Source organism: Eurosta solidaginis, unplaced genomic scaffold (genome assembly GCF_040869045.1).
Source record: "Eurosta solidaginis isolate ZX-2024a unplaced genomic scaffold, ASM4086904v1 ctg00001046.1, whole genome shotgun sequence".
Lineage (NCBI taxonomy): Eukaryota > Metazoa > Arthropoda > Insecta > Diptera > Tephritidae > Eurosta > Eurosta solidaginis.
In genome coordinates, this window is record NW_027136889.1 from 1131580 (window position 1) to 1203668 (window position 72089).

A 72089-nucleotide genomic window follows, 5' to 3' on the forward strand; every position below is an offset into this window, starting at 1 on the left:
TTTTCATTCTAGACAACGAATTTATCGCATCGAGCTTGGGGTCGATAGCTAATTGGCGATTGAGCGCTGCTTCTTTAATTTTACGCGTAGCGGGGCTGTGAGGCAAAAACGGTGGTTCAGGATCACCAAAGGAAATTTCATTTAATACTTCATTACGCCACTGTCTAGGCTTTTTAGCTATCAACTCCTGACCTACAATTTGACGTTCAACACCTCGGACTGGGCGCTTTGCACTGTGTGGTACTCCTCGAGTGTCAAATGTTTGAATCGAAATAGTAATACCATCGCCAGAAGCTGGCTTCGCGATGGAATGAGCCTCAAAAGTCGCTGCGCATTCTTTGCTCCTTCCGCGTATCTTGAGATAAACTTCAGCTTCTGGTGAGTCGCAGACTTTCCCGTATTTGAAAATATAGGCGCAAGGAATTTTTGTTTTGAGGAAAAATACTTTTGCCACCAAATCTGCCCAGCCGTTTTTCAAAACCCTGTACAACTTTTCACCCTTCGTCCCAACGCCGTAGATCCTAGGTACTGGAGAAATCTTTTCCCAGTCGTCTTTCGAAAGGACTAGTTTAATGAATAGGGGAGGGTATTTAGAATGCTCGTTTTTAAGAATTTCTCAAGGAAAATACTCTGTGTTATTTGATATAAGGGTAGTTATTTCGTTAGAATCTTCAATAGTTGGAATATTAAAAAACTTCTTCAGTTCAATTAGTAAATTCCAACGATTGCATCTTACATACGCGTTAAGTGTTTCAGGTGGCAGTGGTTTCTCAAAGCAGGAACAAACACTTTCCCATACAATATCTGAACGAGACTTCAAGCAATTATTCTCATCAAAAATTTTATGTAGTTTCAATGCATCAAGCAATAAATTTGGATCGATATATGGTGATCGAGGCATGTTTAAAAATTCAAAGCCAATTTTTTGGGATAAGAAAAAAAAAACAATATTTTTCAAAAGAAAATTAAAAATTAACTTGATTAAAGCTAAAAACCCTCACCTTTCAAAAACATAGAAGTGTACGCGCGACTTATTGTAAAAATGTAAATGATCTTAGAAAAAAGTTCTTAACCAAGGATTTTACACCTTACATAAAAAAGCCACAATTTTAGCTTTATTATGACATTATAACTAATTCCTTAACATACAGAAAACCAACTTATACGTAATGAAACGGATCCAAATTCCTCAAATTCAAAGTTCAGGCTTTCGAAATCGAAATTAAAAGTATAAAGGCGTGAATTTTTGTAAACAATAATCTTCATAGTTTTTACTCAACGCATGCGATAATAATTTTTAAATCACAACCCACTTGAAGTTCTGAAAAAATACACGTGAGACAATTAATGTTTAATTGCTTAAATAATTATAAAACAATAAAAATTTACCTTATTTACGGGTTACACGAGGCAAAGCTTTAGCAAAGCGGAAATGCTTTGACAGAACGAAAAATTACACTAAGCCGAAATTGGTTTGTCTTCAAATCAAATTTGACAAGGGATGGTGGAACTTCGTTCCATGTACATCAACTTGAGAACTTGCTCTATATTAAACAATCAAGGAAATATAATGATAAACGTTTGAATAACACAAACGTAACTTAATGTGCTTAAATCTTCAATCAGAAACTTTTTTTTTTAAAGGTTTTAAAAAATGTTTCTCCTTACAGGAGCACGCCAAAACGATTCTTGTTTAAGATTCACATTGGCCATTATAATGAGATGTCTTTCCGAGACTTCGTAAGTTTTTAAACATATATTTACACATGATCGGTGCGTAAGTGCTTTTGTAATCATGTTTTCAATAATAAGATTTATTCATATTGAGCTTTACGAAATTATTGGTTAAAAATTGTGCACAGAAAAAAAGTCGTATGTTAGGATGTTTTATTTTCAGTTGCATTTTTAGTTTCCATGTCCTACATGAAAATTCAATTATCTTAATTCTATTTGACATATTGCCTCATCTTTACTACGAAGGATCGGTCTTAATTCCATAATTAAGTGCTTTAACAGCACTGTTTAAGCAGCTAGTAGCCTCCCTGAAAAAAATCTTATGATTAAACCCTAAATAATAGAGTGGTCTGAGATTAAACTCTCTTGTCTACATTGGTGCATAATTGATCCTCTCTAGTCCCTTTGGAGTTCAGTTGAAATTAGTCAGTTTGTGAAAGAGCACTTCTCCGACGAATACTGTTGAACAAAAGATACCTGACAGTGCCCGTAAGGGTACGAAGAGAATAAGTCGAACAGAATCCACAGAAGTACAAAGAGGATACCAAACAGTACCCATAGGGGTACAAAGAGAACGAAAAAAGATCTATCCAACAGTAACCGTCGGGATATAAGGAGGGCCCGTCCGACACTACCCGTTCCGGCATAAACAGGTACAATTGGTCATATTCTTTTGCAATCATTCCTGATTTATCCTACACTAATCGTTTTTTATCTGGGTAGTAGCTACTGTTATGAAGAGCAATGAATATTATTATTCATTAATAAACCAGTTACAAGAAGTCTGTAACGTCCTACATACGGTCCATGAGTTTTTCGAATTTAATTTCTCCATATAAAATCTAAAGTTTGACCCCTCTGCAAAACCCCAACAGTCTTCTACCGCGACCAAAACTGGCATGTGCTATTTTCTACATTAAGGTGGTCCTTATGACAAAAACTTGCAATGTTTTTCAGTTTCACCCCTTCAATAGGTAATACCAAAGTCAAAACATCACTTAAAAGAATTTTGTTTACATTGGAAACACTTGGGGGCTGTCGCACAGGGATCAAAGCTAAGATCTCTCTGTGGAGACTGTAAATATGAACATTTAATTTTTTGCTAATACCCAAAATTTATAATGTTATCGCAGCCGATATCATGCAACAACACTTAACTGTTTCAAAACGAAAAACTTGATATCTCAAGAAACAACCAAACTTGGTGAAAATGTAATTGCAGGTTACATCACCTGTGCAACAGGAGTGACCGACATACGAACGGATTGCGATGATACAGGGTGTCGAAAATTGGCTATTTTTCCTTGCTATTTTCTACTATATTTTTTTTTCAATAAATATTAAGGCCAACAAATTTCAAAGTAAAAAAAATTAGATGATTTTTATAAAGTACCTTTTCCGTACTTGTCAAAAAAAAAAAATTTTTTTAATTTGTAAATAGTTGCTCAAAAAAAAGCCCAATTATTCCCCTGAAAAAATATATGTCTCACTTTGTGGGGCAATGCAATTTTTTTTGCGTTTTTTCGCTTTTGAAGCTTATTGGAACTACCGCGCTACAGTTTCAAAGCCCAAAAAATATATATTTTGACGTTGCGCCACTCTTTATTTTAAGTAACACACAAAAAAATTGAAATCAACTCGTATTGTAAAATATTTAAAAACAAAAAAAAAACATTTTTTATGCAACGCTACCCTGTTAGATCTTTATATTTTTTCTCCAAATAGCGCCCATGTACGCCTTTGGAAAAATGTGGGGCTGTGGGCTGTACATTTTTATAGGGATGTGCATGGACTTTATCTGGAGCAACAATAAGAAAAATCCAACGCTCTAATATTGCATCAAAAAATTGTAAACAGATTTTAAAAAATTTTTTGTTTTTAAATTTTTGCAATATTTGCGATTTCATGTTGCTTAAAATAAATAGTATATACATACTCCCTTACAAAGAGGTACAGGTCCCTTTGTAGTACAACGTAAATCTTTTATTTTTTTGGGCTTTGAAACTATAGTGTGTCCCCATAAACTTAAAAAAAAAAAAACGCAGAAAAATTTGCATTGTCTCAAAGTTGAAAAAGGTTGCAACTAGTATGTTGAGTGACTGTTTTTCGTTCTACTGAACAGTTTTTTTTTTTTTGGCAGCCTTCCTTGTATGGTCGACGATATTTATTTTGAAAGGAATTAGATTTTTTACAGGACAAAGAAAATTAAAAATTCAACAGAAAATAAAACACCCTAATGTACATGCACCATACCTGTTGTTTAATTTATTTTTTTAAGAATTTGAAAATGCTAAATTTTCAATAGAACTTTGAATTTTATTGAATTTCAATAAGACAAGGGCAAAGTGAAGTGGATTTTAAAATATGATTAAATTTTAATATGTGAATACAGATAACAAAATATATATAAAAAAACAACGTTTTGTTGAAATCAATAACGATACTGGAAATAAAAGTTTACTGCACCATGCCCATGTTAACTTTGTAGCATTAATTATAAAATACTTACTGATTTAAACACTTATTCACTCACGATTATAACTAACTAGGAGGGCGAAATAATTTTTTTATGTTTAATAATACAACACAAGGTTCTCCTTTGAGGCTTTTTAGAAATTAATAGTATACTCTTTCACCAATTATTTTTCACTTAGGACTGAAGAAACCGGACAGCACAAACTGTTCAGTTGACACAAAATGACACAATAAAACATCGGATTCGATGCCTAAGGCGAAAAAGTCAAAATCGGCAAATTCGTTTTAAATCTTAGTTATATAATAAAATTCCTGTTATAAATATATAAATAGTATTAAAGTAAATGAATCCTGAGCGCATGCCATTTGAAGTTTCGCGGAATCAAAATTTTGCACTGATCTTTAAAGGCTACAAGAGTAAGGAGTATTTTATAATCCGTTATTGTAGCAGATGTATGCTTTTCTATTTCACGTTAATATAATAATTAAATTACACAACTATGCTTAAATTTGTAGCAAGTGTGCAGGTATATACCTATGTATATACATATAAATATGTACTTATTCTAGGGAAGTTAGAAGTAGCGTCCGCCCGATACTCAACTTTTGCAGCAGAGTTGGCTGCGTTTAGTTTAATGGTAAACGCCAGATAGGCAACGTATCAGTCGTTGCATCCTTAAACTTTGCCAATTTCCTACTTTTGACATACATCAATCACGTCATATATGTTGCACATAAATCTTTTGCCATTTTTAGTACGCGTGTGTGAAAATTGGTGTTCAAAACTAAGAATGCTATTAGTTGACTAAATATTATTATTTTGATAATAGAATCTACAATTTTATTATTAAATAAAAGTATTTCCGTCAGTCGTTTTGTGTCTCACTTTCCACCACGTACGTGCTGTCAGTGGAAAATGGCGTACGTCGTGACGGATTGTATCTGGTGAGCTCTCAATAGATCAGAAATCCTGCGCGCAAGTAATTTGATTCGTGGAATTAGAGTTTTGCATTTACCTACGCTGTACAGAGAGCGTATTTCTTTTTTCCTCCTTCAAACAGATATAAGCATATACATACATATTTAATCGCCAATTATATAATAACTAAATGCCATAAAAAAATTTAGAGGCTTTTTCGAAAAAAAAAAAAAATATTTTTGTTATAACTTTTTAACAAACGATGGGCAAACAACGGACATACGATTTAGTACAATAAAGCGAAACAAAAAATTTTTTGGGTTTTTTCGAAAAAAAATGTTTTTGTCATAACTTTTTAACAAAAGGTGGACAAACGAAAATTTTTCCTGGACAAACGTGGACAAACGAATGGCATTTGGTTTTTTCAATTACTCGTAAATGGAGGTGCCAACTTCACACACGAATTTTTTTTTTTGAAATAACTTTTTAACAAAGACATAATTAACGAATCCTTAAACAGCGGTATTGTACCTAGTTACTGGAAAATTTCAACAATAATACCTGTTGAAAAAGTAAAAAATACAATGAAACCCGAGGAACTACGTCCAATTAACACGTTACCTACAGATGAAAAAATTATGGAGACAGTGGTGAAGGATCAACTTGTGGCATACTTAGAGAAGCACAATGTGATTATCCCAGAACAATCGGGATTCAGGAAGAGCCATTCTTGTGAAACAGCGTTGAATATGGTAATTGCAGATTGGAAAGAAGACATGGCGGACAAAAAATTTACGGTGTCTGTCTTCTTGGATTTAAAACGGGCTTTTGAAACTGTCGATAGATCTGAGCTATTGGACGTTATGTTTAAAATTGGTATAAGAGGAAAGGCTTTGGAATGGTTCCGGAGTTATTTGGGTGACAGAAAACAGAGAACGATAATTGGAAAGGAGGTTTCATCAGTGGTAGATGTTAACATTGGTTTACCACAAGGCTCGGTCTTGGCGCCAATATTGTTTACATTGTATATCAATGATATCAAAAGATGCTTAAAATATTGTAAAATACGTCTATTTGCGGATGATGCATTGCTTATCATAAGTGAAAAATATGCAGAATGTGCCATGCTGAAAGTACAAGAAGACCTGGACTCGCTATACAAATGGTTATGCCTTAGAAAACTGAAATTAAATGTCGAAAAAACTAAGTTCATGATATTTTGTAAAAACACTAATATCATAAGTAACAATAGTTTAAATAATATTACGCTGAAGGTAAAAAACATGGAAATCCGAAGAGTAGAAAAAATTAAGTATTTAGGAGTTTTGATTGATGATAATCTAAATTTTGGAGAGCATGTAACTTATCTGGAAAGGAAAATTGCACAGAAAATAGGCTTCATGTATAGAACATGTAAACATATCAGTCAAAGTCATAAAATATTGGTATATCGTTCAATTATTGAACCACACTTTATTTATTGTCCTACTATTCTGCTATTAAGTAATGATATATATATTAAGAAACTTCAAATACAGCAAAACAAGGTAATGCGATTTATTTTAAAATGTCCTCCAAGAACGCCAAAAATTGTAATGCTCAATAGATTAAACTGGCTTAGTATTAAACAGTCAGTTAGTTATTTCACATTGAAATTTATACACCAACTTAGGTTAGGAATGTTACCGAATTACCTGAGTAGTAAAATACATTATAATCATGAAATCCACAATTATGGAACAAGAAATTGCAATAATATAAGACTGCCTAGAATAAGAACTGAGTTCGCCAAAAGGTCTCTTGAATATTTAGGGTATAAAATGTATAATGAGTTACCTTCTGATTTGAAAGACTGTGAAAATATTAGTAAGTTCAAAGAAAAATTGTTTTTATATTGTACGTCACTAAATGTGACATGAGTATTTATGTTTTATCTCTTATTTTAACCTAAACTAGGTCTTAAAGACCGTAATAATAAATAAATAAATAAATAAACGAAAATTTCTCTTGGACAAACATGGACAAACGATGGGCAAACGACGGACATACGATTTGGCATAATAAAGCGAAACAAAAATTTGTTTGGGTTTTTTCAAAAAAAAATGTTTTTGTTATAACTTTTTAACAAAAGGTGGACAAACGAAAATTTTTCCTGGACAAACGATGGACAAACGATGGGCAAAAGACGTACACACGATTTAGAACAATAAAGCGAAACAAAAATTTCTTGGGTTTTTTCGAAAAAAAAAAAATGTTTTTGTTATAACTTTTTAACAAAAGGTGGACAAACGAAAATTTTTCCTGGACAAACGTGGACAAACGAATGGCACTTGGTTTTTTTAATTGCTCGTAAATGGAGGTGCCAACTTCACACATGATTTTTGTTTTTTTGAAATAAATGTTTAACAAAAGGTGGACAAACGAAAATTTCTCCTGGACAATCGTGGACAAACGAATGGCATTTGGTTTTTTTAATTACTTGTAAATGGAGGTGCCAACTTCACACACGATTTTTGTTTTTTTGAAATAACTTTTTAACAAAAGGTGGACAAACAAAAATTTTTCCTGGACAATCGTGGACAAACGAATGGCATTTGGTTTTTTTAATTACTTGTAAATGGAGGTGCCAACTTCACACACGATTTTTGTTTTTTTGAAATAACTTTTTAACAAAAGGTGGACAAACGAAAATGTTTCCTGGACAAACATGGACAAACGATGGGCAAACGACGGACATACGATTTAGCACAATAAAGCGAAACAAACATTTTTTTGGGTTTTTTCGAAAAAAAATGTTTTTGTTATAACTTTTTAACAAAAGGTGGACAAACGAAAATTTTTCCTGGACAAACGTGGACAAACGATGGACAAACGAATGGCATTTGGTTTTTTTAATTTCTCGTAAATGGAGGTGCCAACTTCACACACGATTTTTGTATTTTTGAAATAACTTTTTAACAAAAGGTGGACAAACGAAAATTTCTTCTGGACAAACATGGACAAACGATGGGCAAACGACGGACATACGATTTAGCACAATAAAGCGAAACAAATTTTTTTTGGGTTTTTTCGAAAAAAAATGTTTTTGTTATAACTTTTTAACAAAAGGTGGACAAACGAAAATTTCTCCTGGACAAACATGGACAAACGATGGGCAAAAGACGTACACACGATTTAGAACAATAAAGCGAAACAAAAATTTCTTGGGTTTTTTCGAAAAAAAAAAAAATGTTTTTGTTATAACTTTTTAACAAAAGGTGGACAAACGAAAATTTTTCCTGGACAAACGTGGACAAACGAATGGCACTTGGTTTTTTTAATTGCTCGTAAATGGAGGTGCCAACTTCACACATGATTTTTGTTTTTTTTGAAATAAATTTTTAACAAAAGGTGGACAAACGAAAATTTCTCCTGGACAATCGTGGACAAACGAATGGCATTTGGTTTTTTTAATTACTTGTAAATGGAGGTGCCAACTTCACACACGATTTTTGTTTTTTTGAAATAACTTTTTAACAAAAGGTGGACAAACAAAAATTTTTCCTGGACAATCGTGGACAAACGATGGACAAACGAATGGCATTTGGTTTTTTTAATTACTTGTAAATGGAGGTGCCAACTTCACACACGATTTTTGTTTTTTTGAAATAACTTTTTAACAAAAGGTGGACAAACAAAAATTTTTCCTGGACAATCGTGGACAAACGATGGACAAACGAATGGCATTTGGTTTTTTTAATTACTTGTAAATGGAGGTGCCAACTTCACACACGATTTTTGTTTTTTTGAAATAACTTTTTAACAAAAGGTGGACAAACGAAAATGTTTCCTGGACAAACATGGACAAACGATGGGCAAACGACGGGCAAACGACGGACATACGATTTAGCACAATAAAGCGAAACAAAAAATTTTTTGGGTTTTTTCGAAAAAAAATGTTTTTGTTATAACTTTTTAACAAAAGGTGGACAAACGAAAATTTTTCCTGGACAAACGTGGACAAACGATGGACAAACGAATGGCATTTGGTTTTTTTAATTACTCGCAAATGGAGGTGCCAACTTCACACGGAATTTTTTTTTTTTTGAAATAACTTTTTAACAAAAGGTGGACAAACGAAAATTTTTCCTGGACAAACGTGGACAAACGATGGACAAACGAATGGCATTTAGTTTTTTTAAATACTCGCAAATGGAGGTGCCAACTTCACACACGATTTTTTTTTTTTGAAATAACTTTTTAACAAAAGGTGGACAAACGAAAATTTTTCCTGGACAAACATGGACAAACGGTGGACAAACGAATGAGATATGGTTTTTTTAATTATTCGACCAAGTAGGTGCCAACTTCACAGAGCTTCTCCATCTTTCTCTTACTTTCTTTCTTTCCCAATTTCCTCAAAAAAGCAAAATAGTAGCAAAATTTTATCCTCCCTTCATTGGAGAATTATGGCATATTTGCGTCGTGCCCCTTTTAAATTTTCCTACCAATTGGCGGGACGGGACCTACTTGTTTTATACCGTCTCCAAAGGACATCTACAAGGCAGATGAGTTTTCGCTCACAGCTTTTCATAGCAGAAATACACTCGGAGTGCTTGCCAAACACTGCCGAGGCGCGACCCCGATTAGAACATTTTTTTTTAGTAGGTAGGCGGAGCACGCTACCACCACACCACGACGGCCGCCATTTCGGGTTAACTGTTAAGCTAGTCAGCTTCCTCTACCCGGTGTAGCAACCACACAACTCTACCTAACCGATGTATAATTAATTCCTTTTTGAACATCAAATTAGATTTATTGTCCGCGGGGGGCAATGACCCCTCGCTAGCTTACCTACGATTGCCTAAAACGCAAACTTGCACATACAAAAAACCTTAAATTTAACTTTAGCATTGTAAACATGTCAGACCTTTGATTGCCGCCGGAAGTGCTTTGAATATAAAGAGGAGTAGGCAAATCCGACGATGGAAATTTAAAAAAATAAATGGTGAGGGTGATTTGATTGTTAAATAAAATTAGTATATGAGTACCTATTCCTAGTAAAAAATCAATCACGTTTTATGTTTACTCTTTTATTATTACACCTTATAACTGGTGTCTTTTTGTTTGTATTGGGGATATTGGCATTACTACTAAATTGGAATCAAGGGCTTTAAATTGTTTACACAAGGGATTTAAAGCTATTTATTCAGAGATTTATTTCATTAAATTTCACATTTTCAATAACCGTCTAGACAACCAAAACGACTGAATTGGGTGTAAGAATCTGTGCAAATTTTATAAAAGTACATTAACCGTTTCTTCACTCGTTCGTCTGAAGTTAGTTAGAGCTCCCAAAACATGGCAATCCATTAGGGTGGTCGACTTTTAAAAAATTAACGGGGCACCCCGTAAAAACATTCTTTATTTAAAAATACTGATTGTGTATATTTTTTGTGAAGTTTTTAGAGGTCGCTATCGAAGTTTAAACTTTCGAAAAAGCATTTTAATAATATAATGATAAAACAGCGAAAACAAACGCAAATTAATTTTTTTTCCAGAAGGTCTGCTTATAATCTTACCTAAGTTATTTTGGGAGAAAAAAACATCTAAAAGTTAATTGTGATGGCTGAATGGTTATACCAGCGGCGCCTAAACGTTGCCGATGAAGGAATTTAGCAGTTCCCGAAATGGATCTATACAACGAGCTTTGGTAGTTGTCTACGTTTTTTCTTTCTTCTATTCTAATTTAATAATTTTTTCAATTAAGAAAAAATGTACATATCATAACAATAATAATGATAAAATAATTATTGTTAGGCCTTGAGCCCGATTCGAAGCCGCGATCTTACAAATCAGTAGGCCGATATAACAACAAAAATAGTTTATTGTAAATAGTACCGTAAAAGGACCAAAACTCAAACCTCGGTAGCGACCTCTAAACATTCTTCAGAAAAATTGAGAAAACTACTGAAATATTTTATTAGGATAGAGAACTACTTGAGATGGAGCCCTGCCAAAAAATCAAAAAAAAAATTTTTACCCGTATAAGGACCACCCTAATGCCTTTCATTTCTCCTTATTTCTGTTACATCTCCCTTCCAAAGAAACGAAAATTTCGTAAAACTTATTTTCTTTCCCATAAGACCTGACATGAGAAAGAAAAACGTTTCTAAAAGAATCGAAACACGAGTTAGAAAGATGCCTCCAATTCATTAAAGAATTTCTTATAAGATATTTTTTACGGAAAACATCCCTACGCCGCCCTGTGAAAGCTGAGCATGAAGTAATTGGACGATTCCATCTCGTCGTCCTACAAACAGCTAACACAACTAAGGCTGTCCACTATATAAAGGCATAAGGGCGGGCTTCAATTTGGGAGTGCCCAGCGAACACTTCAATTACAATGAGCAGAAGAATTTCACTGCAGCCGTAGTGAGGTCGAAATGTGCTCCGCTTACTACACCGAACATCCTAGCTTGAACTCCCAAGCAAAGCAACATCAGAAAAAAGCTTTTTCAATTAGAAGACAGTTTTTCTAAACGTGATCGCCCATCGGCAGTGATTTGGCAAACACTCCGAGTGCATTTCCGCCATGAAAAGCTTTTCAATAAAAACCCATCTGTATTGTAGATGCCGTTCGGAGTCGACGTAAAACATGTAGATCGCATACATGTAGATTGTAGGAAAAATTAAACAGTAGCACGACGCAAATTGGTGGCGAGCCTCTCACATAAATCTCTTGGGAGGTATATCGCGCCTTTTATTTATTTATTTAGATGAACATCAGCAAGCCCTCACAGTTCCATTAAGTGCTTGCATTTAACAACTGCATAGAAATACTTGTTTTGATGGGATTCACAGAGTTGTACTTTAATTGTGCTTGTTACCCAAACGTACCGGATCTGCATCCGGCAAAGGACCATCAATATCAATAACACTCCCCAAAACCTTCGTTCGTTATTGCTACAAAAACAACGACAGTAACTTAATATACTGATTCGAGGTCCACTTGACCGAATGCAAGGTGCAATTGATCAACGGAATTTTATAGTCTACATTGTTGGCCACTTTCGGTTCGCAAGTACCCGCGAGAAGAGCTCACCGTGATCCCTACGTTAGCAAGTTTATCAGACTCCTTTCCCATATAGGTTTCCAACTGCATCAGCACTCTAATAATTGGGAAATGCATATCCGAACTATTTAAAACGAAACTCAGCTTTCTCTTCTGGTAGCTGTGTTCCACCCCTTCCCACTTACTGCAGTACTGGAAATTTGCAGTTTCCATAAGGTTAGACCAGAGAGAGATATATGTGTTAGAAGCGTTAGTTCCACATTGCAATGTCATGGGTTGATTTCGAATAAATAAGAGTCTAACCAATTACAGTTGTGCCAGAGTGATGCGCGTCTCCCTGGGAAGTCTGCTTTCCTCAACTGCGAGTGTCTGGTTTTGAATACTAAGAACGGGCTAGGCTGGGTATTTTTTGGCGTTTGAATTTGCCATCGCATCGTTGTTGGTTTTGTTGTAGCAATGCTTCGCCCCACCTAATAGCTGCGACCGATCACAAATTGTCATCAATATCCTCTAACGGGAGTCCAAAGAAACTTGCTGTTTCAACAGGGGTGGACCATAATGAAAAGGGTTTAGAGGAGTTGGTTCCACATTACAACTAAAGAGATAGTTGGTGTCATGTGGGGACATATTGCAAGCGGGGCATACATTTTGTATGTCGGGGTTGATTCTGGATAGGTAAGAGTTTAACCTGTTACAGTATCCAGAACGAAGTTGAGATAGAGTGACTCGCGTTTCCCTGGGGAGTATGCGTTCCTCTTCCGCAAGTTTTGGGTACTGTTCTTTGAGTACTGCATTCACCAGGCAATTCCTGGCACAAAGGTCCGACGCCTGTTTGTGGAGTTCACCAAGGACCTGCTTGTGTTTTTTTGCTTCATACGGCTGAGTTCTCAGGTGTCGTGTTTCCTCAAAATGCTTACGGAGATGACTCCATAAGCCCCTAGGCGGTGTTGGCTATTCAATCAGATGTCCGTTGGGATACCTAGGTTTCTGGGTATTCAACATGAACTGTTTGGTTAGCATCTCATGTCTCTACCTGATGGGGAGTATTCTCGCCTCATTATGTAGATGGTGTTGTGGGGACATAAGAAGACAGCCCGTGGCGATTCTGACAGCAGTATTTTGGCAGGTCTATAGCTTCTTCCAGTGGATAGTTTTTATGCTTGGCGACCATATAGGGGACCCGTAGCACGCAATCGGCTGGACAATTGCTTTGTATGTGGTAATGAGCGTTCCTTTGTCTTTTCCCCAAGTACTGCCAGCAAGGGATTTGAGGATTTTATTACTGCTCTGGATTTTCGGAACAATTGCGGCTGCGTGCTCACCAAAATGTAGATCCTGATCAAAGGCACACCCAAGAGTTTGGGGTGTAGGACAGTCGGTAGCGTAGTGCCATCGACGTGGATGTTCAAAATGGTCGACATTTAGGACGTCCATGTTGTAAATAAAGTCGCGGAGGATTTAGTCAGTGATAATGCCAGGTTTCGCGATGCGAAAAAACTGGAGAGATCAGGGAGGTAGCCGTTTATTCTGTTGCAAAGTTCATCGATCTGTGGGCCTGCGCCTGTCGCCTGTCGCCATTATTGTGCAGTCATCGGCGTAGGAAACGATAGTAACTCCTTCTGGTAGGGAAGATAGCTTAGATATGTAGAAATTAAATAAAAGTGGGGATAGGGCACCACCCGTGGCACTCGTTGTTTAATTTTTTTTGGTTTTGATGATTCATTTCTAAATTGCACCGATGCCTGCCGACAACCCAGACAATTTGCGGTCCACCTTTTAAGACATGGGGAAGGGTATACCCTTCCAGGTCTTGCAGTAACGTGCCATGGTTCACCGTATCAAAAGCTTTTGATAGGTCTAACGCAACGAGTACTGTTCTATGGTGGGTGTTTTGATTTAATATTGACTCGTTGGCCTCACTATGTAGATAGTGTTCGGGGGTCATAAGGAGACACCCGGTGGCAGTTCTGATTGCAGCATTTTGACAGGTCTGTAGTCTTTTCCAGTGTGTATTTTTACGACCAGGCGAGCAGACTGGTGACGCGTAGCTCATGAGCGGTCGGTCAATTGCTTTGTATGTGGCTAGCAACGTTTCTTTATATTTTTCCCATGTTCTGCCGGCAAACGACTTTAGGATTTTGTTGTGACTTTGGACTTTAGCAACAATCTCGGTGGCATGAGCCTTGAAGGTTAGAGTATTATCGAACGTTACCCTTAAGGTCTTTGGGTGACTGACAGTCGGTAGTGTGACACCATCGACGCGTACGTACAATATTTGCGACATCTGTTCCTTCCACGCCGTAAAGAGAGTGGCCGTGGATTTTGTCGGTGATAATGCCAAGTAGCGTGAGGTGATGAAACCCGAAAGATCGAAGAGATATTTTATAAACTAATTCATCAGTTGAAGGGCCATGTCCTGTAGCCATAATCGTGCAGTCTTCAGTATAGGAAATGATTGTAACTCCTTCTGGTGGGGAAGGGAGTTTTGATATGTACAAATTAAATAGAAGCGGGGATAGGACACCACCCTGAGGCACCCCCCGTTTAATTTTTCTAGGTTTAGAAATATCGTTCTGAAATTGAACCGATGCCTGCCGACCACTCAGATAATTAGCGGTCCATTTTTTAAGACAAGCATGAAGGTGAGAGCCTTCTATATATTGGAGTAGCGCACCGCGGTTGACTGTGTCAAAAGCTTTTGACAGGTCAAGTGCCACGAGCGCCGTGCTTTGATGGGGTTTTTGCTGATTTCATCCGTAATTAATCTAAATGTTAATGGTAGTGAGCACGGTGGTGGTGCTGTGCATTTTAAGGAAGCCATGTTGGTGCGTGGCTAGGCGAATATTTGCGTGAAATGAGGGAGCAGAACGGTTTCCAATGTCTTAGCTACTGGCGAAATGGGTGATATCGGTCGATAAGACTCGCCTTAGTTAGCTGGTTTGCCAGGCTTTAGTAGCGGAATTATCCTTACCATTTTCCATTTTTTCGGGAATAACGAAGGATCCCAGTGACAGGTTCGCCAAGGTGTTTGAGTATTGGCATGGCTATTTCGTCGGGGCCTATCGATTTGGAAGGCTTGGCCCTGCGGACGGCTTCTTCAACCACCTCCTTGAGTTGGCGAGACAACTTTTACGTGGAAAAAAATTACCTATTGGGAAAATTGCCGTGAATTTGCCGTAATTTATCCGTGAAACAAAAAAATTTGCGGCCATATTTTAGAAAACGTCACCTGAAGTTAGCGTGCCACCCTCAGAAAACCACCTTAGCTACCAGCTAGGAAAATAATTCTTGCACACCAATTTGCCGAAAAAAAAATTCTAATTTTTTTATGGTGCACCGCCAACTTCAATGAAGTTAGAGTGCCACTTTTCGAAAACCACCTTAGAGAACAGTTAGGAGAATAATTCTTGCACGTGAATTTGCCGTAAATTTGACGTAGATAAGTGCCATATTTTGTAAATTCGGAAAAAAAATTAAAAATTTTTTTTATGGTGCACCGTATGGTAAGTGGCATATTTTATTTTTATAGTTACAGCTTTTTGATATAATTTTCTATGAGCTATCTGTCAAAAAAGCTGCAGCTAAATATGAAATCTATTTTATTTTGAGTATAACTATGTGCCATAGTCTTTGCATGTTCCTTCATAAACCATTCCAATGCTTAAAATATGAGTTACATATATATTGTACGTCTGAGCAGCAAGTTTATGATGACCTGGGCATCACTAGCGAAAGATTTTTGTATTTGAGTTAGGTAGAAAGCTATGCAAATTTTCTGTTTTTATGATCAAAAGAGTGTGTCAGGATGGAGCGTCCGCAACGTGGGAAACACCCATACGCAAAGATAAATAGATGAAAAAAAAAACAGTAGCAATCCTGTTCATCTTTTGAATCAGCAATTAAGGAAAAACACGTTGACGCCAATGTCTAGTATTGTACACATTGTTTACTATATAGTTTAGCAGCTTAAGTTGAGCTTATGTTGCGAATAGAGTGGAAGGCAGAGGACTAGGCAGTCGTATGTCACATAATGAAGTAATTGATGTTCGGAGTTTTTTCAAAATTTGCCCGAAATCCTGAATCACAAAAGGAAGTGTAGTTAAGTACGAAAATAAAAAAATGTAGTTAGGTTTTGCTCCTTTTTTAGCAGGAGATTTTCATTTTAAAAATTTAATGTACAAACGATGGTACAATTACCATGTAGAAGCAGAGGTGAAAATGCAACCCTGGTGTGTATTTTGTTGTTGCCGACCTTACATAAAATGTCAATCTTCCTTTCAATTTCTTCTGTCAAAATTGATGTATTAACAGAAATTACACTTTATTTATTCCGAAAAAAATCCCTACTTGTAGCTGTAAAGAAAACGCTTTTTATGAATTCCGGAGAAAATTTGTATGCTGAACTACGAGACAAAAATTGTAATGAGGTAGGGAAAATACTATCTCGAAATGATCGTGAATTTAGTGTTCAGATGATTGCTAATGCACAGGATGCATCGATGCAGAATATGAAACGGTTTTGTAGACGCTACCAGCGTTATTGGTACAGAAGCAGACTGTAGCAGTTTACAACCATTGCTGAACTAATTCGTAATAAATTGGACGACTTTGAATTTTCCGATGATCTTACCGCTGAACAAGAATTTATGATGTGCGAAGATATATAAAAGGTTAGTGCCTATATTGAGGATATGACGGCTGAAAAAGGTGTTCTACGAAATGTTTTACGTTTAATAACAACGCAATGTGCTGCGGCTTCCGGAATTAAGAGAAGGTGAATTTTATATCACAGTCATTGTAAATACCCGATGTTAAGAATATCTTTATTTGAAGGTTTTAAATTATTACAAGCGTGATCTGGTGCATGTATATAATCTTCATGTTTTGCTTAAAATAAGCAACTTGGGGAAGGCGGGGCTTTTGTATACTCAGTCCGAATCGCGTGCATATGCAGTATTACGTATTTCGTTTGTACAACGGGATGAATAAGCTTTTTTATTAAATTTCTATACATTAATTTATAGACTCTTAATTTAACTGTTGACGATGTGATCGAAGTGGAACCGAAAGATATAGCCTATATATAAGTTACACGCATAGGTACCATAATACGGCACACCCTACGATCACGTTGCTAAGCATGTGACTTATTTAGTTCAACAGAATAAAGTCGCTGACGCGGCATACGCGCAACCATCGATCAGGTCACCTTACATTAGTTATGGGAATCGCACGCTAAGCATTTCCTGTTTACACAAGCGAGCAGTTCTGGGTAAAGCATGGGAACTGCAATGTAAACATTTTAGTTAATCTAAGAAGTTATTTAAGTAAGTTACAACGTATGTTGAGGGCAGTAGTTAATTAGCGTGCAAGTGGCACGAATAAAGAAGTTGTGACGTTAATCTGAAATCGTTCTTTCTTTCATTTCACAAGTATCGGAGGACAGTGAGTTCCTCCGCACCTTTAATTTTTTTACATCTCCCACGAGACGGGAGATAACTTATATGTTCATTATGGAGTTCATTAAAGAGTCAAATCAATAATCTACAACAATACATAAAAATAATATATTGTAATAATATTAATAACGGAGTACGGAAGATCGCTACGTGAGCGTTGGGTACTCCCATATTAGTGGCGTGGCAACCGTCTTCCCGTTTGGCGAGAAAAATTTTCCTTACGTATCTGCTGACCATATCCCATCTGCCAATTCCGCAGGTGATCGTATTGATGACACCACCCAGGGATATATAGCCTAGTAAAATATCCATCTTCCTCGGGGTCAAAGTCCTATCCAATGCGAAGAAATGCCAACCTCACCTACCTGTAGCGAATCCTGTTTCTTTAACAGCTGAGGTTCTGGCGACCCCAAGTTCCTCATGGATATAGGGGGTGGCAGGGCGGATGGCCTAGGTTTCATGTGGTCTTACGAAATCGTTCCCGAGATGGTCGGGTACTAAATGGTGCTTGTTACCGGAGCGTACCGGATCTGCATCCGGCAAGGGACCATCAACATCAATAACACTCCCCTAAGGCCTTCGGGGAGTGTCCTTATCGCTACAACAATAACAATGACGTAGTTGATGAGCAGAAAATGCAGTATTATCCTCAAAATCGGTTAATTCCAATTATAAAGATTTGCGTACCTGGTAAGCAACAGTGAATTCTTCCTTGTTTTAGTTATTGTTTCGGATTTGTTTGTGTAATCTATTTGGAGCTTCCACACAAAATGTTTTACAAAAACTTATTTCCGTGTAAAAAGAAATCCTATTGTATTAATTAGTAAATTATTTGAAAAAAACTGCAAAATATTAAATTTTCACAACAAATGTAAATAAACAAAAAATGTAAACAAAGTTTGACAATCTATGGCCAGCCTCGAATGAAAAAACATGTAAAATGCAACTCTGATGCTTTTACCTGGTACTTGTACCATGGTACAAACCAATGTTCATTCTATTACTTTTTAGCAGGAGATTTTCATTTTAAAAATGTAATACATAAGCCAATGTTCCTTCTATTACTCATTTTATCTAGGGAGCTTCACATGCACTTTATAAAAACGTGCTTTTTATTTTTACGAACTTATTCCTCAATGAAAATAAATGAAACACATATTAATGTAAGCACTAATCATGTTTCTTACTTCTTAAATGTTCTTCTTAAATATTATAAATGTGTTAAAAGTAGCAGGACTAAAATAATATTGAGAAATCTGATATGTCAAACTAATTTTATATAATAAAAAATGAAATACAACTATTTTTATAACATGAAGATAGATAGAAAATTTATTGGGGATTGCATTGCGACTGTTGGTCTATTGTGCCCTCAACAGATTGCGTCACGTTCCAGGAGGATATGTTCCACCGTCTCTCCTGATCGATCACGAAATCGACATGAATAAAAAGTTATGTTTTTTATTTAGTTGAACGGCGATAGAAAATCGGTTTTTTTTTCTAAAATGCAAGAAACTTTAAGAAGAACGTAAGTTTTTAATTACTTGTGTGTTGTTTTGACGTTGGCGTTGCGTTACTTATGGATTGAAGCAATTAAAGCACGTGTGTTCAAAGTCAGATGTAGACGCAACGCAAGCGCCAAAACGACGCAAAAGTCACCTTAAGCGTATTTGCTTTAGGTGTTATTTATCAATATTAATTAAAAATGTTAGATCTCCAAAAAGTTGAACTTAGGCAAGATACACAAGAGGCGTAGCTTCGTAGACGCCTGCAAAATATGGCATGCAGCTAAGATCTCTCTACACCTCAAGATTGCTTATGCTGTGCCTAATACGCGTCTATGAAGCTACGCCTCGTGTCCATCTTCTCTTAGATTATATTTCAAAGACATTTTTTTACCTTTAAGCTTCGTTCATAATATTCATGTACACGTCTACTACTATGGCAGTCGCTTGCATACTACTATTTCATTATTTAAAAAAAAATAAGTTCGGAAAAATGCAGCCTTATCACGTGTATTCTCAAATACGGTTGCCACACCATGTTGTCATTTGGCACCAAAATTTATCGAAAAAAGGACCAGACCTCAAAAAAAGGACAAAATTATAGTTTTATTTTATTGGTATACAAACAATTCGGCAAGTTACTAGAGTATCGTATTTGTTGTAAAAAGCGAAAATTGTAGGATGTTTCAGGGGTGTCCTATATAAAATTTTTATAAAGGAGACACTTGATTTTAGTTCAAACTGCACAAACAAAAATAAAGTGTACCTTTAGGTATCATATTTTCAAATTTTTAGGATAAGACTATGTCTTTCACCAATCTAACGTTGTGAACCTAGTTTTGCTTGATTGCAATGAAATAAAATGTATAGCGCAGTTAGGTTTTAGTAAGGATCGGTTAAAAAATTTGCGTTGTGGCAAACTCAATAAATCGTAAATGAAACTAAGCAATTGTGCTAATGCTAGTTTTAAAGATGCTTTCATTTTCACTCACAGTTTAAACTTCATACCAGAGCCTAGATTCAGTAAGTGTGAGTTTTGAACTCAGACTAAAAATGAAGCGTCTTAAAAATTTCAACTGTATAATAATTGAATACCGATCGAAATATCTAAACACTAAAACAAATCTTTTTCTGATAAGTGCGTTTTTTCATCAAAAATTAATGACAATGTGTTTGTCCGAACATTCAACACTTCATTTTTAATGCCTCGCCTAAATTATCTCCCAAGTGAAATGTCATTATTCTGCTACATTTTATTGATAGAGCAATTTTCGTGGAAAGAATTCCAGTCGAATAAATTGAAAATTATATGTGGGTAATAGATTTGCGGCAATTTTTTTAGCAGTGTTTTGAATTTTTGTTTCAGTGAAAAAGAAATAAAAGTACCAAAACCGTGCCGAAAAAGAACCAAAATTGAGAAAAAGGGAACAGTGGACCATATAGTGGTGGAAGGGAAGGGACTGAAGTGGCAACCGTGTTCTCAAATGCAAGCTTCCACATCAAATACATATACATATAAGTACTTCGACATTACGAAAAACATTGTCGCGTTCTGAGGCTAAGTATTTTTGCATAAAAGCTTTTTGACCACCACAATACCACAGATTAAGTATAAAATTTCACAAAAATAATACATTTTTTCGAAAAATCACACAGAATATCCGCAGTTATTGCTTACGAATTTAGAAACAATGAGAATGGCAAATACGAACGTGTATGAAATGTAATGTCAAAACGTATATGCACATGGTTGTATTTATATGCACGAAAATGCTTTAAAATCACATGAAATTGTTAAAATAAAGTTCAAAAATAAATGATAACAAGTAAGGAGGGTTAAGTTCGAGTGTAACCGAACATTACATTCTCAGTTGAGAGCTATGGCGGCAACATAAGGGAAAATAACCATGTAGGAAAATGAACCGAGGGTAACCCTGGAATGTGTTTGTATGACATGTGTATCAAATGAAAGGTATTAAAGAGTATTTTAAGAGGGAGTGGGCCATAGTTCTATAGGTGGACGCCATTTAATGGATATCGCCATAAAGGTGGATCAGGGTTGACTCTGGAATTTGTTTGTACGATATGGGTATCAAATTAAAAGTATTAATGGGTATTTTAAAAGGGAGTGATCCTTAGTTCCATAGGTGGACGCCGATTCGAGATATCGCCATAAAGGTGGACCAGGGGTGACCCTAGAATTTGTTTGTACGATATGGGTATCAAATGAAAGGGGTTAATGAGCATTTTAAAAGCGAGTGGGCCTTAGTTCTATAGGTGAACGTCTTTTCGAGATATCGCCATAAAGGTGGACCAGGGGTGACTCTAGAATGCGTTTGTACAATATGGGTATCAAACGAAAGGTGTTAATGAGTATTTCAAAAGGGCGTGGGGCTTAGTTCTATAGGTGGACGCCTTTTCGAGATATCGCCATAAAGGTGGACCAGGGGTGACTATAGAATGTGTTTGTACGATGTCGGTATCAAATTAAAGGTATTAATGAGGGTTTTAAAAGGGAGTGGTGGTAGTTGTATAGGTGGTCGCCTTTTCGAGATATCGGCATAAAGGTAGACCAGGGGTGACTCTAGAATGCGTTTGTACAATATGGGTATCAAACGAAAGGTATTATTAAGTATTTTAAAAGGGAGTGGGCCTTAGTTCTATAGGTGGACGCCTTCTGGAGATATAGCCATAAAGGTGGTCCAGGGGTGACTCTAAAATATGTTTGTACGATATGGGTATCAAATGAAAGGTGTTAATGAGTATTTTAAAAGGGCGTGGGGCTTAGTTCTATAGGTGGACGCCTTTTCGAGATATCGCCATAAAGGTGGGCCAGGGGTGACTCTAGAATGTGTTTGTACGATATGGGTATCAAATTAAAGGTATTAATGAGGCTTTTAAAAGGGAGTGGTGGTATTTGTATATGTGAAGGCGTTTTCTAGATATCGACCAAAATGTGCACCAGGGTGACCCAGAACATCATCTGTTGGATACCGCTAATTTATTTATATATATAATACCACGAACAGTATTCCTGCCAAGATTTCAAGGGTTTTTTATTTCGCCCTGCAGAACTTTTTCATTTCATTCTACTTAATATGGTAGGTGTCACACCCATTTAACAAAGTTTTTTTCTAAAGTTATATTTTGCGTCAATAAACTAATCCAAATACCATGTTTCATCCCTTTTTTCGTATTTGGTATAGAATTGTGGCAACTTTTTCGTTTTTCGTAATTTTCGATATCGAAAAAGTGGGCGTGGTCATAGTCCGATTTAGGCCATTTTTTATACCAATACAAAGTGAGTTCAGGTAAGTACGTGAACTGAGTTTAGTAAAGATATATCGATTTTTGCTCAAGTTATCGTGTTAACGGCCGAGCGGAAGGACAGACGGTCGACTGTGTATAAAAACTGGGCGTGGCTTCAACCGATTTCGCCCTTTTTCACAGAAATAAGTTATCGTCCCAGAATCTAAGCCCCTACCAAATTTCACAAGGATTGGTAAATTTTTGTTCGACTTATGGCATTAAAAGTATCCTAGACAAATTAAATGAAAAAGGGCGGAGCCACGCCCATTTTGAAATTTTCTTTTATTTTTGCATTTTGTTGCACCACATCATTACTGGAGTTGAATGTTGACATAATTTACTTATATACTGTAAAGATATTAAATTTTTTGTTAAAATTTGACTTTAAAAAAAATTTTTTTTAAAGTGGGCGTGGTCGTTCTCCTATTCTGCTAATTTTTATTAAACAAACATATAGTAATAGGAGTAACGTTCCTGCCATGATGATGATATCTTCAACGACTGCCAAATTACAGCTTGCAAAAGTTTTAAATTACCTTCTTTTAAAAGTGGGCGGTGCCACTCAAGTTATCGTGTTAACGGACGGACGGACGGACATGGCTCAATCAAATTTTTTTTTCGATCCTGATGCTTTTGATATATGGAAGTCTATATCTATCTCGATTCCTTTATACCTGTACAACCAACCGTTATCCAATCAAAGATAATATACTCTGTGGGCTCTGCTCAACTGAGTATAAAAACTTTAATATAAATAAAAAGATTCTATTAATAACAACAAAAACGCCTTATATATTCTATATATATATATCAATTGGTAAGGATTATCTCACTTTAAAATTTAAGCTAAATAATCTAAAGTTTTTTTTTTTTAACTGAGTCGAGAACTGTGCGTGTGAATGTGCGAATTTCACCGATCAGCTGTTAGTTGCGCTACTTGATAAAATTTACTATGATTGTACATTTGTACATATTATACATTTGTTAAAATGTTTGTTGTGATATTATTACAGTTGTCACCAAAATGAAAACTGAGCCGTGTGAGTAAAAGTAAAATCATCTTATTGGTAGTCGTTTAGTTGCTGATGAAAAAGCAGTGAGGTAGGACATATGCACGCATGTTTGTAACACACAAAAAGTAATTCGTAAATATGCCATACAAATACTATTTTATTGCTTGAGTCTAATAGCCTCGTCACATAAGCAGTTTTTCATATATGTAGATGAGTTTAACACAAGCTTATGCATTATGAGTAGATTGCATGTATTTTTATGGAGAACGGCAGAATGAGCGACAGTGGTGCCATCTGATATTGAAAAGTAGCCAACTCCCAAATTTTGTCGCAAGCAAATAAGAAGAAGGATTTGACATTTGCTTTGGCAAATTCAAAAATTCACTGCTTGGTAAATTTTCTAACATTTTTCGCAATTAAAAACTGCAATATAACAATCGAATGCGACACAAAATATGTTAGCAAGTATTTTTGTTGTATAGGAAGAATGTTTATATCAGTGTTTCGCTAAATTTTTTATGTGAATCGGCAAGGCGTAATAAACTTCAATTGCCAAGTCTGAAGTTCCTTCATATTTACAAACGCAATAACTTGGTTGATTGTGGCGATGTTATTGGAATGCATAAGCTTGTGTTAAACGCATCTGTATGACAAATGTCATTGTGCCGCGGCCTTTAGGAAATGATAAATACATATTTTGTTCCTTTTTAGCAGCAGTGATTTAAAAAAAAAAAAAAACAAATTACACGCATGAAGTAAACGAACATGGGAAGGTCATATATATAAGTATGTACATTAGACTCGGTCGATCTATTAACACATTAGTAACAATATCGCGCCATCGATTTTTCGATAGGATTTGGGTTCAGGAAAAAAAGTTCTACTACGCATGCCCAAAAAATAATTTTCGAGCCTGCGAAAATTCATTTTTTTTTTTTTTTACTTTTTTTCAACTTTGATTTTTAAGGTTTTTTCATGACCTACTAAAAAAATTTTCATTTGATTGTAAAATTATTATTTTTTTTTTTTTTTTCGAAAAACTGTTATCGCCTACGGTTTTAGCGGACATTTTTGGGTCGGACAGGGCATACATATGAAAATTTTTTTAGTAAGTCATGAAAAAACCTTAAAAATCAAAGTGGAAAAAAGTCAAAAAAAATTTAATTTCACACGCTCGAAAATTATTTTTTTGGGTATGCGTAGTCGAACTTTTTTCTCCTGAGCCCAAATCCTATCGAAAAATCGATGGCGCGAAATCGATTAACTATCGTCCATACAAATCGACCCAGCCCAATGTACATATGTACGTGTGTACGTGGCCGTAACTATCCACTTAGTTGTCCTATTTGTGATACTCAAGTATGAGGAGTATAGAGAATATTTTCTAAGATCTGAGCCGCAGCTTTTCTCTAGTTTACGTTGCATTTTACGAAATATTTAATCCGCTTATTGCGTAAGTTGATGTCTATTGAAATGGCACATGGAATAGAAATTGGGTTACCCAAATCACTTTTAGACGGTTTAGTTACACTTAACAAGTGCGCGAACGTTTTATTACAAATTTTAATATTTTTATGAACAATGGCTTGACGTCCCCGCGGTAAATCGTGGAAAATTTACCCAACTTTTTTAGCCAGTCGAATTTTTTAAGAATGCAAGAATAATTTTCCTAACTGGTCCCTAAGGTGGTTTTCGAAAATTCTCTTGCACCATAAAAAAATTTAAATATTGTTTTTTCGAAATTATAAAATATGCTACTTATTTACGGCAAATTTACGGCAAATTTGTGTGCAAGAATTATTTTCCTAGCTGGGCGCTAAGGTGGTTTTCTAAAATATGGTCAAGGCAAATTTTTTTGTTTCACGAATAAAATACGGAAAATTTACGGCAATTTTCCAAATAGGTAATTTTTTTCCACGTAAAAGTTGTCTTGCCAACTTCAGAGAGGTGCTTCAACATCTGTGGGGGTAATAGTAATGGGTGGGACGTCGTGTTTATGTTTATGAGCTTTGTCTACAGAAGAATGCATTACAAATTGTCGGCAAAAGCCGCTCGCGCATTTCTTCGAATCAGATAAAATTTTGTCACCGAAGGCAATACATACTTTATCGTTGTGTTTGGTAGGATTAGAGAAGGATTTGACGGTTGACCACAATTTACCAACATCCGCAGAGAGGTTGCAGTTCTTTAGATACTACTCCCATTTGGCACGTTTATGTTTATTTACCAGCCGCATGATATCCAATTTAAGGCTCCTAATAAAGGGGTCTCTAGGGTTGATGTGAATCGCAAGGTCACATTTTTTGTTTGCTAAATTTGCGGCTTCGACCGGGAAATGCGGTATGATTTCAGGATTTCCGAATTACATGTAAAGTTACTCCAGTGGTGAATTACCTTCTACCGATTTCATTCTTTACTTTTCTATAACTTACAAGTTCTCTGTTTAAAATGTTATGTCAAACATTTATACAAGTTTTGTTCGAAACAATCAAGTGTGGCAACTCCAAGTGTTTTCTGCCATGAAAAGCTCTCAGTGAAAACTCATCTACCTTGCAGATGCCGTTCGGAGTCGGCATAAAACATGCAGGTCCCGTCCGACCAATTTGTAGGGAAAATCAAGAGGAGCACGACGCAAATTGGAAGAGAAGCTGGGCCTAAAATCTCTTCGGAGGTTATCGCGCCTTACATTTATTTACAACCTTTTTATTCAATTGACTACTAAAACGGTCAATTACGAATCAACGGTTTGTGCACAGTTGATTCAACATCTTGTTGCGATGGATAAAAATTGACAGAAATTTCGATTGAATTGACCCATATTTCGGTTGATTTTACCAATCTTTTTCTTTCAGTGTAAGACGGTTTTCGCCACAGAGTAGCGTACTGATATCAGGGCGATAGCCACTTGGACAGCAGGTGGCAGGGGGAATATAGATGTTAATTATTTCTAGGTCAACATCGCCTAACCGGATGGTTATGTCTTGACTTTCTAAGGTATTATCCCTGCGGCTGATGTTAGGTTGAAATAGATTATACTGTACGGTGTGATAAGTGATAACAAAGCCACCACCATTACCCCTTGTTCGATCTTGCCTATGAATCCGCAATACGGATATTATTTTTATTCATGTAGTCAACTAAATCCGCGATCTTGCCTGTTAAACCGTTACAATTAAGTTGCAGAATTCTGAAGTGCATAGGGGGGCAGTCGTCACTCTGGGAGTCAAAGATTGCTGCTGGTGTACCTGGTGTCAGTAAGTTGGTACTAGTGGTTTGGCAGCAAGTTGCAACGAATGTGCCGGTCGGACGATTTCCGTTTGTAAGCCCAGAGCATCTTATGAAGTTGGCATAGGACAAGGCACATTGGACAGATGTCGCGATCGCAAACACTCTGGGCCTGCATACGGAACACACGGTGTGGGGGACGAGGACTTGATGACTCCTTCTTACGCGAGTACGAGTGTCAGAGAGGGAGGGGAGGGACGGGGGCAAAAGCTGGTGCTAGGCATTGCTACTATCCCTGCTACGTAGATTATAGTGATGGGTTGTAGCGACCGCAATAGGTGGAAGTGACTTTAGCCGTGAGCAACAGCGCACGGTTGATGTGGACTGCTGAGCAGCGTCGCTGCTAGAAGGTGGCGGAGGTACGTTTGAGAGTGAACCGCGGGACGTCCTTGGACGTGAACAGCAGAAAACCACAAACGCTTTATAGAAGTTTTGGGGCGACGAACGTTGAGTTCTAACCCAGAAGAGCCCGAACGATGCAACCATCTTTTACACGTGACACACTGACAAGAGTATGACCGTCTAAGATAAATCCTTTTCCGACATATGCAGCAGAACCACAGCCTGGGGTTAGGTTCGATACCTTCCCGGTGCAGGAGGGTATGGAGCAGTCCAGCTTCAAGGAACTGCTGCGAGGATGACAATTTGTGAGAGGGCCGCAGCAAATTAAATCGGGTTACACTGAAATGACAGCCCTTTGTCGGGAAAAAAATCCCGAGTCGCTCGTGTACGCAGAACCGGCTGCCTTGGGAAGCGTGCCGGATTTCGTCATAGGGCTTATGGAAATGGGCCGCATCCCCCTTGGACATGACTTTCCTCATTCTCGCCGTTTCGCTGAAGCATTCTAAGTCCGCACAGAAATTTTTCCATGAAATCCTCTTGGGTGGTTTCTCCCTCAACAGATCAATATTCGTCCCAACACTCTTCATTTTCCGCAACTTCTGCCAATTTAAGAATCTCTTTTACATGCCCTCTAAAAAGAATCAACTCCTTCATCCACCATGGTGGCTTTGCTTTCCTTTGAATCTTCTCCTCCAACTCCTCAACGGTGGTAACATCTTTAGGCTGTCCAGGTCTTCTTTATATACATTTCTGAAATTTTCTCTATGCTGAAGCTGATAATGCATGGTCTGAGAAGGATGCCCTGTCAAGGGCCCTCTATTCATACCCGATATATAGTGCTCACAGCTCAATGTGTTATCAATCATATTGTTTGACGTTGGCCCAACATATGTAGGAACGCTACTCCTGTTAGCAACCTGTAGACTAATCTGTAGTATATAAAAAAAGGGATTCAACTCTACCGTTAATATCGTCTCTTCCCAATACGCTGTGATGCGCATTCGCATCCGCACGTATGACCAGCCGTCCTCTGCACCCTTCTTGATGCACCAGCCTTTTGAACTTTTATGGTTGGGCTAAGGGACGGATCTTTTCCCCCTCTATTGCTACCATTTCTAGGTCTTCGGCGCAGAAGTTAGATAGAATACACGAGTATGGGTATTTTGTAATCATGACTGCAGATCTTCCCTGCTGTTCGGTTTTGTGTAATAAACACTGAATCCGCGAGCGCTGAGTTTAGAAAACTTTCCTCCAGATGAGAGCCATGGCTCCTGTATCAACACCACATCAAACGAACCCTGCTCAAGTATCAGGAGGAGCTCGCTCAACGCCACTTTACTGTGTCGGAGATTTATCTTCATTGATCTCTCCAAATTCGCTGTTTCCAGAGTCTGTAGGTACGTTTCTCCCTCCTCTGCTCGAAGCGTCTTTGCTAGACTCGCAGCATTATTGAGCTTTTAGTCCAATTCCAACAACTCTGCTTCTACGCTTATACCCGTGTCATTTCCTGCTGCTTCTAGGTCATCGAGGTCCTTTTCTATCTATCTTGCATTTGGCATATTGTGGTTATTCTTAAAATTCTCAGCACCATTGATCTGTTTGTGCACCTCCACCACTGGCCTATCTGTTATTTACCCCTACTTCAAGGTTCTAAATACTACCATGCCCCAGGACATTTTCCCAAGCTGCGAGTGCAACACATCCTCCGATTCCGTTTTAATTTGAGGGTGAAGTACTGGCCTCCCTCCACGGGTCGTTCCAATCGCGTGTTGGTATATTCGGGTTTTGACGCTGCAGCATGTAAAGCGTGTCGTCCGCCTTTACCACTCGGGAATCCAAACATTGGCCTTTGGTATCGTGAGGTTCAGCGCTCTATCAACCACCTTTAACCTTGCGCCTTCTTATTTTTGAAGGTCTGGAGCTACCCTATTGGTGCAGGTCATCAGTTTAACCCCATTGTGCCATCCAGCTGTTTCGAAGGATGGTAGCGGTTTACTTGGTTCATTATGCTTCATTTTGATTATGATACTAATCAGGTCTCCTTCTACGGATCTCCAGCTTTCAGTTGACACCAGCCCGTTGGGGTTGTTGCAATCTAGTAGTGCCACAGTCAAGACCTGCTTTGCAACTTCGTTCATCTTCTTCTCGGTGAAAACCGGAGTTTCATCGTTAGCTCCCTTTAGTATCACCGAATAAGCTGGAGTCTGGTCGTTACCTCCATTTAGCTTAATAGCATTTAAGTCTTTATTTCTTATTTCCTCTTCCTGTACTACAGCTTTTAGGGTACATGGCTTTCTAGAACTTACCTCTTCTCTCCGCTTTGCAGAATTTGAGGTTTGGTTCCTGTCATTCCGGCTAGTTTGTTTCCTGGTTCCGGGACTGAGGCGTTTGCCCTCCCTCTCCTGCCTCTTAAACGCAGGATTGGCAGGATCTGCCGATCGCTGCCCCTTGCCTCTCGGGGTCCTTCCTCTTCGATGCGGTTGCAAAACTGAGGATTTCTGGAAACAAAGTTTTTGTCAGTGAACTGTCTTCGACATTGTTTCACTGTCTCTCTGGCCCATGCCAAGCGATCTCTCTCGTCGTTGGTTGGATTGACGTTAGTTCTTTGTCCGGGCTGGTAGACTGCTCCTCTATCGAGCGCACTGACTACATACTATCATCGCTATCCGCGTCCGAATCATCGTCCTAGCGATTTCTTCCTCCCGTGCTTGCGACGCCATAGCTTTTTACTTCTCATCCTTACTTACTTTAGAAGTTTTTGAGTTCATCCACCTGCCAACAAGGCAGTCTCAGCGGTCTAATGTTAAAAGTGGGGATAAAACCCGTTCGCCACAACAGCGCCCCTTGCTGTGGTAAGGCCATCATTACTTTCCGAAGCGGTCCGGTATGGGGAAGGCTCCGTTCAAATACAGCCGAAAATATCGCCTGGCAGCGATTCATCCAATAGGGACCGGTTGGAAAGTATGTCAATTTTACCATGTCTAATATTATAAAAAGCGATAAATATTTCAATGAGTTTTAAGAGAAGAGGATCCATTTTTTTTTCAACCCATAATTGGTGAAATAGAAATAAATTTACAATGAGTTTGTTTTAAGTCAGTAAAGAAAATAACAATTTTATTTATCAAACTTTCAATGAATATAAACAAATTTTTTTTATTAAATTACAGTAATAACATTTCTTTGTAAATAATACATAAAAATATCGCCATTTCGACTGCGGAGTGGAATTTCACCCTATCTCAGCCACCGTTTGGAAAACGCCCAATTTAAAATATTTTGACGTGAGCTGGGGCATTGAAACAAAAAATTGTGGAATGGAACTTTCAGCGGAGATAGGCCGATGTTCCACTCAGCAGTCATATATGCATGTAATACTCCCATATTGCTACAACAATATGTGCGCAATGAGTTTTTAATTCACGAAGCATTTCATTGTAGCAGCTTAAGTTTTACAATTAAGAACTATAATTTAGGTACATTTCCTCGTGGAAACGAAAAACGAAAACATTTTAACAAAAATATGGCAGCACTCTGATGTTTGGGAGTGTACTCTCTCTGCACTATTAATTTAGAAGTATTACATACATTTATGACGGCATTTCATGTATAACAACATTTATGAGGAATTAAAATTCTAAATTATAAGTTTCTTTTACATACTTATGAGCTTCACTTCCATCAGATAAATCTGTATAAAATATTGAACCACCAAATGATCCCGCAACAGCACAAAGAGTTCCCTCCACAACGCCCGGTGTTCCAGGATCTGCCAAGCTGCTTTTTTCAGTACAAATCATTGTTTTTTAAAACTTTTCTTTTGCCTATCGAAAAAACGTTCACAATGGCTCCTCTCTATTATTTTATCAACAGAACAAATGATACTAGGATCAAATCCAATAACATTCATTTCATTGCCCGGTGTTAATGTAGTACTGCAAAGTTTTATTGGATGTATTCCAACACGTGGCTTATACTTTTCCACAGTAATTAGTCCTATATCCATATCCTTATAACAATGATCGCGTTCACTCCAATATTGATAATCTAAACTAACCGCTTGGCGACACCTCCCGCCCCTTATATATCTGTCAGCTTCAACATACATCAATTTAGCTAGATTTCCCCTCACGCATTCTGAATCTGTAATTACTAAATCCCATTTGATCAATGAGCCAAGGCAAATATACATTAATCGTTCATATATTGCCAAGATATATGGTTCAGCGGTAGGTTCCGCACTCGTGAAGGTTAAAATACAAATAAGCACCACCAACAGGAGCACGAGATAATTTCGAAAAATCATTTTAATTTAAATTTAATAGATTTTTTTGAGCTGAAAAGTCGCGGTGATTGAATAAAACTTCCTTTTGGTTTGTTTTATATTCCTATATTATAATTTAAGTATTTTTCAAACGCTTGTTAAATATTAAGTAAATCAAGATACGTTTTGTGAGCGCTATTTATACATAAGTGGATTATGTGAATAAAAAATAAGCAGAAACTTCTAGAATTCAGGAAATGGGCACAACGTAAATATTTTGATATATTTGGCTTTTTCAACAGAAAATTTCCATGTTATTTGTTTATATATTTGCACATGTTATTTGTTTATATATTTGCACAGTTAATTTGTGCTATTGAATTGAGAAGGGCTATGTGATATGTGCACAATAAGTAGAAACTTCTAGATTTCAAGAAATGGGCACAACGTAAATATTTGGCTTTTTCAACAGAAAATTTCCATGAGACTTGTTTATATTTGCACAGTTTAATTGTGTATTGAATTGAGAAAGGCTAAGTGATATCTCTCAACAGATTGTCGTTTGTTTATATATTTGCACAGTTAATTTGTGCTATTGAATTGAGAATGGCTGTGTGATATTGTAATATCTGGCTAAATGAAAATCGGTCCGCTTATGTGTAGCGCAAAATAGTCATTGCCTTATTAGAGAAATGCCTTTCTTTTTATACAAAATTATCACTATTACACTAACAATAATACACTAAAGGTATCTACATTGCTAACATTTACATTCTGTGTTAGTAATTAGTTCGACCTAATTTTAGACATTTGTAACAGTATACATATTTTGGCAGGCGCTTTGACAAATTGTCATTGACGCTCGGTCACGCTATTAACGAATTGGTCAATGCGCCAGTTAAATGTAACCAGATATAGGTCTTGCTGTCGGCATTTGTATGTGATGTTGAACTCCCGCTGTGTTGGGGTAACCATAATGTATTTAGATTGATATTGTAATATGAATGCAATATGACTTTGTGTGGTCTGCATAAAAAGTGCATTGGCGTAGGAGAGTATGATGCAAAATGCTACAATCGTATTGACATAAGAGGGCACCATGCATAATGCTACACCATCCTTTTTTAAAAAAGGCATATACAATTGGAGACAATTGTATATGACTATTTCAGAGACTTATTGACCCACTTGAGTTTTGCTTGAGTTAGGAAAAAGATTTTAATTGCTTTTGATTTCTATTATAATTTATTGCATAGTGGTAATTTGATATCGACAGTGGTGAGTTTATTTATGCCGTTTTTGTTTGTTTACATTAGTTTACATTTATTTTTAATATGCTGACTTTTGTTATTTATATTTTCTCTTATCATGCTATTTTGTGTTTTTTTTTTTTTTTATGTTTGTATATTTATTATTATGAGTAAGGTGGAGTGCTTACATTGGAGTTTTTGGTTTTGTTACTAGATAGAATTTATATTGGTTTAAGTCTATTCTTATGGATTATTATTTCCTTATTTGTATTGGTCCTATACTATTTCCTATTCTATGTGGTATTAACCCAAAATTGTTGTTTTTATCAATATTCTTTACCTTATACTGTCCTTATATTTATTACTAGCCTTTACCCGCGGCCCCGTCCGCAAGAGATAATAAAATATATGGGCTATTCATGTTAGCCTGCTTATCAAGTTATCTGTTTAAATTATTTTTGTCAATGTATTTTATTTTTATAATAGAGTCAAAAAATAAATAAATAAGCTGATAACCTGAAAGGCACGCTTAGGTGAATACAGTTTTTTCGAATTAAAAAAATACGTTTTGTTTTTAAGTTAAATTAATTGATATGACAGGGGTGAATGAATTACTATTCATAGAATAAAGGAGTGAAACTACAATTAGCTCAAACCAAAGAGATTTTTTTAGATGAAAATAGTGCTGCTTTTTCGGGTATTTAGTTGGTTAAAATTTTACAAAAAGTGTAATTATAGTTATTAAAGTTCGTTACCGGATTGTTTAAAAAAATCAAAAATACACAGAACGAAAAAGCTATGTTAGATATTACAGATAAAACATACCGAATTTTAATTAGAATAATTTGCAACGAATCCATGGCCATAAAAGCTCATAATTTTAAAAGGCATGTGTGCTGAGCTACCGGTTCCGAAGAGTCCTTAAGTGATCCCGGAAGGGTCTCCAAATGATCCCGAAATGACCCTGACGGAATCCAGGACGGATCCCGAAAACAATCCAGAAATGATGCCGGAAGAACCCCAAATGTTCCCGAAAAAGTGCCGAAATAACCCTATCGGGATCCCGAAAGCCATCCAGAAATGATACAGGATCCCAAATGATCCAGAAATAGTGCCAAAAATGTTCCGAAATGACCCGGACGGGATCGCGGGCGGCTCCTGAAATGATCTCAGAAGGGTCCCAAATGATCTTGAAATAGTCCAGAAAAAGTCACGAAATAGCCCCGGGATCCCGAACGGCTTCCGAAAACCATCCAGAAATGATCGGGAAAGGATCGCCAAATTATCCCGAAATAATCCCGGATGGATCCCAGATATGATCTTTAATGAGTCCCCAAATGATCCCGAAATGACTCTGACGGGATCCCAGATTGATCCCGGAAGCCCTGCAGAACTGGTGCCGGCAAACTCTCCAAATGATCCCGAAATAATCCAGAAAAAATCACGAAATGACCCCGACGGGATTCCGTAAACCGTCCAGACAGGATCGCTGAAGGGTCCCCAAATGATTACGAAATAGAGCCAAAAAATTCCTTTAATGACCCGGACGGATCCCGAAAACTATTCGGAAATGATTCCGCAAGGGTCCCAAAATGATTTCGAAATAGTCCCGAAATTACCCTGATTCCGAAAATCATCCAGAAATTATACCAGAAGATTCCCCAAATGATCCCGAAATAGTACCGAAAGAACCCTGACGGGATCCCGAAAACCATTAATATATTAACAAGGAAGGATCCCCAAATGACCACGGAATACTCCCGCAAAAGTCCCGAAATGACCCTGATGTGTACCTGGAGGGATCCCGAAAATCATCCAGAAATTATACCGGAAGAGTCCCCAAATGATCCCGAAATAGTACCGAAATAACCCTGACGTGATCCCGAAAATCATCCATAAATTAACCCGGAAGGATCCCCAAATGACCCCGGAATGCTCCCGAAAAAGTCCCGAAATAATCCCGACGGGATCCCGGACGGATCCAGAAAACTATCCAGAAATGATGCCGGAATGGTCCCAAAATGATCCCGCAATAGTCCCGAAAAAGTCCCGAAATGACCCTGACGGGTGCCCGGACCGATCCCGAAAATCATCCAGAAATTATACCGGAAGAGACCCGAAATTATCCCGAAATAACCCTTACGGGATCCCGAAAACCATCCAGAAATGATCCCGAAAGTATCCCCAAATTATCCCAAAATAATCCCGGACGGATCCCAGAAACCATCCAGATATGATCCTTAAAGAGTGCCCAAATGATCCCGAAATGACCCTGCCGGGATCTCAGACTGATCACATAAATGATGCCGGAATGGTCCCAAAATAATCCCGCAATAGTCCCGAAATGACCCTGACGGGTACCCGGACCGATCCCGAAAATCATCCAGAAATTATACCGGAAGAGTCCCCAAATTATCCCGAAATAGGCCCGAAATAACCCCCACGGGATCTCAAAAACCATTCAGAAATGGTCCCGAAAGGATCCCCAAATTATCGCGAAATAATCCCGGACGGATCCCAGAAACCATCCAGATATAATCCTTACAGAGTCCCCAAATGATCCCGAAATTACCCTGACGGGTTCACAGATTGATCCCGAAATTTATTCCAAATGATCCCGATATAGTCCGGAAATAATCCTGACGGGATCCCGAAAACCATGCAGAAATGATCCCATAAAATTGCCGAAATAACCGCTACGGGATCGAGGACGGATTCCGAAAACTATCCAGAAATGATCCCGTAAGTGTTCCAAAATGATCCCGAAATAGTCCCGAAAATCCCGCAATTGCCCTGACGGGTACCCGGACGGATCCCAAAAATCATCTAGAAATAATGCCGGAAGAGTCCCAAAATGATCTGGAAATAGTCCCGAAATAACTCCGACGGGATCCCGAAAACCATCCAGAAATGACCCGGGAATACTCCCGAAAAAGTCCCGAAATAATCCCGACGGGAAGACGGACGGATCCCGAAATGACCCTGACATAGTCCAGAAAAAGTCTTGAAATTACCCCGACGGGATGCCGGACGGATCCCAAATCTACGCAGAAATGATACCGGAAGGGTCCCAAAAATATACCGAAATAGTCCCGATATGACCCCGACGGATCCCGAAAACCATCCAGAATTGATCTCTGAAGAGTACGCAAATGATCCCGAAATAGTCCATAAATATTCCCGAAATTGCCCCGACGGGATGCCGGACAGAAATGATGACGGAAGGGTTCCCAAATGATACCGATATAGTCCCGAAATTATCTCGGAAGGATCGCCAAATGATCCCGGAATAGTCCCGAAAAAGCTCCGATATGACCCCGACGGATTCCGAAAACCATCCAGAATTGAACTCTGAAGGGTACGCCAATGATCCCGAAATAGTTCAAAAATATTCCCGAAATTGCCCCGACGGAATTCCGGACAGAAATGATGACGGAAGGGGTCCCAAATCATACCGAAATAGTCCATAATTGGTCCCGGAAGGGTCTCGATATGACCCTGACGGGATTACTAATAAGGTGAAACTAATTAATAATAAAAGCATGTTAATAAGGCAGCAGGCACGTTGAAGCGAATGAAGAGTTACAAACAAACATACCGGTAAAGCTAATAAAAGCGTGCTAATAAAAGCAATTGAAGGAGGGAGGATGCCGGGAGGAGACGGAGAGCACCACCGATCGTTTTTCCAAAACTGTTTAGATCTCGATCTGTATGAGCTAGATACCAAAAATTGTTGATTTAGAAGAACATTTATATTGAGTTATAACAATTTATAGATTTTGCGCCAGAGTGGGAGAGGGGAAGGGGGGTAAGGAGGCGGAGGGTGTCACTGCTCACTTTGTAAACCCTCGACTTATTTGACCTATTGAGCTTGTAATATTGGTGAAGGCAGTAAACGTAAAGTTATAATGTGTAAAAATTATTAAAAAGTAATTGTTCGAAGGGTCGTGAGACCCCCACCCCCTTTCCATTTTCGAAAAAATTTCGCCAGTATACTATTGTCTATCTGTGTCCCAAATTTCATCAAAATTCCTGTAGCCGTTCTGGCGTGATTCAGTCACAAAGACGAAAAAATATAATAATTAAATTATAACTGTTCCTAGGTGGCGGAGACCACCCCCTTTTGAAAAATATATAGCCAGTAGTCCCTTCTAGACTATTGGCTACATGTGTGCCCAATTTCATCCAAATCCGTCCACCGGTTCTTGCATGATTGAGGCACAAAAACAAACGTATGGTCATACAAACATCCAAACATCCAAATTTTCCCCGTCCGCAAGGAGAACGTTAGCCTGCTTATCAAGTTATCTGTCTAAAATTTTTTTCCTGTCTAATGCATTTTATTTTTGTAATTGAGTAAAAAATATCTAAATGAGCTGATAACCTGATAGGATCCCCAAATGATCATGAAACTATCCAGAAAAAGCCACGAAATGACGGCGACGATATCGCGGACGGATCCCGAAAATCATCCAGAAATGCCCCGGAAGGGCTCCAAATGTTCCCGGAATAGTCCCAAAAAAAACCCCGAAACGACAACACTTTTAAAAGAAAGTAATTTCAAAGTTTTGCAAGCTGTAATTTGGCAGGCGTTGAAGATATCATGATGAAATTTGGCAGGAAGATTACTCATATTACTGTATGTGTGCCTAATAAAAATTAGCAAAATCGGATGAAAAAAAAAAATTTGTGTAGTCATATTTTAAGAAAAATTCAATATGTTTACAGTATATAAGTAAATTATATCAACATTCAACTCCAGTAATGATATGGTGCACCAAAATACAAAAATAAAAGAAATTTTCAAAATGGGCGTGGCTCCGCCTTTTTCATTTAATTTGTCTAGAATACTTTTAATACCATAAGTCGAACAAAAATTTACCAATCCTTATGAAATTTGGTAAGGGCAAGGCTTCTACGACGATAACAGTTTTCGCAGAAAATGGGTGAAATCGGTAGAAGCCACGCCCAGTTTTTATACAAAGTCCACCGTCTGATCTTCCGCTCGGCCGTTAACACGATAACTTGAGCAAAAATTGATATATCTTTACTAAACTTAGTTCACGTACTTATGTGAACTCAATTTATCTTGCTGTTAAAAATGGGCGAAATATGACTATGACCCCGCCGACTTTTTCGATATCGAAAAATGAAAAAATGCCACAATTCCATACCAAATACGAAAAAAGGGATGAAACATGGTGATTGGATTGGTTCATTGGCGCCTTCACATATACAACTAAGAGCCACTCCCTTTCAAAACCTTCATTAATATCTTTAATTTGATACTCATATCGTACAAACACATTATAGAGTCACCCCTGGTCCACCTTTATGGCGATATCTCGAAAAGGTGTTCACCTATAGAACCAAGGCCCACTCCTTTTAAAATACTCGTTAATACCTTTCATTTGATACCCATATCGTACCAACACATTCTAGTCTCCCCTGGTGTACCTTTATGGCGATATCTCGACAAGGCATCCACCTATGGAACTAAGGCCCACTCCCTTTTAAATAATCACTAACACCTTTAATTTGGTACCCATATCGTACAAAGGCATTCTAGAGTTACCCCTAGTCCACCTTTATGGCGATATCCCGAAATGGCGTCCACCTATAGATCTATGGCCACTCCCTTTTAAAGTACTCTTTACTACCTTTCATTTGATACACATGTCATACAAACACATTCCAGGGTTACGCTAGGTTCATTTTCCTATATGGTGATTTTCCCTTATTTTGTCTTCAAAGCACGCAGCTGAGTATGTAATGTTCGGTTACACCCGAACTTAGCCTTCCTTACTTGTTTTTATTTAAATTTGTGTTTAAGTTACTTTGAATTTTGTAATTTTAATATGTTTTATCAATATTTTAATTTTCAATATTGATTTTTTAATTTTCAAAAATTTTAAATAATTATTCAATTTTACATCCTCAATATACCTACATACATACATATAATATTTTCTTTTGAATAATTTCTGTTAATATTTATATTAATAAAAATAAAGCATTGCTTCACACCTCACATGGACATAGAATGTGTTACAAGAATTTGCTTGGCGACCAAACGGAAACCTCCCAATCAGGTAACAGAACTTATGTAATTTAAAACTGTGTAAGTTAAAAATAGCTGCCTCGAAATCTGGCGACTTTGCCGCCCCTAGTAGCCGAAGCTTTGACTTGGCATGACACGAACACAGAACGTGCTCAAATGTTTCTTCCTGCAGCTCGCTCTTCTTAAATCTGCTGTTACTGACGAGGCCTAACTTATAAGATGATCTGCCCATGCCTTTCCTGCTTGATGGATCATATGTCTCGTTATATTATTAAGTAGATTGATTGAGATGTGTGCCCTCCTTTGCCAACTCAGTAGCCTTTTCGTTACCTTCTATCCCTTTATGGCCGGGATCCCGATATAGATGGTCCGGCCTGAGCGAAGTGCTGTTGCTGTTGTTGTTGTTGAAGGCCCTGGGGAGTGTTATCGATGTTAATGATCCCTTGTCGGATACAGATATGGTACGTTCCGGTAACAAGCACCGCTAAGGTACTAGCCCGACCATCTTGGGGACGATTTGGTATGTCCACATGAAATCTTCTAGGCCATACCGCCCTCCCACCCCATAAGGAACTTGGAGTGGCCAGAGCCTACGCTACGGGTAAATGAGGTTGTTAATTGGGTTGGAGAAGCTATATATTACGCTGACAACCCCTTGAATGAGTTGCGCTACACAACCCCTTGAATCAGTTTGGTATTTTAGTCGCCTCTTACGATAGGCATATCTGCCGCGGGTTCTATTCTAAGACCCCTAACCCTCTTTGCTTTCCAGGACATTTTTTGATGTAGTACTGTGTGAGATGATTACCTTCGTCGCCGCCTGACTATCAGTATATCGACGCAACTGCAGGCTAAGCCCACTTCCTCCAGAATTTCTACGGCTTTCGCTAAGGCTAGAATATTCGCCCGAGAGTTTCAGAGAAAATGCAATGATGGAGAGGAGGAGCTTTACAAATCAAAACGCGGCTACGTTGGCTGCACCATGTTGTGCGAATGGAAGAAAATACTTCAGAAGATATTTTAATCAGAATTTTCCAAGAAGCAGCGCAAGGACCAAGTGCAGAGCGATATAAGTTTCCCTGGACTCTTCAATAATAGAAGTAAATAACTGTCGTTTTTTTGTAGGCTAAACCCATTTGAATGGCCAAGCGTCAAAAAAGTAGTAAATATTTCGACTCTGGTGAACTCCGAAACTCGACAATACGAACTAAAAAGAGATCAAATCGAAAAAATAGAATTAACCAGAATATATTACTTAGTATCCTGCATAAAGTAAAAATCACAAAAAACGTAGCCGCCATTGCATGCATCGGCCGGGAATCGAACTTAATACCACAATTCAGCTGTACAAATATAGAAACAAGCAATCAAGTATAATTAAATTTTCATTTGAAAAAGAATAACAAAATATTTTACCAAATACACGCTAATTTCATTTTGCTAGAATAAACATAACAACCTTGAATTTGTTATTTTGGTAGCTATTTGTTTAACTGATTTAGAATTTGTATTACGCTTGACACATTAACCATAAAAAATTAAATAAAAAAAAAATAATAATTAGTGCTTTGGCGCGATTTATCTCCACGAAGATTTAGGCCGAACTTCCCTTCGTTGCAAAGTAGTGGAAGGAGTAGGGTCTGCGTTATACTGTGCTGATCCGGAAATAAACAGATCCTACAGGCTTCCGGATTACTGTAGCGTTTTCCAAGCGGAAATATTAGACGTAACCAAAGCGGTAGAAACCCCGGAAGAGAATAGCTTAAGCTGCAACCGTGTTAACTTTTATATTGACAATCAAGCAGCAATTAAGGCGATAATCTCGCATAGCACAGCATCTAAATGCGTGTTAGAGTGTAAGCAGTCTCTGGAGAGAATCTGAACATGGAAAAGCATACATCTATATTGGGCCCCAGGGCATATGGGAATAGATGGGAATGAAATAGCGGACGAACTAACTAAAAAGGGCGCATCCCTTGAAGCTTGCTCCGTAGACGTCCCAATTAAGCGAAGACGAGAGGTGCACTTCATCGACCAAGCGGGAAAAGCGTGGGTTCAAGCGCGGGGCTGGAAAGTGTCGAAGATTATGTGTAGGTCTTTCAACCTTAGACTAACAAAGTTGCTTCTATCATTAAAAAGAGAGGACTGTAGAGTCATGACGGCTATTCTGACTGGACACTGCCTTCTGCCGTCACATGCCTGCTATCACTGTGCTCTTATCCTGCGCTTGCCAGGCTAAGATTCCAGCTATTAGGAGTGATACAGCTGTCAGATCTAGAAGCAGCAAGTGGCTTAAATCCTAGGAAGCTGCTAGTATTTGCCAAGAGGACGGAGTTATTTTATAACATAGGTCCTGGTTTTTGATAAGGTTTTTCAGTTTGGTCGTTAAAACAAACTTCTGGTAACACTACGGACTTATTCAGTCTATGTGAGGTCCTCATGGACCGGCCAGTTCAACCTAACCTAACCTCCCTTCGAGTTTGCCTCTTGCTCCCTTTTGATTTTCCCAACAGATTGGCAGACGGGAGCTATGTATATGCTTTATGCCGATTCCAAACGGAAGCTGATGCCAGGAAGATGCATTTTCACTGAAAAGCTTTTCATAGCAGGAATACACACAAATAAACAGTTTAAATGAAAATCGGTTCGGATGTATACATTCAGATAAGATTAGGTAACTTATAACGAAACCACTAGTGAAATATTGCTAGCCTTCTCGCTATACAAGGAAAGAGATTTGGCCGAACTTATCTTCGAATTTGATCTTTGCTCTCTTTTGATTTTCGCTACAAATTTGCAGATGAAACCTATTTGTTGTATGCCAATTCCAAACGGAACAGATTCATTTTCACTGAAAAGCTGTAGTAAAGTAGAAATACGCTTGGAGTGTATGCCAAATCGCTGCGGAGGGGCGACCGCGCTTGGACATATTTTTTTCCAATTGAAAAACGTGTTCTGAATTTTTGATGTTGCTTTGGTCGGCATTTGAACTCAGGACCTTAGGTATGGTATGCGAAGCACGTTCCCACCACACCATGGCGGCCACTTTTTATCAATAAGTGGTTTGAGATTTTGGCAGGCACACGGTAAAAATTTGAGCCTAAGTCTGAAGCATTTTGGACATATGATCAAACCAAATTTTGTTTAAATATACTATATGTTGATTTTAAAGATACAAACCGATTTGCACAATAGATAAATTAAAGGCGTGTAAGCATAATTGTAATTCTAACGGAAGTGAGGACATGTTCTTTATTTGACATTTAATGATATATTCAGGGTTGCATTAAATATATGAAGAAGGGTCATTCACTAAGCTAATTCACAACACTATATTATAAAGGTCTTCCTGAAAGTGAGTGGGAACTGGGTTTTGATTTGAAATAGGAGAAGTCTACACTTAAAGTTATAACAAAACAAATAAGGAAGGCTAAGACCGGGTGTAAACGAACATTACATACTCAGCTGAGAGCTTTGGAGACAAAATAAGGGAAAATCGTCATGTAGGAAAATGAACCTAGGGTAACCCTGGAATGTGTAAAAAGCCGAATCTATATGTAAATGTAACTGAAGCAAACATTGGCAGTTTCATAGGAGGACTGATTGCTCAGTGTCGTGGGTGAATTATTACTCTATCTCGACTAAACCCTCCATTTCAGATTTATTTCATAAACGTCTCATAGAACGTCAAAATATATTGAATTTACACTCATATAGGGCGTTTTGGAATAAAATACTGAAGGGAAGTTCCATGAGAAAGTGTACTTTGGTGCGAGAAAACTGTATCTTATAAAACTGGGGATAGTATGTACATACCTATACAAAAAAATAAATTTAACTTTTAAACAATTTTCAATTTCTTTTATTTTAAAATAAAATGTGGATTTAACTTTTTCAATAAGGTTGAAATAGTATATTCTCTCCTACGATTTGTTGTGTTTTTGCTGGTATCGTTTGTTGTACTTGTTGGTCAGCGTATTATATTTGCGTTTGATGGTTTGGTACACCTTATAGGTGTTTCCATTCTTTTGGTATGCTCTCCGTTTGAACACTTTTAGTAATTTTTATAGCCTTATACTTTTATGTTGCGTTAATTTTATGAGCTTAACGGCCGTAGGTAAAATAAAACACAATGTTTAAAATTGCATTGGTTTTTAATTGTCGATCTTTATTTGCAGCGATAGCCAAGAGGCAATAAAATCCCTTGGTTCCTATTCATTCAATTGACACTAAACTGTTGCCGATCTCTTCAGGAGATGGCCCCACAGAACCGTGTACACCTCACATGGGTCCCGGGACACAGGGACATAGAGGGAAAAAGCGCTGCAGACGAACTTGCTAGGCAGGGTATGCCCAGACAGATTTTTCCTGACAAAGAACGCCTAGGTATGCCTTTTGCCACTTGCAAGCTAATGATAAAATAGTATACCTACAGTCAAGCCAACGAAAGATGGCTACTAACCACGGGATGTAGAATATCAAAGCAATCCTGCCCTAAATGGGATATTAAGAGATCCCGTCACGTCTATACCCTAAGCAGGGACAAAATCTCCTCACTTGTAGGAGTTCTGACTGGGCACTGCCACATCGGAAGGCATGCTGAAAGGGTATGATCGCCCTTCCGACGATGCTGCAGAAGTTGTAAAGAAGACAAGGTAGAGGAAACGGTGATGCACCTCATCTGCAACTTCCCGGCGTTAAGTGGCCCCAGACAACGCTGTCTGGGAGCTCCCTTCCTGAGCGATCTCTGCCAGGTCTGAGAGCATGATATAAGGGACTTGGTAGCTTTTATCAAGTCCTCGAAATGGTTCGAAGAGGAGGGCTAATTGTGTCTTTCTGTGGTACCACAACGGGCCAACTGGTACCGGCCTATGTGTGCCCATGGGACAGCCACTACTACCTAACCTAACCTAATTGTCGATATTTCGTCGTTGGTAAACAGAAATATATAAACAGGAACATTAATTTTGGATATATGGTCATTAAAAATTATTTATGCAACTAGGTATACGTGCATATAAACGAAACACAACTTACACATGTGATAATGCTTGATCGACTAACCATATGTTCGAAAACAAAAGTAAAACAAGTAAGGACGGGACTGTCTTCGGCTGTGCCGAAGACTTCATACCTTTCATGAATGGGGCTGAACAATAATCTTATGCCGTTCGTAATCTCCGAATAATCGGATGTATAAGATAAGAAATATATAATGAACAGGTCTACATACCTAAACGATTTTTAAGATAAATATAAAATAAACAAGTAAGAACGGGACTGTCTTCGGCTGTGCCGAAGACTTCATACTTTTCATGAATGGGGCTGAACAATAATCTTATCCCGTTCGTAATCTCCGAATAATCGGATGTATAAGATAAGAAATATATAGTGAACAGATCTACATACCTTAAAGATTTTTAAGATAAATATAAAATAAAAAACGGGTAGGTACTTTGTGTGAGGATGCAAAGCTTCACGTTTTTTGTGGTCTGCATGTAAAAACTATGGCTACGAATCACGTATTTCAAAAATATATGACGTAAACGTAACTATTTGAAGAAAATTTGATGAATCTTGAAGCTTCTAGCCGTAAAAAAGGGGTCAATATGACAGTTTATATGAAGTATATAATATATATACCACCGATCTCTATGATTTTTTCAGACAACAATATATGCTATATACGAAAGCATTTTGTGAAATTTGAAGCTTCTAACTGTTAAAACGGGGCAGAAATTGCGCAAAGTTTCTTATCTGAACAATCGGTTGTATGAGATATATACTATGTATATCACCGATCTCAATGATTTCTTCAGACATCAATATATGCTATATACTTAAGCAGTTGGTGAAATTTGAAGCTTCTAGCTGTTAAAATGGGGTAGAAATTGCGAAAAGTTTCTTATCTGAACAATCGGTTGTATGAGATATATACTATATATAGAACCGATCTCTATGATTTTTTCAGACAACAATATATGCTATATACCTAAGCAATCAGTGAAATTTGAAGCTTATAGCTGTTAAAATGGGGTAGAAATTGCGAAAAGTTTCTTATCTGAACAATCGGTTGTATGAGATATATACTATATATACAACCGATCTCTATGATTTTTTCAGACAACAATATATGCTATATACGTAAGCAATCGGTGAAATTTGAAGCTTATAGCTGTTAAAATGGGGTAGAAATTGCGAAAAGTTTCTTATCTGAACAATCGGTTGTATGAGATATATACTATATATACAACCGATCTCTATGATTTTTTCAGACAACAATATATGCTATATAAGTAAATATTCGGTGAAATTTGAAGCTTCTAGCTGTTAAAATGGGGCTAAAATTTGCGAAAATATATATATATATACTATATATATATACTATATATATATACTATATATACCACCATATATATACTATATATACGACCGATCTCATAAATTTTTTCAGGCAACAATATGTTCAATATACGAAAGTATATGGTGAAGTTTGAAGCTTCAATCTGTTAAATTGGGTAAGATATTACAAAAATCCTCTTTTTCTGAAAAATCGGTTGTATGGAGGATATATGCTATAGTGGTCCGATCCGGTCGGTTCCGACAAATGTCTAATCGGACACCCAAATACACCTGCTCACCAAATTTTATCAAGATATTTCAAAAATTGAGGGACTAGTTTGCATACAAACAGACAGACGGACATGGCTAAAACAACTCAGCTCTTCAACCTGATTATTTCGGTATACTTAATGGTGGGTCTATCTATTTTCCTTTAAGGACTTACAATTTTCGGTTTCGTGACGAAATTAATATACCATTTCATTTTCATGAAAGGTATAAAAATAAACATCAAGAATGTATACAATTTAAGGTACCGCAAGTGTAAAGAAAAATATGCCGAAAAAAAAACAAATATATAGGCATACGAACAATAAAAAAAAAATATGTATGTCGTCATCAGGGCCGTAGCGTGAGTCGTAGGGGCCCCGGGGCAGAGCAATAATTGGGGCCCCTTTATCAAAATTTTATTTATTTTATATTTCTGGCATGAAAAGCCATGAAGACGTGTTTTTAAATTTAACTGATTCGAAATCCGTACTTGAGTTCTTATTCCGAGCAGGTAATCCGCCATGAATTTCTTGAACTTCGACTTCCGAAAATTCCTTTCTGTCGTGTAAATCTGAATAAATAAAACCATTTCCATTGCAGGCTTTTGTTACCAACAATAGGGCATTTTTATTCGACAGCTTCCTGTTTTAGAAATTTTTCTGCTAGCATAGAAAAAAATTTCTATTGAACAACCAAGCAGAATTATGTTGCCTAATTTGTTGTTGCTTTTCAATTGAAATTTGTTTGTAAGCTAGCAGAAAAAATTTCGGGCAGCAAAAAGCTCTCGAATAAAAAATCCCTAATATTGAAACTACAATTTCATTGTAAATGTATTAAATTTTTTGGTATATCAAAAGAGTTTCACAAAAAATGGGGTGTATAATAAAATACATAACGGAAGTTTATAATATACAAACCTTGATTTTCCGTGCCACTTTTTTCAATTTTTGTCAACCACGAAGTAATTTGTAGGTTGCTTTTGACCGATTCTTCGTTTTTCTTTTTTTGTCCCGTCTTTTTTCGGCACCACTCTGGTAAGCACATTTCATTTTGATTAATCTACCACACGATTAGACACAAACTGAATCACTATGTAAACAAAGCTGACAAAGCTTTGAACTAAACTGACAGTCTGTTATTTTGCTGTGCCATTATGCGTAAGCACAAGTTTGATGCGAATGCCGACCAGTGTTGCCCCGAGCTTTGAACAAAATGTCAACTCATCGACTGGAAATTAATTAATACATTTTTCTTTGAAATAAATTTGAAGAATATGTACCAATTTTAGTAAAATGCTGTTTTTCGTCCGTGCAAATTTTTCTACGTAATATTAGATAACAATATTTAATTGAACAGAAATCGAAGGTTTTAATTTCATTATTTCTTTTAATCGACCGGGGCCCCGGAGCATTGCCCCGATTGCCCCTTGGTAGCTACGGCCCTGGTCAACATTCAACATTATGATTTGGTGATCTTAAATATGCTGCTAGCGGAATAATTTCTGAACGCATTGTGTGTGGTTGTTGCTTAAGCAATATGTATGTATAGGCGCATTGGTCTATGTCACTTTTAGAATTATTTCTTTTGTCGTTAGATGTGTTCATAATATGGAGCATTTCCATGGTGAAGCGCTTATTATATTGTTTCGCTATGTCTAGTATAGTAACATTTTGAAATTCGAGATAGTGGACCGTATCCTTACAATGGGCCGTTTTATTTTACAAAGCGTTGTTTCTAAGTTTAATATTGGACCTATGGCCGGAAACCCTTGTCTTTAATATTAATTTGGTTGTCCTCACATATACTTTCTCGCATAAGTCAGACCCGTCACCACTGCATGGGATTCTGTACATTAAGTTGGATTTCGGATCCTTTGGAATTCTGTCCTTTGTATTGCTGTAAATACGCCGCAATGTGTTGTACGTGAACGCTATTTTGTCCTTTTCTTTGTCGTACAAATCCGATCTCTTGATCCTATCTGCTATTCTTGGGACATAGGTTATCGCTTTGTATATTTTCTTATTTGCTTCGCCGGTTTCGCGTTCATTACGCGCTCTGGTATAGAAATTTCGTACCAGTGTATTGACCGATCGACTTGGAAACTCATTTTTCTCTAGAGTTTTTTGATGATAGTAATATTCTTCTTGTGATACATTCTGCCGGTTATTGTAAGTACTCGTCTTATGAAGCTTTTCGCGGTATGTAATATTGTACTTTTTTCATGTTTTTAGTAAAAGTTAATTAGTCTTCCGGAAGCTGTGGGTTTTCTGTACCAGGTAATATATAACGTGTCCAAGTACGGTAGTTGACAATTTTTCTCCACCTCTATTGTAAATTTAATGCTTCTGCTGCAAATAAGTCATCTACATACTTTGTAAGTAGGCGTGGTTTGCTAGTAGCTTCCGCCTCGAATCACTTAGTACACTTAAACACTTCAAATGAAAATCGGTTCGGATGTATACATTCGTATAAGAGTAAGTAACTTATAACGAAACAAGTAAGGAAGGCTAAGTACGGGTGTAACCGAAAATTACATACTCAGCTGAGAGCTTCAGAGACAAAATAAGAGAAAATCACCATGTAGGAAAATGAACCTATGGTAACCCTGGAATGTCTTTGTATGACATTGGTATCAAATGGAAGGTAATAAACAGTATTTTAAAAGGGAGTAGCCATAGTTCTATAGGTGGACGCCTTTTCGAGAAATCGCCATAAAGGTGGGCCAGGGGTGGCTGGCTCTATAATGTGTTGGTACGATATGGGTATCAAATTAAAGGTATTAATGAGGGTTTTAAAAGGGAGTGAACCTTAGTTGTATATGTGAAGCCGTTTTGGAGATATCGGACCACGGTGACCCAGAACATCATCTGTCGGGTACCGCTAATTTATTTGTATAAGTAATACCACGAACAGTATTCCTGTCATGATTCCAAGGGCTTTGGATTTTGCCCTGCAGAACTTTTTCATTTTCTTCTACTTAATATGGTAGATCTCACGCCCATTTTACAAAGTTTTTTGATAGTTATATTTTGCGTGAAAAACCAAGCCTATCACCATGTTTCATTTCTTTTTTCTTATTTGGTATAGAATTATGGCATTTTTTTTTGATTTTTCGAAATTTTCGATATCGAAAAAGTGGGGGGGGGGGGGGGGGGGAGGGGGTCATAGTCGCATTTCGCCCAATTTTAATACCAAGATAAAGTGACTTCAGATAAGTACGTGAACTAAGTTTAGTAAATATATATCGATTTTTGCTCAAGTTATCATGTTAACGGCCGAGCGGAAGGTCAGACGGTCGACTGTGTATAAAAACTGGGCGTGGCTTCAACCGATTTTCACAGAAAACTGTTATCGTCACAGAAGGTATGCCCTTACGAAATTTCACAAGGATTGGTGTTCGACTTATGGCATTAAACGTATTCTAGACAAATTAAATGAAAAAGGGCGGAGCCGCCCATTTTGAAATTTTCTTTTATTTTTGTATTTTGTTTCACCATGTCATTACTGGAGTTGAATGTTGACATAATATACTTATATACTGTAAATATATTAAATTTTTTGTTAAAATTTGACTTTTAAAATAATTTTTTTTTTTAAGTGGGCGTGTCCGTTATCCGATTTTGCTAATTTTTATTTAGCACACATATAGTAATAGGAGTAATGTTCCTGCCAAATTTCATCATGATATCTTCAACGACTGCCAAATTACAGCTTGCAAATCTCTTTAATTACCTTCTTTTAAAAGTGGGCGGTGCCACGCCCATTGTCTAAAATTTTACTAATTTTCTGTTCTGCGTCATAAGATCAACCCACCTACCAAGTTTCATTGCTTTATCCGTCCTTGGTAATGAATTATCGCAGTTTTTCGGTTTTTCGAAATTTTCGATATCGAAAAAGTGGGCGTGGTTATAGTCTGATTTCGTTCATTTTAAATAACGATCTGAGATGAGTGCCCAGGAACGTGCATGCCAAATTTCATCAAGATACCTCAAAATTTACTCAAGTTATCGTGTTTACGGACGGACGGACGGACGGACATGGCTAAATGAATTTCTTTTTTCGCCCCGATCATTTTGTTATATAGAAGTCTATATCTATCTCGATTAGTTTATGCCGTTACAGGGTACCGTTATGCGAACAAAATTAATATACTCTGTGAGCTCTGCTCAGCTGAGTATAAAAACTAGTAAAATATTGACAGCCTTCTTGCTATACAAGGAAATATTTTTGGAACACCGGCGTCCCTATGCGTGAAAAGGTTAAAAATACATATTTATGTTTGTTTAATGGTCTTAAATATAAGTTTAAAAATACGGTTATATTGTACACGTATCACTTAACCTATGTGAAGTTAATACCACAATTCAATTGTACAAATATATTTTATTTTTATTTTATATTTATTTATTTATTTTATTTTATTTTATTTGAAAAATAGTATAATGTTCTTACAGACTACTTGAGTTTGTAGTTAAAAATACAGATCTTAGCAATACAATCAAACAATTATTACACTCAACAAAGATTTGAAACGAACAATTAAGCACAACTAAATTTTCCTTTGAAAAATAATAGAATATACGCATTAATTTCATTTTGCTAGAATAAATATAACAACCTCGACTTTGTTATTTTGGTAGATCAAAAGCTATTTGTTTAACTGATTTAGAATTTGTATTACGCTTGACGCATTAATCATAAAAAATTAAAAAGATAAAATTATAATAATTAGTGCTTGGCGCGATTTATCTGCACGAAGATTTAGGCCGAACTTCACTTCAAATTTGCGTCTTGCTCCCCTTTGATTTTCCCTACAAATTGGCAGACGGGACCTATATGTTTTATACCGAGTCCAAAGGGAAGCTTGTTCAAGGATGATGCATTTTCACTGAAAAGCTTTTCATAGTAGAAATACGCTTGGCGTGTATGCCAAATCACTGCCGAGGGTCGACCGCGCATGGACATATTTTTAAACGGTTTTATTTTTTATCAGTTAGGTTAATTTGAACCGGCCGGTCAATAAAGACCTCACATAGACTGAATTTGTCCATAGTGTTACCAGAATTTGTTTGAAGACCAAACGGAATAACCCCAATCAGGTGCCAAGACATGTTATAGAATAACTCCGTCCTCTTCGCAAATAATAGCAGTTTTGTAGGACCCAGCTTAATTGTGGCCTCAAGATCGGACAATTCTGCCGTCCTAATAGCTGGAACCTCGACCTGGCGAGCGCAGGACATGAACACAGAACGTCCTTAACCGTTTCATCCTGCAACCACACTTCCTACACTGGTGTTACTGGCGAGGCCTAACTTATTAACATGTGACGCCAGAGGGCAGTGTACAGTCAGTATGCCCATCGTGAGCCTTAAGTCTTCTCCGCTCAGAGATATGAGTCACTTTGTGAGTCTAATATCGTAGGCTTTGCACATGATCTTAGAAATTTTGCAGCCACGCGCTTTTGTCCACACCTTTCCTGCTTGTTGGATCATATGCAACTCCTATCTCCTTTTGATTTCTCCCAAACGGATTGGGATTTCTATCGTCAAATCAGAGTTTTGTACTCTCTTTTGCCAAGACGTGTTTTTGCTCGCTCCGTGTTCTTGATACTTTTGTTTGGTTCTTTTAAATTTTTGCCTGTTTTTTACATATTAAAGAAATAATGGATCCTTTCTGCGGTAAATGCGAAAAGCTATTCTCAAAAAAAGATAGCCTAATTGTACCATGCAGTGGATTTTGTAGAAAAATCTTCCATCGCGCCTGCTGCGAATCCATATCGGAATTTGATGTGGATCGGTTTATAAAGAACCGCAATATTATGTATATGTGTGGCGAGTGCGTGAATGCACATGATAAGTTGAATAAAACCTACGATACCGTCCTAGTTTCCCTTAAATCTGGATTTCAAATAATTCTTACTACATTTGAAGTGAGATTTAAGGATTTGTGCACACAAATTGACGAAATTAAGCCCGAAATTAAGGCAAATAAACAATCAATAAACAATAACACATACACCAACAACGCCAACAGTAATTCGAAGTGCTTGGAAACAATAGTTGAGGGAATGAATACACTGAATGATGCTGTGAGTTCGCTCAATGCCGCGCATGCATTGAACAGATATAGCTACAATTGCGCGCATATACCACAAGCTTTGTCGGTGACTGGCCCTCTCACTCCAACGCCCACTCAGCCATACACATTGTGCCAATGTTTCGCGGCTCGCTCCCCTCACTCTAGTGCACTTGCAGTTGACAGCGGTCCCGTGCCGTCAATTACACCTGTGAGCTATACAACTGTTAACCCCAGTACTGCTGCTAACTTTGCAATGTCTAATAAGAACAAGACTCTAACTTCAAAAAACAAAGCGAATGCTGTTGGGAACAGCACTAATTCTGTTAATATTGATGATTCTGATGGTGTTAATGGTCCTGTACCTGTTAATAATGCTGATATTCCCAATACAACTGTTAACCCCAGTGCTGCTGCTAACATTGCAATGTCTAGCAAGAACAAGACTCCAGCTTCGAAAAACAAAGCGAATGCTGTTGTGAACAGCATTAATTCTGTTTATGTTGTTTATATCATGTATTAAATCTGAGATTTAAGTGTCGGTATATTTGGTCTGTATAATTGTTTAATTTGTAGACTGATAAATAAATAAATAAAAAAAAACTCATCGGCCTTTTCGTTACCTTCTACCCCTTTATCACCGGAAACCCAGTAAAGATGTATGGTCCGGCCTGAGCGATGTTTGTCCAATTCTTTTTTGCATGCCAGAACACTTCTTGATGAAGTACTTTGTGAGATTATTGCCTTAATCGCAGCCTGACTGTCAATATATAAATTGACGCGACTGCAGCTTAAGCACGCTTCCTCCAGAATTTTTGCTGCTTTCTTCACTGCTATAATTTCTGCTTGAAAAACGCTGAAGTAATCAGGCAGCCTGTAGGATCTGCTTATTTCTGGGTCGACACAGTAAACATCAGACCCAACCCCTTTCATTAATTTGGAACCATCCGTATAGACGTGTATAGCATGTTCTGCCATTTCTGCACCCCGGCACCAACCCTCCGTCACAATTTTGGCCGCAGTATTTCTTTCGCAGCTCAGACAGGACCATTTTTTCCGTTTGCTCGATATTAGATGGCGCTAAACTGCTGTGATCATAAGGCCTGCACTCAAGCTGCCCCAAGGCCTTAAACCTTGTTGCCGTTGCTAACGCGACGTTTTTGGCCGTTAGGTATGTATACGGGATATGTTGAATGGCATGCAAGGCTGCTGTCGGGGTAGTTTTTAAGGCTCCCGTTATGCTAATCATTGATTCTCTGCATACCATTGGTATACGTACTTTTTTGTGTGGCTGTCCACCAAACAAGAACCCCATTGTAAAGTATGGGTTGACAATTGCAATAAATACCCAATGAGAGAGTTTAGGTGATAGGCCCCACGTGTATCCTAGCATTCTCTTGCATGCATAGAGAGCCGCGGAGGCTTTCTTTGCTCTCTCTTCCACATGGAGTTTTCACGACAACTTATTATCTAGTATAACTCCTAGATACTTTGTGCTATTGTAGTGTTTATTAATTTACCACTATTTTATTTAATTAAAAAGAAATTTTATTTAATATCTCCTAAAATTGTGTTATTTCTTTTTATATTTTATAGCTTAATGAAAATTTTTTAAAGAAACATTTGAAAATAAATATTTAACAATTTTTTTGTTATTATATCGGCCTGCTGATTTGTAAGATCGCGGGTTCGAATGGAGCTCAAGACCTAACAATAATTATTTTATCATTATTATTGTTATGATAAATTTTTTCTTAATTGAAAAAATTATTATTAAATTAGAATAGAAGAAAGAAAAAATTTAGACAACTGCCAAAGCTCGTTGTATAGATCCATTTCGGGAACTACTAAATTCCTTCATCGGCAACGATTAGGCGCCGCTGCTATAACCATTCAGCCATCACATAATAAATATTTGAATAACTTGATAAATATTAACACAATTCAAAGTGAAACATGAGTTAAGTTGTATTAAAGTTAAAATAACAGGAACAATATAATAAAAAAGTATCCTAGAGCTATATTTTTCTTGCAGGGTTACCCCACCAAGCTTAGGGTTATTACAATTAGGGACCTTATACTTACTAGTAAATAATACTAGATCGGTTTCCGCGTTGGCGGTTAACCCGACTCCAGATGCCCAGGCATGTACATAGCGAAGTGCCTGATCAATCAGAGAGCTGAGTGTTGTTAGGCAACTGCCGCTTATGATGACAGCAACGTCATCTGCATATGCCGTAAGTTTGACCGGTCCTCCGTCGAACCGCATAAGCAATTGGTTTATAACTAGCGTCGACAGCATTGGTGATATAACCCCACCCTGTGGCATTCCTCTGTTTACAGATTTCATTGCCTCGCACAGACCCCATTCCGACGTGATCATTCTGTGGCTTAACATGGAGCCGATTCAATTTGCTAAAGCTTGATGAATTTCTATCGATTGTCGATACATTGTTGAAAGCTCCGGCAATGCCAGAAAAACACCGTTCTCCAGGATTGCGGAACGTGGCTTAGTGTTATGCAACCCTCAAAGATTATTCTTAGCCATTCTATAATCGTTCCACCGGCCATCTGCAGCATAGCAGGAAATATCCCATCTGGGTGCCGCGATTTGAACATAGCAAACGTTTTTACTGCCCCCGGGCTGGGGGTTTTTCAGGGGGCCCGCGATTTAGAGGTACAAAGACATTTTTTTTTAATTCAGGAGAGTCTTTGGTTGTTCCATGTGCAAATTTTAAGCCGAATTTCAAAAGCAACGAATATTGAACTTAAAGGATCTGTGATCCTTACACTAAAAAAAAATTAAAGGGCCAACTTGCCCTGGATACTAAATAAGAAAAGAAGCTTTTTTAGATTTAACACTTTATTCAGTATTCTATAATTAAGTATGATAGCGGTTAGTATGAAATCCCCGACGCAACTGCCCTCTGCGTGGACTGCTGCTTCCTTTTATAACATTTCGGGCAGCTACATTCTGTAGCTAGACATATGCGACGTCTGGGTATGAGTGTGGCCTTGACTTCCCGCAGGTGTCTTACTTGGCTGGCATGTGCAATGCAAAAGTCTCACAACATTGTGAAATAGAAATATGCTGACTCCGCTGCAATGTGCATAGGTACTGACTTGGTTCCCATAAGTTTGATAACGTTGCGCAATATTTATATTTAAGAATTCATGAGCTTAACACAAGCTTATAATAATTGAATTTCAATTATTATTTTTTCTAAGAGAAACTGAAAAAATGAAACATTTACTATTACATTACATTATTTATTGCTATGGAACCATTTCGAAAACCGCCAACGTAATCATCATCAGGTAATTTTGTAATATTATCAAAGGTTTCACCGGGATTCGAACCGTGAATCACATGGTGAAACTGCAGTAGCAATATTGTTATTGCGCGATATGATGAAATGCACTTGGCCTTGTTGGGTTGAAATTACGGTGCTTACAATAATTATGCTAGCGCAGCTGCAGGTGGCCCATCAAACGTGGGAAGAATAATTATGCTGACACAGCTGCAGGTGGCCCATGGGACTGTGGGAAGAATTATTATGCTGACACAGCGGCAGGTGGCTATGGGATTGTGGGAAGAATGATTATGCTGACACAGCGGCAGGTGGCTATGGGATTGTGGGAAGAATGATTATGCTGACACAGCGGCAGGCGGCTATGGGATTGTGGGAAGAATGCTTATTTCAGGTAAGATTATCCTTGCTGTGATCTTCGTCCAAATGCAGCAAATGAATAGCATAAGTGGCAATAACCCTGATCCTTCAGAAAGTGCTAACCAATTGGTCTTGTCCCTTAGTTATTTCAGAAGTTTGATGTTTTCCATTGTTATTCCGTGTACCAGGTTGAGGTTTAGTGCCATGCTGTGGTTTGTAATGCTGGTCAAAACTGGTGGAAGAACCTGTGCTCCAGAGCTACTAGTGCTTGAGTATGTTTCGTTGTTAATGACAATGGTCTCGTTGTCCATCTGAAGAATATAAGAACCGTTTCGATAAATTAAACTTTTACCTGATCCTACTGCGCCCATAAACTTATCAAGGAATATCGTGTCCTCTTTGATAACTTTTACCGTGGATTCGTTGTATGTAGAGTAGGTACAACTTGTGTGTCCGCCTTTGAGAAGGCGTGCCAGACAACCAGTTTCCGGTAATAAGTAAAGAGATTTCCGGTCGCAGACCATAGCAGAAGATAATTGCAGCAATTTGCTCTTATCCCATAAGTCTCAAATTTGTTGGTCAGGATTGACCTGTATCGCAAATCTATACGGTGACCTACTTGAATGTTTGCCCTTGTGATTAAGTGATTAAATCTGGCATCAGTGACCTTAGGCAAGGACAGCACATACAGAAGGAGCGTGCTGTTGGTGTAGATCGATGGCTTGCCATACTCAATGGCTTCGATAGCGTTGCTGTATGGGAGGACGTCGATTTCACTAACAAGTTGGTTGACTTCTTCTTTACTCAAAAGGTTGCTATTAATAATGCCAGCTTTAGCCAACTGGCAGGCGCGGATTAGCTCGTTAACATCCTCCTTTAAAATGGTTATTCTGTGCTGGATTTCTTGGTCTAATTTTTTCAGGTGACTTCGATCAAGGACTTTCTTCGTAATGGTCACGATTCCATTTAACTTCTGCAATAATTCATTAGTCTTTTTGAAAATGGCATTGTTTACCTTGTATTGCTGTTCAGTATTTTCCTTGAGGACATTTTCGTTGCGAAAGACTTCGTCCCAGTCCGTGGCATCAAGTGAGCCAGCGATCCACTTCCAGGCAGACCCAATCCAGTTAATTGATCGTCTTGCTCTTTCGGATTTATGTCCTCTTAGTTCGCTCAGGTGTATGCGGATTCTGTTTAATTGGAATGATAGTACCTATGTTGATGATGTTGTTTTATTAAGCATATCTAGTATTTGCTCTAGTCTGGTTGTTGCCAAGTCATATCGCTGCAGGTCAATGGTATGAATAAGTTTGAAGTGCCCATCAATGATCCATGCGTATCTATCTCGTATGGTAGCTAGTGGTGAGTCTATCTCGAATATATCGTACGAGTGTACAGTTGCGCAGAGGCAGATGCTGTTAATTAAATAAAGACATTAATCCAATTTCATTGAGTTAGTTGCTCATACTTTACCCCATACGTATATTTTAATTATAATATTAATTTTCTTATCTATTCTACACATTCATTCATTCATACAGTTTAAAGCTATGTAAAATTATAACTATCATTATTCTAGGATTTTTATATTAGCTGAGTTGCGTGGGTTGGAAAGGAAAGTTGGTATTAGTAGTTGGAAAGAACAATTAGATTTTAATTTTATTTTCAAGGGATTTTTAAGGGTGTTTTGTTTTTTTGGGAACAGTGAAGCAGTGTATCGAAATGACTTCGCTCTTTGTTTGGTGTTAGTTATTAGTATGTTAGTTGTCTAGTGCTAGGTTAGTTGTTTCTCTTTTTTTTCTTTTTTTTTCTTTTTTTTTATATTTATTCTTTTATTTTAATGCACGCTTTTATGCGTTTTACTGTAAGATTGTTTTTTATTATTATTATTTATGTTTTTTTTTTTTTTCGTTTTTATTTTGAGCAGTGCGTGCATTGTATTAAAAAAAATGTATTTTGCATAAGAATATAGGTGATTTCTCAGCTGACGAAAGGGTCGTGGTGATCCTTTTTAACCATAAGCGTTGATGATTGCAAATGGCCTACTCGGGGCACGAGTAGCTTCACGTCAATTAAAGCAAAGACCTTATGGTGGAGTTGAACCACACCGATCGTCATCATTCGAACCAACGAGTTATTTGGAATTGAACCAACCTCTGACTGGATCGGCTACAAAATAATTTGCACCCAAAGCCCTGGGACTAAAGGATCTAAGCATGAGATTTGCCTTGTGACCAATGTTATCTTAGACGTTTTTTACGTCGGTCTTGTGGAATTTTTTTCCACTTTCAGTAACAATAGTTACGTTTCTGTTTTCAGTAACAGTTTCTTCTTTGTACAGTGGCTTTTGCTTAGCCTTTATCTGTTTATTTGCAATAAATAATTTGTCTTCTGCACTGAAGGTGCGTGGGGACGATTGCAAAACCGTCGCGGGAGGCTTTAAAAGACGCGTTTTGGCCACGGTTTCAATAATCCGAACACGCTTCAGCCTTTGGATTGTTGATACCAGGACAAAACGTATTTCCACATTTATGGAAATGTTTTGTAGCTGATCACGGTTTTAAACTGTTTCCGCGGAGAGCTGTTGAATGGGTAAAAAAATTAGCACCCGTGTTTTTATTCTTAATATTGGCATAGTACGCTTCTTCAGATATCCCATTCGAAAACCTTTGTATAATTTTCTGCAGGTCCCATATAGATGCACTTTACATTTTCATACTAAAATTGTTTAAAACAAGTAAGGAAGGCTAAGTTCGGGTGTAACCGAACATTACATACTCAGTTGAGAGCTATGGTGACAAAATAATGGAAAATAACCATGTAGGAAAATGAATCTAGGGTAACTCTAGAATGTGTTTGTATGACATTTGTATCAAAATGGAAGGTATTAAACAGCATTTTAAGAGGGAGGGCCATAGTTCTATAGGTGGACGCCATTTAGGGACATCGCCATAAAGGTGGACCAGGGCTGACTCTAGAATTTGTTTGTACGATATGGGCATCAAATGAAAGGTGTTAATGAGTATTTTAAAAGGGAGTGGGCCTTAGCTCTATAGGTAGACGTCTTTTCGAGATATCGCCATAAAGGTGGACCAGGGGTGATTCTAGAATGCGTTTGTACAATATGGGTATCAAACGAAAGGTGTTAATGAGTATTTTAAAAAGGAGTGGGCCTTAGTTCTATGGGTGGACGCCTTTTCGAGATACCTCCATAAACGTGGACCAGGGGTGACTTTAGACTTTGTTTGTACGATATGAGTATCAAATGAAAGGTGTTAAATAGTCTTTTTAAAAGGGAGTGTGCCTTAGTTCTATAGGTGGACACGCCTTTTCGAGATACCGCAATTAAGGTGGACCAAGGGTGACTCTATAATGTGTTTGTACGATATGGGTATCAAATTAAAGGTATTAATGAGGGTTTTAAAAGGGACTGGTGGTATTTCATTTCATTTCATTTCATTTCATTTCATTTATTTTTTTTTTTTTTAGTCTATGATTTCATTAATCTTACAGACTAGATGTACATTCATTCAACTTAAATGCTAATAAATTTATTTTATACATAATACGAGTAAAGCTTAGCGCTAAAGGACGCTCTCGGGAGTGCGAAGTCAGGCTCAAGGCTAAAAAAGATCCTGTTATATTCACTGAGGGCCCTAGAGATTGGATCAAAATTGTGATAGTTAGCTCCGATAACTTTCACGTGGAACGGATATTGGGCACGAAGGGTTCTGCTCGGGACGTTGAAGCCAATTTGCGCTAAAAGTTCCGGGCAGGCAACCCAACCACATATAAGATCATACACAAACAGCAGAGATTGAATATAACGTCTGGCCGCAAGCGACTTCATGTTTATGAGGGCACAGCGGGCGCGGTAAGAAGGTATTGGTTCTAAAAAATTAAGCGGTTGGAGTGCGAATCGAGTGAAACTTTTCTGTACTCTTTCCAGTCTTTGAGAATGAGAGGAATAAATTGGGTTCCAAATTATGGAAGCATATTCCAGCTTTGAGAGAACTAAAGAATTATATAAAATTTTTCTGGTGTATGGATCTTTGAAAGCTCGCCCATATCGCCGCAGGAAAGCCAAATTGGAATAGGCTTTAGGAAGAATGGAGCTAATATGATTCGCGAAGGTAAAACCAGAGTCAAACATTACTCCAAGATCAACGAATTCCCTGGCGCTAGAGAGATTATCATCAGCAACTGAATACGCGGTATTAATCGTATAGAGGTTTCTCGAAAGCGTCATAAAGAAACATTTCTTTATATTAAGGCGTAGATTATTTATAATGCTCCAATTAGTTAATCTATTTAGATCATCTTGTAAAAGACACACATCTGACATGCTCGAAATTGTTCTAAAAACTTTTAGATCATCTGCGTAGAGCAGGTATTTTGAACTCCTAAAACAGGTTCCTATATCATTTATAAAAAAAAGAAATAAAATTGGCCCGAGAATACTACCCTGAGGTACCCCAGATGTGGCAATGAATGAATAAGACTTGGTATTCTCAATTTCGACGAACGAGGTTCTATTAGTGAGATAGGACCCAATCCAACGTAAAAAGGTAGAATGGAAACCCAATAGTTCAAGCTTGCCTAATAGTATGCTGTGGGTGACAGTATCAAATGCCTTCGCGAAGTCAGTATATACAACATCAACTTGATGTCCATTTTTGAAAGACGAAATGCAAAAATGAGAAAATGAGGCTAGGTTCGTAACTGTGGAGCGACCACTGACAAACCCGTGTTGACACTCATCTATGGAACCTTTTATTACAAAGGATAGCTTCTCTTTTACCACTTTTTCAAAGAGCTTAGAGCAAGTGGGCAGTTTAGAGATGGGTCTGTAGTTAGTTACTATGTTTTTGTTGCCAGATTTAAAGATAGGAGAAATCGAGGCTATTTTCCACCTATCAACAAACTCACCTCTTGCTAGGGAAAAATTGAAAACGTAACTTAATGGGACGCAAAACGACGTGCTACATTTCTTTAGAATAAACGACGAAAGACCGTCAGTATCGCTTTTTATCGACGTTTCCAGAGCTAGGATGGCTTTCATAACGTCTTCCTCTGAGACTAACATGGATCCGAAGTCAACCATTTGTTCGACATCGGCGGAAAAATTATTAGCAGGGTTGCTGGTTACGAAGTTTGATTTAAAGAAATCTGCGAAAAGATTAACAGTATCCAATAAGCTCTCAGAAGCTATACCGCCGTAGGACATACAATTTGGGATATTAGAGCAACCTTTTTTAGATCGTATATATCTCCAGAACGCCTTAGGGTTTTCCTTCATCTCTACTTCATACCGAGAAATATATTGCTTGTATAAAAATTTGTCAAGTACATTAAAGCTTTTACTATAATAAATATATTTTTCTTTATGGGAGACATCCTTCGAAGCTTTATAGAGTTTAAGATGTTTATTTCTAAGATTCTTAAGCTTTTTTAGATTTTTCGTATACCACGGAAGTTTATGCATTCTCGCGGGAAGTGAGGGTAGATTATCAGAGAAAATTTCGAGTATATTAAGAAGAAAGGCATCGTAACATTCCGCTACGCTTTTAGAGGCGAAAATTGAATTCCAATTTAAATCCAAAATTTTTTCATTTAAAGCATTAAAATCGGCGGCACGAAAATCAAACTTTGCAGTGGAGATTATACTCGGGCCTGATACAAAATTAAAAAATTCCAGAGTTAAGGAGAGTGGGACATGGTGCATATTGCACCTGCATATAGGGAAAGTGGCCTCCGAAACACTAAAAATCAAGTTTTCATCTACAAAGATAAGATCTAAAATATTATTAAGCTCATTGTAAAATGAATTAATTTGGGTTAAGTTAATGCTGAAAAGACTATCTATAAAATTTATTTCGTGCGAGCTATTCACCCTTGTTGGTGTTAAGATACCATTATCAAGTAAATTTGACCATACAATTTTATTGAGGTTAAAATCACCCAAAATACAAAAATGACACTCTTCATTATTCTCATAAAGATTCACAATATTGTTTATATGAGCAGCATATAAAGAATCGGGGCTGGAAGGTGGAATGTAAGAAGTACAAATGAATAATTTACGAGACTTCCAAAGATGCATACACACAACTGGTCGAGGAGAGAATCATCATTTTCTAAATGGACTGAAAAAGAACGGAACATCCGATTCACCGCAATTAAAACGCCTCCACCTCTCAAGCAATTTGTTTTATTTGCGTCTCTATCTTTTCGATATATATTATAGATATTAGGATCGAAGAATTCAGCATCCGCGAAGTTGCTGTTCAACCATGTTTCCACAATAACATAAACATCAAACTCACAGCGAGACGAAGTTAAAAATACGTCACTAGCTTTTGTACGCATTCCCGAGACGCTTTGAAAATAAATACTTAACAACTTATTATTTATAGCACTAGTGCTATTATCATTATTAATGAGCGTGTGGTTGGTACTAGCTACGTCCGCGATAGTTTTCGCAGAGACTTGCGAAAATTCTGAAAAGGCTTCACTGTAACATTTGTTGGCCAGATTTCCGGGCGTAATAATTTTTCAAAGGAGGACTCAGGGGCTCCCAACTTGAAATTAACCTTATGCAACGATGAGAGTACGGCATCTTTTTTTACCAGCTTAGTGCATGATAATGATGTTTTATCCAAACCGATTTGTTTAGCCACATAATCTTTGATATCATCTTCAGAGACGGATGGCGAGAAGGAGGACAGATGAAGCCATTTTTAGCGGTCAGCAACAATCAGGTCCGTGCTTGCATTAGTGCCTCTAATCCGAACGTGCGCATTATTGTTATTATTATTATTATTTGTGGGCTTATCATCCACGGTAATTATTTCAGAACCAGCAACATCCGATAATGTAGCCGCAGTCATTGTAGTCGTAACAGCGCGAGTTTTATTATTGTTGCTAGTCCGTTTGTACGTCACCTTCTCCCACTGCGCATTATCACCGAAATTATTTGTCTCAGCGGAGCGCAAATGAGAAGAAACAGAAGCAGCTGATGCTGGTACTGCAGTCACTGCAGCCGTAGAGGTAGCGCAAGCATTGGCATTTTCTATCAGCGTACATGCATTAACACCACTAGTATTAGGAACAGGAGATGAAGCAAACGACGAAATAACATCTGTTAATGTCGACGTCACAGCGCATGACACCGTTGACTGCATTAAACTATCCGTTGTTTTTGCATGAGTAACATCATTATATTTTGTAATGGTAGATGACAGGGTGGGTGTGGGGAAACTCTTATTCGGATTGACAATATGTGCGTATGAATGTGTACCAACGACAGATATTGTAGTAGGAGCATAAGTTGACGAATTATTAGCGGGCAACAAAGAGTAGTCAGCTTTCTTGTTAGCTCTATGCTTGAAACTATCAAGAGCGGCATTCAAAGAGTCTCGCAGTATCTTTACTTCAGCAGTGAGAGAAGTAATCATATTATCTTTTTCAAGTAGGTTGCTATGTATGTTTTAAAGAGCCGAATTCATATTTGCAGATTCCAACACCAATTTGTTATTAACTGCTTTAAGATCAGCTACCAAATTATACACACGAATATTGTCGGCTTGAAGAGATGCCATCAACTTAAACAAAGATTTTAAAGACACTTGTTGGTTATCTACATTTCTAAGAGAAATATCATTGTCACTCTTAGCATTGGATACAAAAGAATTACCGATATCAGCACTATTGGCAGTAGATGATTTCTCCTTTGCGATAGGTGGAGGAGGTGAACGGAGGGAATTTCGACGCTGAGCAGCACAAGTTTTGCAAAAAAAAACATTTCTCAGAGCTTTGCAAAAATTCGACATCAGTCGGACGAATACCAACACAACTCACGTGAAAGAGTTCACTGCACTTTGCACACTGCACTTTCTGCACTTTCGGTTGATTTCTATCAACTCTATGGCCGCAAACACAAGGCATTTTTGTTGTTTACAATAGAAATGATTTATTCTTTCATATCATAGAATAGAATTAATTAATTGTTTTATGACGATATAAAGAGTCTCTATCTCATAATGCTGGGTAGCATCAAACTGTTGCAAAATGCAATTTTAAGAAGTCACTTTCTTATTAGAATTATACAGTTTATAAAAAAGAAATTAGGAGCGAAGACAAAACACGTCCGAACGAGTCAACTCACAACTTGTTTGTATATGTGAAGGCGTTTTCGAGATCCAGGGTGACCCAGAACAACATCTGTCGGGTACCGCTAATTTATTTAAATATGTAATACCACGAGCAGTATTCCTGCCAAGATTCCAAGGGCTTTTGATTTCGCCCTACAGAACTTTTTCATTTTCTTCTACTTAATTTGGTAGGTGTCACACCCATTTTACAAAGTTTTTTTCTAAAGTTATATTTTGCATCAATAAACCAATCCAATTACCATGTTTCATCCCTTTTTTCGTATTTGGTATAAAATTATGGCATTTTTTTCATTTTTCGTAATTTTCGATATCGGAAAAGTGGGCGTGGTCATAGTCGGATTTCGGCCATATATTATACCTTGATAAAGTTACTTCAGATAAGTACGTGAACTAAGTTTAGTTAAGATATATCGTTTTTTGCGCAAGTTATCGTGTTAACGGCCGAGCGGAAGGACAGACGGTCGACTGTGTATAAAAACTGGGCGGGACTTCAACCGATTTCGCCCATTTTCACCGAAAACAGTTATCGTCATAGAATCTATGTCCCTACCAAATTTCACCAGGATTGGTAAATTTTTGTTCGACTTATGGCATTAAAAGTATTCTAGACGAATTAAAGGAAAAAGGGCGGAGTTACGCCCATTTTGAAATTTTCTTTTATCTTTCTATTTTGTTGCACCATATCTTTACTAGAGTCCAATGTTGACATAATTTACTTTTATACTGGAAAGATACACAATGTTTTTTTTAAATTTACCTTAAAAAAAATTTTTTTTTAAAGTGAGCGTGTTCGTCATCCGATTTCGCTAATTTTTATATAGCACACATATAGTAATCGAAGTAACGTGCCTACCAAATTTCATCATGATATCTTCAACGACTGCCAAATTACAGCTTGCAAAACTTTTAAATTACCTTCTTTGGGCGGTGCCATGCCCATTGTCCAAAATTTTTCTAATTTTCTATTTTGCGTCATAAGGTTAACGCACATACCAAGTTTCATCGCTTTATCCGTCTTTGGTAATGAATTATCGCACTTTTTCAGTTTTTCGAAATTTTCGATATCGAAAAAGTAGGCGTGGTTGTAGTTCGATTTCGTTCATTTTAAATAGGGATCTTAGATGAGCGCCCAGGATCCTACATACCAAGTTTCACCAAGATACCTCAAAATTTACTCAAGTTATCGTGTTTACAGACGGACGGACATGGCTAAATGAATTTCTTTTTTCACCCATACCATTTTGATATATAGAAGTCTATATATATCTCCATTAGTTTATGCCGTTACGGATTACCGTTATGCGAGCAAAGTTAATATACTCTGTGAGCTCTGCTCAGCTGAGTATAAAAAAAAGCTCAGTAATTGCCTAGTGAAGGAAATAATAACAATAAGTAAGGAAGTCTAAGTTCGGGTGAAACCGATTATTACATACCCAGCTGTACACTTGCAATGCTTTTGTTGTTTGTTTTGTGTGCTTAATAGTGTTACAAGGCTACGCAATAATACACATACATATGATTCTATTCTGAACAAATTTTTCCTTGGGTTTTGGCTCCGAAACATAGAAAATTTCTTAGTCATAAAAGGGGCAGTGCCACGCCCATTTTTTAAAATTTGAAGTTTTTCCTATTTATTGTTATAAATCCACTTGGGAAATGAAATACCATTGATATAAAGTCCTTTTTGGCAAATATAGTTTATTTTATTCGTCCACGACTCTTTTAAAAATCTTTTATATAAAAGTGGGTGTAGTCCTCAACCGATTTAGTTAATTTAACTTCAAAGCATTCCTTATAGTAAATGCAAACTCTCTGCCGAATTTTGTTACGATAGATTTACCTATTTTTGATTTATGATTAATAATATTTGTGAAATTGATTTTATCACAAGTAGGCGGTGCCACGCCCATTTTAAAAAATTTTTCAACATTCTATGTGTATTATTTACTAAATAATCAGGCTTTTTGTGTTTTCCAAAATGTTATATATATAAAAAGTGGGCGTGGGTATCATCCGATTTCTGTAATTTTCAATACCAATCTATTCTGGGTCCAGATAAGCTCGTGTACCAAGTTTGGTGAAGATATCTGAATAATTACTCAAGTTATCATGTTAAAGGACAGACGGACAGACGGACGGACGGATATGGCTCAATTAAATTTTCTTTCGATACTGATGATTTTGATACATATATGGAAATCTATATCTATATCGATGCCTTTATACCTATACAGCCAACCGTTACCCAATCTAAGTTATAATACCCTTTTTACAAGTACAGCTGGGTATAAAAATGAAAAGCACATAAACAACAACATCAGTAGCCCCTGTAACAAGGCATTTTTCCGTTTGTTTGTATCCTTTTATGCGTGGCTAGAAAAATCGTTGCCTTACAAGTACAAAGCAAAAACAAAATATTGCACAACGTGAGAGGGTTAAAAGTCACAAAAGTATGAGCGGCATTGAAAACAATATTTTCCTCATTGTTATTGAATTTTTGTTTATCGAATGTTTTGTTTTCGAATTTAACTTTTTCTTACCTTTTTAAGCTTTATTTTCTTATTGCATTGCTATCTGTGCCAGGGGAGTATTCCAAACTTGCTAACGGTAAGGGGTAGCCTTCGTTCTGGAAAAGACCTAAAATATGAAGATTTGATAATGTATTTTCTTTAATAGTTTTAATAAATTAAGATCTAAAAACATATTTTCTGCGTGAGAAAACGTATACATATTTAAACTCATATGGCAACCCCACCCAAAGTATTTGTTTTGTAAAACTATATGAAATACATTTTCAGCATTAAGGTTAGGTTGCAACCCTACTTAGAAGTATTTTTACGGCGTCAGATACATTTCGCATATCTGCCTACTTTTACTTCAAACCTTAGTTATGTGAAACATGACGCAATAAGACCAGACAAAATGCAGTCGCATAAAAATATACTACATTAATACCTTTCCGAAACATGAATTTGGAAAGATACTACTACCCTTAAAGAAATGACTGCCGATTTCTATCAATATCATTAAGTTTCGCATGAATATCTTGGAGACTTGTAATAAGAAAACTCGGAATTGATGGTATACGGTCCTAAGACCCAACATTTATCTTTGTAAACCGTAAAGCGTTAAAGTAGGCTCATTGAGCAGAAAAATGTGGCTGGTGTAAAAATATATAGCGGCAGAGGTTGTACAGCAAAGATGCTTCATTAAATCAGAGCTTATAGGTTTGGCTTATCGCAACTTTATTTCAAACAGCTCTGACTATCCCTGGAAACGTTAGGACAAACATGAAATACTCACAACCGTATGATCAAACCAGAAATACATTGTTTTGACTTTATCTATGTACCCACCCGCCTCTCCGCTGCGTAACCCTTTTCCTCCCTTATTTCCTCTCCTCTCTGCATTTCCAGTTTACCTTATTCAGCTCATTCAATTTCTGTATCCCTTTCATTATCTTTTTAAATTTTTCCGCTTTTTCACTTACTTTTCCGGCTCTTGCTTCTGCCCAAGTCTCTCTCTCACTATTACTCTTAATCTTATTGTTATTATTCTTCTTCCTGTTGTCCCATTATCTTTATTCTCACCTTTAATCTCACTCTTCATCTTTCTCTTACTTTCTTTCTTTCCCAATTTCCTCAAAAAAGCAAAATAGTAGCAAAATTTTATCCTCCCTTCATTGGAGAATTATGGCATATTTGCGTCGTGCCCCTTTTAAATTTTCCTACCAATTGGACGGGACCTACTTGTTTTATACCGTCTCCAAACGACATCTACAAGGCAGATGAGTTTTCGCTCACAGCTTTTCATAGCAGAAATACACTCGGAGTGCTTGCCAAACACTGCCGAGGCGCGACCCCGATTAGAACATTTTTTTTTAGTAGGTAGGCGGAACACGCTACCACCACACCACGACGGCCGTCCTCTCGGACACCACTCTCGATCATACCACTGTTAATATCAAGGCCTGAATAAAACTAAAATTGTGATCGGACAGCGGTTCGAGCTGTCGATCAAGCAAACTCATGTGTTTCTGAAAATGAACTATTTTATGAAGTGTAATATATGGGTTCCTGGGCATAGCAATATCGCAATAATATAGCTCCGAAGTTTGCAGGTCTGCTCTAGTGCAATGGGTCTTGAGTGTGATGACCAAGCGCTGATGAGATAATATAACAATAAAATCCCCAAATTGTTGTTGTTGTAGAAGTAAAAACACTCCCGATACACTGCCATCGACAGATTAGCGAGATCCTTCTGTTTAGAAGTAGATAGAAAACGGTGCATCGAACTTTTTCAGTTCTTTTTGGCTCATATATAATTGGTGATGGTAGTTAAGTTGGGACGCTGCCCAAAACAAGTCCATGAGGTGCGTCTTAGCATACTTGAAAATCTGACAGCTGCATTGAAATGCAGTGAGGATTAAATTATAGTTAAGATCAGTCTTATATGAAAAGACACCACGTCGCCATTATTTTTATGTCTTGCAGTAATTTAACCCTTGTTCGGCCGACGATTTTTACACCTATTTTTGGCCGACGCAGTCACCCCTGTGACTGCCAGAAAAAGAATAAAAGTGTTCAACCCGTTACAGTTGTCTATGACTAAAATCATAAAACCTTTAAAATTCATTAAGTAAGGATGTTACGGAAAATGAGTTAACAAAATTTATTAAAAATATGTTTTTTCATCAAATATTTAAATAGGCACCCCGGTGACTCGTCGGCCAAATGCGTTGTAAAACAGTTGTAAACGACTAAAATTATAAAATCTTTTTTGTATTTTTTCGACTTGAAATTGATAAAGTTAAGAGGTTAGGAAAAATTAGTTAAAACAAGTAAGGAAGGTTAAGTTCGGGTGTAACCGAACATTACATACTCAGTTGAGAGCTATGGTGACAACAAAAGGGAAAATAACCATGTAGGAAAATGAAACGAGAGAAACCCTGGAATGTGTATCAAATGAAAGGCATTAAAGAGTATTTTATGAGGGAGTGGGCCATAGTTCTATAGGTGGATGCCATTTAGGGATATAGCCATAAAGGTGGATCAGGGTTGACTCTAGGATGCGTTTCTACGATATGGGTATCAAATGAAAGGTGATAATGAGGGTTTTAAAAGGGAGTGGCCTTAGTTCTATAGGTGGATGCCGTTTCGAAATATCGCCATAAAGGTGGACCAGGGGTGACTCTAGAATGTGTTTGTACGATATGGGTATCAAATTAAAGGTATTAATGAGGGTTTTAAAAGGGAGTGGTGGTTGTTGTATAGGTGGTCGCCTTTTCGAGATATCGCCATAAAGGTGGACCAGGGGTGACTCTAGAATGCGTTTGCACGATATGGGTATCAAACGAAAGGTGTTAATGAGTATTTTAAAAGCAAGTGGGCCTTAGTTCTATAGGTGGACGCCGTTTCGAGATATCGCCATAAAGGTGGACCAGGGGTGACCCTAGAATTTGTTTGTACAATATGGGCATCAAACGAATGGTGTTAATGAGTATTTTAAAAGGGAGTGGCCTTAGTTCTATAGGTGGATGCCGTTTCGAAATATCGCCATAAAGGTGGACCAGGGGTGACTCTAGAATGTGTTTGTACGATATGGGTATCAAATTAAAGGTATTAATGAGGGTTTTAAAAGGGAGTGGTGGTTGTTGTATAGGTGGTCGCCTTTTCGAGATATCGCCATAAAGGTGGACCAGGGGTGACTCTAGAATGCGTTTGCACGATATGGGTATCAAATGAAAGGTGTTAATGAGTATTTAAAAGGGAGTAATTCTTAGTTCCATAGGTGGACGCCGTTTCGAGATATCGCCATAAAGGTGGACCAGGGGTGACCCTAGAATTTGTTTGTACAATATGGGTATCAAACGAAAGGTGTTAATGAGTATTTTAAAAGCGAGTGGGCCTTAGTTCTATAGGTGGACGCCGTTTCGAGATATCGCCATAAAGGTGGGCCAGGGGTGACTCTAGAATTCGTTCGTGCAATATGGGTATCAAACGAAAGGAGTTAATGAGTATTTTAAAAGGGAGTGGCCCTTAGTTCTATAGGTGGATGCCGTTTCGAGATATCGCCATAAAGGTGGACCAGGGGTGACTCTAGAATGCGTTTGCACGATATGGGTATCAAATGAAAGGTGTTAATGAGTATTTAAAAGGGAGTAATTCTTAGTTCCATAGGTGGACGCCGTTTCGAGATATCGCCATAAAGGTGGACCAGGGGTGACCCTAGAATTTGTTTGTACAATATGGGTATCAAACGAAAGGTGTTAATGAGTATTTTAAAAGCAAGTGGGCCTTAGTTCTATAGGTGGACGCCGTTTCGAGATATCGCCATAAAGGTGGACCAGGGGTGACCCTAGAATTTGTTTGTACAATATGGGCATCAAACGAATGGTGTTAATGAGTATTTTAAAAGGGAGTGGCCTTAGTTCTATAGGTGGATGCCGTTTCGAAATATCGCCATAAAGGTGGACCAGGTGTGACTCTAGAATGTGTTTGTACGATATGGGTATCAAATTAAAGGTATTAATGAGGGTTTTAAAAGGGAGTGGTGGTTGTTGTATAGGTGGTCGCCGTTTCGAGATATCGCCATAAAGGTGGACCAGGGGTGACCCTAGAATTTGTTTGCACAATATGGGCATCAAACGAATGGTGTTAATGAGTATTTTAAAAGGGAGTGGCCTTAGTTCTATAGGTGGACGCCTTTTCGAGGTATCGCAATAAAGGTGGACCAGGGGTGACTCTAGACTTTGTTTGTACGATATGGGTATCAAATTAAAAGTATTAATGAGGGTTTTAAAAGGGAGTGGTGGTTGTTGTATAGGTGGTCGCATTTTCGAGATATCGCCATAAAGGTGGACCAGGGGTGACCCTAGAATTTGTTTGTACAATATGGGTATCAAAAGAAAGATGTTAATGAGTATTTTAAAAGGGAGGAGTAATCCTTAGTTCCATAGGTGGACGCCGTTTCGAGATATCGCCATAAAGGTGGAGCAGGGGTGATCCTAGAATTTGTTTGTACAATATGGGTATCAAATGAAAGGTGTTAATGAGTATTTTTAAAAGGGAGTAATCCTTAGTTCCATAGGTGGACACCGTTTCGAGATATCGTCATAAAGGTGGGTATGCAATATGGGTATCAAACAAAAGGAGTTAATGAGTATTTTAAAAGGGAGTGGACCTTAGTTCTATAGGTGGACGCCTTTTCGAGGTATCGCAATAAAGGTGGACCAGGGGTGACTCTAGACTTTGTTTGTACGATATGGGTATCAAACGAAAGGTGTTAATGAGTATTTTTAAAAGGGAGTGGGCCTTCGTTCTATAGGTATTCGCCTTTTCGAGATATCGCCATAAAGGTGGACCAGGGGTGACTCTAGAATGAGTTTGTACGATATGGGTATCAAATTAAAGGTATTAATGAGAGTTTTAAAAGGGAGTGGTGTGAAGGCGTTTTCCAGATATCGACCAAAATGTGGGCCAGGGTGACCCAGAACATCATCTGTTGGATACCGCTAATTTATTTATATATGTAATACCTGCCAAGATTTTAAGGGTTTTTTATTTCGCCCTGCAGAACTTTTCATTTTCTTCTACTTAATATGGTAGGTGTCACAACCATTTTATAAAGTTTTTTCTAAAGTTATATTTCGCGTCAATAAAACAATCCAATTACCTTACCATGTTTCATCCCTTTTTTCGTATTTGGTATAGAATTATGGCATTTTTTCATTTTTCGTAATTTTCGATATCGAAAAAGTGGGCGTGGTCATAGTCGGATTTCGTTCATTTTTCATACCAAGATAAAGTGAGTTCAAGTAACCACGTGAACTAAGTTCAGTAAAGATATGTCGATTTTTGCTCAAGTTATCGTGTTAAAGGCCATGCGGAAGGACAGACGGACGACTGTGTATAAAAACTGGGCATGGCATCAACCGATTTCGCCCATTTTCACAGAAAACAGTTAACGTCATAAAATCTATGCCCCTACCAAATTTCAAAAGGATTGCTATATTTGTGTTCGACTTATGGCGTTAAAAGTATCCTAGACAAATTAAATGCAAAAGGGCGGAGCCACGCCCATTTTGAAATTTTCTGTTATTTTTGAATTTTGTTGCACCATATCATTATTGGAGTTGAATGTTGACATAATTTACTTATATACTGTAAAGATATTAAATTTTTTGTTAAAATTTTACTTAAAAAAAAAATTGTTTTTAAAAGTAGGCGTGGTCCTTCTCCGATTTTGCTAATTTTTATTAAGCGTACATATAGTAATAGGAGTAACGTTTCTGCCAAATTTCATCATGATATCTTCAACGATTGCCAAATTACAGCTTGGAAAAATTTTAAATTACCTTCTTTTAAAAGTGGGCGGTGCCACGCCCATTGTCCAAAATTTTACTAATTTTCTATTCTGCGTCATAAGTTCAACTCACCTACCAAGTTTCGTCGCTTTAGCTGTCTTTTGTAATGAATTATCACACTTTTTCGGTTTTTCGAAATTTTCGATATCGAAAAAGTGGGCGTGGTTATAGTCCGATATCGTTCATTTTAAATAGCAATCTGAGATGAGTGCTCAGGAACCTACATACCAAATTTCATCAAGATACCTCAAAATTTACTCAAGTTATCGTGTTAACGGACGGACGGACGGACGGACGGACCGACATGGCTCAATCAAATTTTTTTTCGATCCTGATTATTTTGATATATGGAGTCTATATCTATCTCGATTCCTTTATATATGTACAACCAACCGTTATCCAATCAAACTTAATATACTCTGTGAGCTCTGCTCAACTGAGTATAAAAATGTATTAAAAATTTATTTTTTGAGGGGAGAATATGAAAAAATCACCCCGGTGACTCGTCGGCCAAACTAGGGT